This window comes from Lissotriton helveticus, chromosome 7 (assembly GCF_964261635.1).
Source record: "Lissotriton helveticus chromosome 7, aLisHel1.1, whole genome shotgun sequence".
Classification (NCBI taxonomy): Eukaryota; Metazoa; Chordata; class Amphibia; order Caudata; family Salamandridae; genus Lissotriton; species Lissotriton helveticus.
In genome coordinates this window covers 1,887,201,010-1,887,273,098 of record NC_136068.1, presented here as the reverse complement: position 1 = coordinate 1,887,273,098, position 72,089 = coordinate 1,887,201,010, and positions in this window count along the sequence as shown.

Below are 72,089 nucleotides of genomic sequence, written 5' to 3'. Positions count from 1 at the left end.
TGTTTCTACTTTCTGTGCCTTTCTTGCTCTGTCTGTGCCTTTATTCCCCTGTTGGCACCTTTCTTCATCTTTCTACACTTCTCTTGCATCAGTGGAGTGGTGTGGCTCACTGGTTAGAGGCGGCAGACCCGTAAGCAGAGAACGGCCCGGGACCAGGGTTCAATTCCAGATGCGGCAGGGTCGTGGACCAGGGTCAAATCGGACTCGATAATTCTCTCGCCTCGGTGCCTACTACAACCAGGGAACACACTCGGCAACTTTGGGCATTAAGCTTGCCTCATCTCTACAACGGCCCCCCGGGGATGCCTGGTTTCATTTTGGAGATACCCAGAAAGGGACCATCTCACAGGGAAAACCAGGACGGGTTCCCCAGCGGTCTTCAGCGCCAGGATACTCCTTGGAGTCGCAGTGCGCTTTACAAGTACACCCACATTTACATTTACATCTTTCCGCACCTATCTTGCCTCTTTCTGCCCATCTATTGCCTCTTTCTGTACCACACGTGCTTCTTTCTGTACCTCTCATGCTTCTTTCTGCACTTCTCTAGCTACTTTCTGTACTTCTTTTTCCTCTTTCTGCACCTCTCATGCTTCTTTCTGTACTTCTCTTGCTTCTTTCTGCACCTCTGTTGATTTTTCTGCACCTCTCTTGCTTCCTTCTGCACCTCTCTTGCTTATCTTTGCATTTTTTTTCCTCTTTATACATTTTGCTTGCCTCTTTCTGCACCTCTCTTCCACTTGTTGTAACCTATTTCTTCTTTCTGCACCTCTCTTGCTTGTTTCTGTACCTCCCTTGCCTCTTTCATCACTTATCCTGCTTCTTTCTGCACACTTCTTCCTCTTTTGGCACTTTTCTTGCCTCTTTCCACACTTCTCTTCTGTATTTATGTACCTTTCTAGCTTCTTTCATCACCTTTCTTCCTCTTTTTGTACCTTTCTTCCTGTGTATTCACTTCTCTTGCTTCATTTTGCACCTGGTGTGCTTTTTTATGTACTTCTCTTCCCTCTTTCTGTACCTAAAATGCCTCTTTCTGTACCTCTCTCTCTTCTTTTTGCACCTCTTTCGCTTCTTTATGCCCCTCTTCCTTCTTTCTGCACCTCTCTTGCTTCTTTCTGCGCCTTTCTTATTCTTTCTGCACCTTTCATCCATTTTCTGCATCGCTCTTGCTTCTTTCTGCCCCTCTCTTGCTTCTTTCTGTACCACTCTTGCCTCTTTCTGTACATCACTCTATTATTTCTGTAACTAGCTTGCTTTGTTCTGTACTTCTCTTGCTTCTTTCTGCGCATTTCTTCCTCTGTCTTCACCTGCCTTCCTTTTCTATGCCTTTCTTTTACTTGCTGTGCCTTTCTTCCTCTTTTGACACCTTTATTCCTCTTTCTGTACTTCTCTTGCCTTTTTCTGCACCTATTTTGCCCCTTTCTGCACCTCTCTTGCTTCTTTCTGCACCTCTGTTGCTTCTTTTTGCACCTCATTTGCTTCTTTCTGTACTGCTCTTCCTTCTTTCTGCATCTCTCTTGCTTCTTTCTGTACCCCACTTGCTTCTTTCTTGACCCCTCTTACTTCTTTTTGCACTCCTCCTGCCTCTTTCTGTACATCACTCTATTCTTTCTGTACCTCGCTTACTTTATTCTGTACTTATCTTGCCTCGCAACATTCTATTCCCAATAACTTTTGCGCTGATTGAGGAATCTTCACAAAATATTCAGAACTTATGGCCCGCTTCGGTCCGCTCCTATCTTTAAAGTTTTAGGGTGATTCTGCAAGCGAGGGCCGAGGAAAAAGGGGGGTCCCAAAACATGTGTTCTCCATTGCAATTTTCTACAGGAAACTTTAGACACGGCTACAGCCCGAACTGCTGAACAGAATTACACCAAATTTGGCAAAAAGGTAGCCCTTAGTTGAGAAAGAGCCCTTTTTGTTAAATGGTATAAATGCGTTAATTAGTTTTTTTTAAATTAATGGAAAAGAAATATATATATCTGGGGAGAGCCTAACCACACATCTTAGGAAAATGAGGGAGTTCATTTTGCCATCAAAAGTATGATTACTCTGAGCCTACTGGATGAAAGCAGGCCTGTTGGTAGACAAGGCAAGACAAGATTGCAGGCCTAGGCTTCAACATGGCCACCAGCCACAAGGTCAGGCCCACCAAACTACAAGAAACAGAAGACAGACAATGCAGGCCTATTGCAAAAAGCACACTGCCAGCCTTCAAAATGGCTGCAAGCCTCATGGCCAGGTCCGCTCCTATCTTTAAAGTTTTAGGGTGATTCTGCAAGCGAGGGCCGAGGAAAAAGGGGGGTCCCAAAACATGTGTTCTCCATTGCAATTTTCTACAGGAAACTTTAGACACGGCTACAGCCCGAACTGCTGAACAGAATTACACCAAATTTGGCAAAAAGGTAGCCCTTAGTTGAGAAAGAGCCCTTTTTGTTAAATGGTATAAATGCGTTAATTAGTTTTTTTTAAATTAATGGAAAAGAAATATATATATCTGGGGAGAGCCTAACCACACATCTTAGGAAAATGAGGGAGTTTATTTTGCCATCAAAAGTATGATTACTCTCAGCCTACTGGATGAAAGCAGGCCTGTTGGTAGACAAGGCAAGACAAGATTGCAGGCCTAGGCTTCAACATGGCCACCAGCCACAAGGTCAGGCCCACCAAACTACAAGAAACAGAAGACAGACAATGCAGGCCTATTGCAAAAAGCACACTGCCAGCCTTCAAAATGGCTGCAAGCCTCATGGCCAGGCCTACCCACAACAAGAAGCCTAGGCCACAAAGGAATAGCATGCAGCCCTATATGGCAAAAGCAGCACACTAAATAACTCCCACCACAAAAGGCCACCAGCCACATGGGCACTCACAAATAAAAAGCAACAAGCAGGTGGCCTCGGAAACACAATAAACTGACAAAAGGCCTTTAAAAGCCAGGCAAAGGATGGATTCTAAAGCACACTTCCTTGCCTTTTAATGCAATAAAATGCAAAAACGAAAATACACAGGCCAAAAAAAAGGTCTGCAGGGTGCACTGCATGCACACCAACACACCAGACACACACAACAAAAGCATTTCTTTAAGACACCCAAAACAGAAATACCCCCCATAAACACATTTCCCAACTCAATCCAATGCCATCCATGCCCTACACGATGTTTAAATTCAACAGAACACACAGAAACACTTGTTTAATGCACCTGTGGCTACCTGCTCTGAGCCTACACTAGGCTGACACACACACAACAAAGGCATTTCTTTAAGACACCCAACAATAGTAATACCCCCCCAAAAACACATTTCCCAACTCAATCCAATGCCATCCATGCCCTAAATGATGCTTGAAACACATTCAAGACACACCAAAGGAACAGTTGCTTCATCATGCACTCACCCATGACTAGCTCTGGCCTACTGACTACTACTACCCAAAACAATTTAAAAAAAAGGAATGATAAGTACCAAAATTAAATTGTAGTTGCAGCAACTGCAATGCCCGCAATCAAACAGACACAACACCAACTTACTTGTAAAATATCAAATACAAAGGTCCTCAAATCCAATGATAATGGTGCAGCAGACATAACGAGTGATCCTTCCAGCTCAAAATCCAAAGGCAGAATGAACAGGAGATGGACAAAGCACTGGGAGGAGCCTGCTGGACAGTAACAGGAAGTTGGAGATACTGTGGCATTTCCTCCCTCTCCCCCATTTTCAAAAAGGACTCCTTGCACAAAAAAGGACAGCCAAATGTCAATCTGAGGAATTTTTTTTATCCAAATAATCATTTACGAAAGGTTTTATGCTGCTAGAGATAATATTCTTCTCCAGATTGAAAATTTTACGCGTTCGAATTCTCGAGCCTCACCACACTTCCGCCGGATGTCGATGGCGCGTCCAAAATGACGTGTTCGCGTTCTCATTCTCTGTGTCACGTTGAATATTGACTTGTTCGCATCTTCACGCTGTTGCTCACGGGGGAGAATGACGTGTTCGAGATCTCATACTCTCGAGGTGTCTGATGGTGAGACAAATGACGTGATCGCGAACTCTCGTGAGATAGCGCGACCGGCTACCAACATATCGTGGAGCACGCGAACGGGTCGGAAAACTCATTGGCGAACGTGGGGATCCCGGTAAGGCGATAGCGTGCGCGAGAATCTATTTTTAAAGCGCGAGCATGGAAAAAATCTCCGCTACGCTGTGGATCTAAGAATTTTTTACATTTTCGCGCTCTCCTCGGAACGCGAAAATGTCAAAATATCCCAATTTCCGCAAGCGGAACGGAATTTGACACCCACCTCTACTTTTTGTACCCCACTCTCTTCTTTCTGTACCTCTCTTCCTTCTTTCTGCACTTCTCTTGCTTCTTTCAGTGACTTGTTTCTACTTTCTGTGCCTTTCTTGCTCTGTCTGTGCCTTTATTCCCCTGTTGACACCTTTCTTCATCTTTCTACACTTCTCTTGCATCAGTGGAGTGGTGTGGCTCACTGGTTAGAGGCGGCAGACCCGTAAGCAGAGAACGGCCCGGGACCAGGGTTCAATTCCCGACGCGGCAGGGTCGTGGACCAGCGTCAAATCGGACTCGATAATTCTCTCGCCTCGGTGCCTACTCCAACCAGGGAACACACTCAGCAACTTTCGGCATTAAGCTTGCCTCATCTCTACAAATGCCCCCCACAGACGCCGGGGATGCCTGGTTTCACCTTGGAGATACCCAGAAAGGGACCATCTCACAGGGAAAACCAAGACGGGTTCCCCAGCGGTCTTCAGCGCCAGGATACTCCTTGGAGTCGCAGTGTGCTTTACAAGTACACCCACATTTACATTTACATCTTTCCGCACCTATCTTGCCTCTTTCTGCCCATCTATTGCCTCTTTCTGTACCACACGTGCTTCTTTCTGTACCTCTCATGCTTCTTTCTGCACTTCTCTCGCTACTTTCTGTACTTCTTTTTCCTCTTTCTGCACCTCTCATGCTTCTTTCTGTACCTCCCTTGCCTCTTTCATCACTTATCCTGCTTCTTTCTGCACCCTTCTTCCTCTTTTGGCACTTTTCTTGCCTCTTTCCACACTTCTCTTCTGTATTTATGTACCTTTCTAGCTTCTTTCATCACCTTTCTTCTTCTTTTTGTACCTTTCTTCCTGTGTATTCACTTCTCTTGCTTCATTTTGCACCTGGTGTGCTTTTGTATGTACTTCTCTTCCCTCTTTCTGTACCTAAAATGCCTCTTTCTGTACCTCTCTCTCTTCTTTTTGCACCTCTTTCGCTTCTTTATGCCCCTCTTCCTTCTTTCTGCACCTCTCTTGCTTCTTTCTGCGCCTTTCTTATTCTTTCTGCACCTTTCATCCATTTTCTGCATCGCTCTTGCTTCTTTCTGCCCCTCTCTTGCTTCTTTCTGTACCACTCTTGCCTCTTTCTGTACATCACTCTATTATTTCTGTAACTAGCTTGCTTTGTTCTGTACTTCTCTTGCTTCTTTCTGCGCATTTCTTCCTCTGTCTTCACCTGCCTTCCTTTTCTATGCCTTTCTTTTACTTGCTGTGCCTTTCTTCCTCTTTTGACACCTTTATTCCTCTTTCTGTACTTCTCTTGCCTTTTTCTGCACCTATTTTGCCCCTTTCTGCACCTCTCTTGCTTCTTTCTGCACCTCTGTTGCTTCTTTTTGCACCTCATTTGCTTCTTTCTGTACTGCTCTTCCTTCTTTCTGCATCTCTCTTGCTTCTTTCTGTACCCCACTTGCTTCTTTCTTGACCTCTCTTACTTCTTTTTGCACTCCTCCTGCCTCTTTCTGTACATCACTCTATTCTTTCTGTACCTCGCTTACTTTATTCTGTACTTATCTTGCCTCGCAACATTCTATTCCCAATAACTTTTGCGCTGATTGAGGAATCTTCGCAAAATATTCAGAACTTATGGCCCGCTTCGGTCCGCTCCTATCTTTAAAGTTTTAGGGTGATTCTGCAAGCGAGGGCCGAGGAAAAAGGGGGGTCCCAAAACATGTGTTCTCCATTGCAATTTTCTACAGGAAACTTTAGACACGGCTACAGCCCGAACTGCTGAACAGAATTACACCAAATTTGGCAAAAAGGTAGCCCTTAGTTCAGAAAGAGCCCTTTTTGTTAAATGGTATAAATGCGTTAATTAGTTTTTTTTAAATTAATGGAAAAGAAATATATATATCTGGGGAGAGCCTAACCACACATCTTAGGAAAATGAGGGAGTTCATTTTGCCATCAAAAGTATGATTACTCTGAGCCTACTGGATGAAAGCAGGCCTGTTGGTAGACAAGACAAGACAAGATTGCAGGCCTAGGCTTCAACATGGCCACCAGCCACAAGGTCAGGCCCACCAAACTACAAGAAACAGAAGACAGACAATGCAGGCCTATTGCAAAAAGCACACTGCCAGCCTTCAAAATGGCTGCAAGCCTCATGGCCAGGCCTACCCACAACAAGAAGCCTAGGCCACAAAGGAATAGCATGCAGCCCTATATGGCAAAAGCAGCACACTAAATAACTCCCACCACAAAAGGCCACCAGCCACATGGGCACTCACAAATAAAAAGCAACAAGCAGGTGGCCTCGGAAACACAATAAACTGACAAAAGGCCTTTAAAAGCCAGGCAAAGGATGGATTCTAAAGCACACTTCCTTGCCTTTTAATGCAATAAAATGCAAAAATGAAAATACACAGGCCAAAAAAAAGGTCTGCAGGGTGCACTGCATGCACACCAACACACCAGACACACACAACAAAAGCATTTCTTTAAGACACCCAAAACAGAAATACCCCCATAAACACATTTCCCAACTCAATCCAATGCCATCCATGCCCTACACGATGTTTAAATTCAACAGAACACACAGAAACACTTGTTTAATGCACCTGTGGCTACCTGCTCTGAACCTACACCAGGCTGACACACACACAACAAAGGCATTTCTTTAAGACACACAACAATAGAAATACCCCCCAAAAACACATTTCCCAACTCAATCCAATGCCATCCATGTCCTAAATGATGCTTGAAACACATTCAAGACACACCAAAGGAACAGTTGCTTCATCATGCACCCACCCATGACTAGCTCTGGCCTACTGATTACTACTACCCAAAACAATTTAAAAAAAAGGAATGATGAGTACCAAAATTAAATTGTAGTTGCAGCAACTGCAATGCCCCCAATCAAACAGACACAACACCAACTTACTTGTAAAATATCAAATACAAAGGTCCTCAAATCCAATGATAATGGTGCAGCAGACATAACGAGTGATCCTTCCAGCTCAAAATCCAAAGGCAGAATGAACAGGAGATGGACAAAGCACTGGGAGGAGCCTGCTGGACAGTAACAGGAAGTTGGAGATACTGTGGCATTTCCTCCCTCTCCCCCCATTTTCAAAAAGGACTCCTTGCACAAAAAAGGACAGCCAAATGTCAATCTGAGGAGTTTTTTTTATCCAAATAATCATTTACGAAAGGTTTTATGCTGCTGGAGATAATATTCTTCTCCAGATTGAAAATTTTACGTGTTCGAATTCTCGAGCTTCACCACACTTCCGCCGGATGTCGATGGCACGTCCAAAATGACGTGTTCGCGTTCTCATTCTCTGTGTCACGTTGAATATTGACTTGTTTGCATCTTCACGCTGTTGCTCACGGGGGAGAATGACGTGTTCGAGATCTCATACTCTCGCGGTGTCTGATGGTGAGACAAATGACGTGATCGCGAACTCTCGTGAGATAGCGCGACCGGCTACCAACATCTCGTGGAGCACGCGAACGGGTCGGAAAACTCATTGGCGAACGTGGGGATCCCGGTAAGGCGATAGCGTGCGCGAGAATCTATTTTTAAAGCGCGAGCATGGAAAAAATCTCCGCTACGCTGTGGATCTAAGAATTTTTTACATTTTCGCGCTCTCCTCGGAACGCGAAAATGTCAAAATATCCCAATTTCCGCAAGCGGAACGGAATTTGACACCCACCTCTACTTTCTGTACCCCTCTCTCTTCTTTCTGTACCTCTCTTCCTTCTTTCTGCACTTCTCTTGCTTCTTTCAGTGACTTGTTTCTACTTTCTGTGCCTTTCTTGCTCTGTCTGTGCCTTTATTCCCCTGTTGGCACCTTTCTTCATCTTTCTACACTTCTCTTGCATCAGTGGAGTGGTGTGGCTCACTGGTTAGAGGCGGCAGACCCGTAAGCAGAGAACGGCCCGGGACCAGGGTTCAATTCCAGATGCGGCAGGGTCGTGGACCAGGGTCAAATCGGACTCGATAATTCTCTCGCCTCGGTGCCTACTACAACCAGGGAACACACTCGGCAACTTTGGGCATTAAGCTTGCCTCATCTCTACAACGGCCCCCCCACAGACGCCGGGGATGCCTGGTTTCATTTTGGAGATACCCAGAAAGGGACCATCTCACAGGGAAAACCAGGACGGGTTCCCCAGCGGTCTTCAGCGCCAGGATACTCCTTGGAGTCGCAGTGCGCTTTACAAGTACACCCACATTTACATTTACATCTTTCCGCACCTATCTTGCCTCTTTCTGCCCATCTATTGCCTCTTTCTGTACCACACGTGCTTCTTTCTGTACCTCTCATGCTTCTTTCTGCACTTCTCTAGCTACTTTCTGTACTTCTTTTTCCTCTTTCTGCACCTCTCATGCTTCTTTCTGTACTTCTCTTGCTTCTTTCTGCACCTCTGTTGATTTTTCTGCACCTCTCTTGCTTCCTTCTGCACCTCTCTTGCTTATCTTTGCATTTTTTTTCCTCTTTATACATTTTGCTTGCCTCTTTCTGCACCTCTCTTCCTCTTGTTGTAACCTATTTCTTCTTTCTGCACCTCTCTTGCTTGTCTCTGTACCTCCCTTGCCTCTTTCATCACTTATCCTGCTTCTTTCTGCACCCTTCTTCCTCTTTTGGCACTTTTCTTGCCTCTTTCCACACTTCTCTTCTGTATTTATGTACCTTTCTAGCTTCTTTCATCACCTTTCTTCCTCTTTTTGTACCTTTCTTCCTGTGTATTCACTTCTCTTGCTTCATTTTGCACCTGGTGTGCTTTTTTATGTACTTCTCTTCCCTCTTTCTGTACCTAAAATGCCTCTTTCTGTACCTCTCTCTCTTCTTTTTGCACCTCTTTCGCTTCTTTATGCCCCTCTTCCTTCTTTCTGCACCTCTCTTGCTTCTTTCTGCGCCTTTCTTACTCTTTCTGCACCTTTCATCCATTTTCTGCATCGCTCTTGCTTCTTTCTGCCCCTCTCTTGCTTCTTTCTGTACCACTCTTGCCTCTTTCTGTACATCACTCTATTATTTCTGTAACTAGCTTGCTTTGTTCTGTACTTCTCTTGCTTCTTTCTGCGCATTTCTTCCTCTGTCTTCACCTGCCTTCCTTTTCTATGCCTTTCTTTTACTTGCTGTGCCTTTCTTCCTCTTTTGACACCTTTATTCCTCTTTCTGTACTTCTCTTGCCTTTTTCTGCACCTATTTTGCCCCTTTCTGCACCTCTCTTGCTTCTTTCTGCACCTCTGTTGCTTCTTTTTGCACCTCATTTGCTTCTTTCTGTACTGCTCTTCCTTCTTTCTGCATCTCTCTTGCTTCTTCCTGTACCCCACTTGCTTCTTTCTTGACCCCTCTTACTTCTTTTTGCACTCCTCCTGCCTCTTTCTGTACATCACTCTATTCTTTCTGTACCTCGCTTACTTTATTCTGTACTTATCTTGCCTCGCAACATTCTATTCCCAATAACTTTTGCGCTGATTGAGGAATCTTCACAAAATATTCAGAACTTATGGCCCGCTTCGGTCCGCTCCTATCTTTAAAGTTTTAGGGTGATTCTGCAAGCGAGGGCCGAGGAAAAAGGGGGGTCCCAAAACATGTGTTCTCCATTGCAATTTTCTACAGGAAACTTTAGACACGGCTACAGCCCGAACTGCTGAACAGAATTACACCAAATTTGGCAAAAAGGTAGCCCTTAGTTGAGAAAGAGCCCTTTTTGTTAAATGGTATAAATGCGTTAATTAGTTTTTTTTAAATTAATGGAAAAGAAATATATATATCTGTGGAGAGCCTAACCACACATCTTAGGAAAATGAGGGAGTTTATTTTGCCATCAAAAGTATGATTACTCTCAGCCTACTGGATGAAAGCAGGCCTGTTGGTAGACAAGGCAAGACAAGATTGCAGGCCTAGGCTTCAACATGGCCACCAGCCACAAGGTCAGGCCCACCAAACTACAAGAAACAGAAGACAGACAATGCAGGCCTATTGCAAAAAGCACACTGCCAGCCTTCAAAATGGCTGCAAGCCTCATGGCCAGGCCTACCCACAACAAGAAGCCTAGGCCACAAAGGAATAGCATGCAGCCCTATATGGCAAAAGCAGCACACTAAATAACTCCCACCACAAAAGGCCACCAGCCACATGGGCACTCACAAATAAAAAGCAACAAGCAGGTGGCCTCGGAAACACAATAAACTGACAAAAGGCCTTTAAAAGCCAGGCAAAGGATGGATTCTAAAGCACACTTCCTTGCCTTTTAATGCAATAAAATGCAAAAACGAAAATACACAGGCCAAAAAAAAGGTCTGCAGGGTGCACTGCATGCACACCAACACACCAGACACACACAACAAAAGCATTTCTTTAAGACACCCAAAACAGAAATACCCCCCATAAACACATTTCCCAACTCAATCCAATGCCATCCATGCCCTACACGATGTTTAAATTCAACAGAACACACAGAAACACTTGTTTAATGCACCTGTGGCTACCTGCTCTGAGCCTACACCAGGCTGACACACACACAACAAAGGCATTTCTTTAAGACACCCAACAATAGTAATACCCCCCCAAAAACACATTTCCCAACTCAATCCAATGCCATCCATGCCCTAAATGATGCTTGAAACACATTCAAGACACACCAAAGGAACAGTTGCTTCATCATGCACTCACCCATGACTAGCTCTGGCCTACTGACTACTACTACCCAAAACAATTTAAAAAAAAGGAATGATAAGTACCAAAATTAAATTGTAGTTGCAGCAACTGCAATGCCCGCAATCAAACAGACACAACACCAACTTACTTGTAAAATATCAAATACAAAGGTCCTCAAATCCAATGATAATGGTGCAGCAGACATAACGAGTGATCCTTCCAGCTCAAAATCCAAAGGCAGAATGAACAGGAGATGGACAAAGCACTGGGAGGAGCCTGCTGGACAGTAACAGGAAGTTGGAGATACTGTGGCATTTCCTCCCTCTCCCCCATTTTCAAAAAGGACTCCTTGCACAAAAAAGGACAGCCAAATGTCAATCTGAGGAATTTTTTTTATCCAAATAATCATTTACGAAAGGTTTTATGCTGCTAGAGATAATATTCTTCTCCAGATTGAAAATTTTACGCGTTCGAATTCTCGAGCCTCACCACACTTCCGCCGGATGTCGATGGCGCGTCCAAAATGACGTGTTCGCGTTCTCATTCTCTGTGTCACGTTGAATATTGACTTGTTCGCATCTTCACGCTGTTGCTCACGGGGGAGAATGACGTGTTCGAGATCTCACACTCTCGAGGTGTCTGATGGTGAGACAAATGACGTGATCGCGAACTCTCGTGAGATAGCGCGACCGGCTACCAACATATCGTGGAGCACGCGAACGGGTCGGAAAACTCATTGGCGAACGTGGGGATCCCGGTAAGGCGATAGCGTGCGCGAGAATCTATTTTTAAAGCGCGAGCATGGAAAAAATCTCCGCTACGCTGTGGATCTAAGAATTTTTTACATTTTCGCGCTCTCCTCGGAACGCGAAAATGTCAAAATATCCCAATTTCCGCAAGCGGAACGGAATTTGACACCCACCTCTACTTTCTGTACCCCACTCTCTTCTTTCTGTACCTCTCTTCCTTCTTTCTGCACTTGTCTTGCTTCTTTCAGTGACTTGTTTCTACTTTCTGTGCCTTTCTTGCTCTGTCTGTGCCTTTATTCCCCTGTTGACACCTTTCTTCATCTTTCTACACTTCTCTTGCATCAGTGGAGTGGTGTGGCTCACTGGTTAGAGGCGGCAGACCCGTAAGCAGAGAACGGCCCGGGACCAGGGTTCAATTCCCGACGAGGCAGGGTCGTGGACCAGGGTCAAATCGGACTCGATAATTCTCTCGCCTCGGTGCCTACTCCAACCAGGGAACACACTCAGCAACTTTCGGCATTAAGCTTGCCTCATCTCTACAAATGCCCCCCACAGACGCCGGGGATGCCTGGTTTCACCTTGGAGATACCCAGAAAGGGACCATCTCACAGGGAAAACCAAGACGGGTTCCCCAGCGGTCTTCAGCGCCAGGATACTCCTTGGAGTCGCAGTGTGCTTTACAAGTACACCCACATTTACATTTACATCTTTCCGCACCTATCTTGCCTCTTTCTGCCCATCTATTGCCTCTTTCTGTACCACACGTGCTTCTTTCTGTACCTCTCATGCTTCTTTCTGCACTTCTCTCGCTACTTTCTGTACTTCTTTTTCCTCTTTCTGCACCTCTCATGCTTCTTTCTGTACCTCCCTTGCCTCTTTCATCACTTATCCTGCTTCTTTCTGCACCCTTCTTCCTCTTTTGGCACTTTTCTTGCCTCTTTCCACACTTCTCTTCTGTATTTATGTACCTTTCTAGCTTCTTTCATCACCTTTCTTCCTCTTTTTGTACCTTTCTTCCTGTGTATTCACTTCTCTTGCTTCATTTTGCACCTGGTGTGCTTTTTTATGTACTTCTCTTCCCTCTTTCTGTACCTAAAATGCCTCTTTCTGTACCTCTCTCTCTTCTTTTTGCACCTCTTTCGCTTCTTTATGCCCCTCTTCCTTCTTTCTGCACCTCTCTTGCTTCTTTCTGCGCCTTTCTTATTCTTTCTGCACCTTTCATCCATTTTCTGCATCGCTCTTGCTTCTTTCTGCCCCTCTCTTGCTTCTTTCTGTACCACTCTTGCCTCTTTCTGTACATCACTCTATTATTGCTGTAACTAGCTTGCTTTGTTCTGTACTTCTCTTGCTTCTTTCTGCGCATTTCTTCCTCTGTCTTCACCTGCCTTCCTTTTCTATGCCTTTCTTTTACTTGCTGTGCCTTTCTTCCTCTTGTGACACCTTTATTCCTCTTTCTGTACTTCTCTTGCCTTTTTCTGCACCTATTTTGCCCCTTTCTGCACCTCTCTTGCTTCTTTCTGCACCTCTGTTGCTTCTTTTTGCACCTCATTTGCTTCTTTCTGTACTGCTCTTCCTTCTTTCTGCATCTCTCTTGCTTCTTTCTGTACCCCACTTGCTTCTTTCTTGACCTCTCTTACTTATTTTTGCACTCCTCCTGCCTCTTTCTGTACATCACTCTATTCTTTCTGTACCTCGCTTACTTTATTCTGTACTTATCTTGCCTCGCAACATTCTATTCCCAATAACTTTTGCGCTGATTGAGGAATCTTCGCAAAATATTCAGAACTTATGGCCCGCTTCGGTCCGCTCCTATCTTTAAAGTTTTAGGGTGATTCTGCAAGCGAGGGCCGAGGAAAAAGGGGGGTCCCAAAACATGTGTTCTCCATTGCAATTTTCTACAGGAAACTTTAGACACGGCTACAGCCCGAACTGCTGAACAGAATTACACCAAATTTGGCAAAAAGGTAGCCCTTAGTTCAGAAAGAGCCCTTTTTGTTAAATGGTATAAATGCGTTAATTAGTTTTTTTTTAATTAATGGAAAAGAAATATATATATCTGGGGAGAGCCTAACCACACATCTTAGGAAAATGAGGGAGTTCATTTTGCCATCAAAAGTATGATTACTCTGAGCCTACTGGATGAAAGCAGGCCTGTTGGTAGACAAGGCAAGACAAGATTGCAGGCCTAGGCTTCAACATGGCCACCAGCCACAAGGTCAGGCCCACCAAACTACAAGAAACAGAAGACAGACAATGCAGGCCTATTGCAAAAAGCACACTGCCAGCCTTCAAAATGGCTGCAAGCCTCATGGCCAGGCCTACCCACAACAAGAAACCTAGGCCACAAAGGAATAGCATGCAGCCCTATATGGCAAAAGCAGCACACTAAATAACTCCCACCACAAAAGGCCACCAGCCACATGGGCACTCACAAATAAAAAGCAACAAGCAGGTGGCCTCGAAAACACAATAAACTGACAAAAGGCCTTTAAAAGCCAGGCAAAGGATAGATTCTAAAGCACACTTCCTTGCCTTTTAATGCAATAAAATGCAAAAACGAAAATACACAGGCCAAAAAAAAGGTCTGCAGGGTGCACTGCATGCACACCAACACACCAGACACACACAACAAAAGCATTTCTTTAAGACACCCAAAACAGAAATACCCCCCATAAACACATTTCCCAACTCAATCCAATGCCATCCATGCCCTACACGATGTTTAAATTCAACAGAACACACAGAAACACTTGTTTAATGCACCTGTGGCTACCTGCTCTGAGCCTACACCAGGCTGACACACACACAACAAAGGCATTTCTTTAAGACACCCAACAATAGTAATACCCCCCCAAAAACACATTTCCCAACTCAATCCAATGCCATCCATGCCCTAAATGATGCTTGAAACACATTCAAGACACACCAAAGGAACAGTTGCTTCATCATGCACTCACCCATGACTAGCTCTGGCCTACTGACTACTACTACCCAAAACAATTTAAAAAAAAGGAATGATAAGTACCAAAATTAAATTGTAGTTGCAGCAACTGCAATGCCCGCAATCAAACAGACACAACACCAACTTACTTGTAAAATATCAAATACAAAGGTCCTCAAATCCAATGATAATGGTGCAGCAGACATAACGAGTGATCCTTCCAGCTCAAAATCCAAAGGCAGAATGAACAGGAGATGGACAAAGCACTGGGAGGAGCCTGCTGGACAGTAACAGGAAGTTGGAGATACTGTGGCATTTCCTCCCTCTCCCCCCATTTTCAAAAAGGACTCCTTGCACAAAAAAGGACAGCCAAATGTCAATCTGAGGAGTTTTTTTTTATCCAAATAATCATTTACGAAAGGTTTTATGCTGCTAGAGATAATATTGTTCTCCAGATTGAAAATTTTACGCGTTCGAATTCTCGAGCCTCACCACACTTCCGCCGGATGTCGATGGCGCGTCCAAAATGACGTGTTCGCGTTCTCATTCTCTGTGTCACGTTGAATATTGACTTGTTCGCATCTTCACGCTGTTGCTCACGGGGGAGAATGACGTGTTCGAGATCTCATACTCTCGCGGTGTCTGATGGTGAGACAAATGACGTGATCGCGAACTCTCGTGAGATAGCGCGACCGGCTACCAACATATCGTGGAGCACGCGAACGGGTCGGAAAACTCATTGGCGAACGTGGGGATCCCGGTAAGGCGATAGCGTGCGCGAGAATCTATTTTTAAAGCGCGAGCATGGAAAAAATCTCCGCTACGCTGTGGATCTAAGAATTTTTTACATTTTCGCGCTCTCCTCGGAACGCGAAAATGTCAAAATATCCCAATTTCCGCAAGCGGAACGGAATTTGACACCCACCTCTACTTTCTGTACCCCACTCTCTTCTTTCTGTACCTCTCTTCCTTCTTTCTGCACTTCTCTTGCTTCTTTCAGTGACTTGTTTCTACTTTCTGTGCCTTTCTTGCTCTGTCTGTGCCTTTATTCCCCTGTTGACACCTTTCTTCATCTTTCTACACTTCTCTTGCATCAGTAGAGTGGTGTGGCTCACTGGTTAGAGGCGGCAGACCCGTAAGCAGAGAACGGCCCGGGACCAGGGTTCAATTCCCGACGCGGCAGGGTCGTGGACCAGGGTCAAATCGGACTCGATAATTCTCTCGCCTCGGTGCCTACTCCAACCAGGGAACACACTCAGCAACTTTCGGCATTAAGCTTGCCTCATCTCTACAAATGCCCCCCACAGACGCCGGGGATGCCTGGTTTCACCTTGGAGATACCCAGAAAGGAACCATCTCACAGGGAAAACCAGGACGGGTTCCCCAGCGGTCTTCAGCGCCAGGATACTCCTTGGAGTCGCAGTGTGCTTTACAAGTACACCCACATTTACATTTACATCTTTCCGCACCTATCTTGCCTCTTTCTGCCCATCTATTGCCTCTTTCTGTACCACACGTGCTTCTTTCTGTACCTCTCATGCTTCTTTCTGCACTTCTCTCGCTACTTTCTGTACTTCTTTTTCCTCTTTCTGCACCTCTCATGCTTCTTTCTGTACTTCTCTTGCTTCTTTCTGCACCTCTGTTGATTTTTCTGCACCTCTCTTGCTTCCCTCTGCACCTCTCTTGCTTATCTTTGCATCGTTTTTTCCTTTTTATACATTTTGCTTGCCTCTTTCTGCACCTCTCTTCCTCTTTTTGTAACCTATTTCTTCTTTCTGCACCTCTCTTGCTTGTTTCTGGACCTCCCTTGCCTCTTTCATCACTTATCTTGCTTCTTTCTGCACCCTTCTTCCTCTTTTGGCACTTTTCTTGCCTCTTTTCACACTTCTCTTCTGTATTTATGTACCTTTCTAGCTTCTTTCATTACCTTTCTTCCTCTTTTTGTACCTTTCTGCCTGTGTATTCACTTCTCTTGCTTCATTTTGCACCTGGTGTGCTTTTTTATGTACTTCTCTTCCCTCTTTCTGTACCTAAAATGCTTGTTTCTGTACCTCTTTCTCTTCTTTTTGCACCTCTCTTGCTTCTTTCTGCCCCTCTTCCTTCTTTCTGCACCTCTCTTGCTTCTTTATGCGCCTTTCTTATTCTTTCTGCACCTTTCATCCTCTTTCTGCATCGCTCTTGCTTCTTTCTGCCCCTCTCTTGCTCCTTTCTGTACCACTCTTGCCTCTTTTTGTACATCACTCTATTATTTCTGTAACTAGCTTGCCTTGTTCTGTACTTCTCTTGCTTCTTTCTGCGCATTTCTTCCTCTGTCTTCACCTGCATTCGTTTTCCATGCCTTTCTTTTACTTTCTGTGCCTTTCTTCCTCTTTTGACACCTTTATTCCTCTTTCTGTACTTCTCTTGCCTTTTTCTGCACCTATCTTGCCCCTTTTTGCACCTCTCTTGCTTCTTTCTGCACCTCTGTTGCTTCTTTTTGCACCTCATTTTCTTCTTTCTGTACTGCTCGTCCTTCTTTCTGCATCTCTCTTGCTTCTTTCTGTACCCCACTTGCTTTTTTCCTGACCTCTCTTACTTCTTTTTGCACTCCTCTTGCCTCTTTCTGTACATCACTCTATTCTTTCTGTACCTCGCTTACTTTATTCTGTACTTATCTTGCCTCGCAACATTCTATTCCCAATAACTTTTGCGCTGATTGAGGAATCTTCGCGAAATATTCAGAACTTATGGCCCGCTTCGGACCGCTCCTATCTTTAAAGTTTTAGGGTGATTCTGCAAGCGAGGGCCGAGAAAAAAGGCGTGTCCCAAAACATGTGTTCTCCATGCAATTTTCTACAGGAAACTTTAGACACGGCTACAGCCCGAACTGCTGAACAGAATTACACCAAATTTGGCAAAAAGGTAGCCCTTAGTTCAGAAAGAGCCCTTTTTGTTAAGTGGTATAAATCCATTCATTAGTTGTTTTTTTAAATTAATGGAAAAGAAATATATATATCTGGGCATAGCCTAACCACACATCTTAGGAAAATGAGGGAGTTCATATTACCATTGAAAGTATGATTAGTGCTGCAGAAAGAAAAATTAGGGCATGTTTTGAATTCTCAAGTCCCTTCCTATTTTATTACAAAATTCTGACATGCAGACTGAAACATGCACTTTCAATACCAGCAGCAGACTTCCTTGCTGAGCAGTAGCTTTACTACAGTGATCTAATAAGCAACTAGAGTGCTAACATTCAGAATTTATGGCAAATGTGTGACACATCTGAATGCCTTCTTGATGGAATCAAAGTAAATAACTGAACGTATTTCTTACTGAGGAGACTGCAGTAAATGAGGAAATTAGGGAACTTCATAACAAATAAGTCTCCCGAGATGGCCACCAGAGACAAAAGAGCCCAAATGGTGCACAAATATCATCCAGATGTAGCCCACGTATAGCTCAATGACAGAATGTCACAGAGTGTTCTTAAGAACAACTAGAGCGCTTACTGTCTTACTTATGACAAAAGTATGACACACCGGAAGCCATCTTGATTGAAATAAACTGGTAACACTTAAACATTTTAATTTAAAAAAGAACACAATGAGGGGGCTCATTTTGACATAGAAATTATGATTAGTGCTGCAGAAAGAAAAATTAGGGCACATTTTAACTTCTCAAATCCTCTTCTATTTCATTAAAAAATTCTTACATGAAGACTGAAATATGCACTCTGAATACCATCAGTAGACTTCCCTGGTGAGCAGCAGCTTCACTACAGTGATCTAATGTGCCACTACAGTGCTAACATTCAGAATTTATGGCAAATCTGTGACATATCTGAATACCTTCTTGATGGAATCAAAGTAAAAAACTGAAAGCATTTCCTACTGAGAACACTGCAGTAAATGAGGAAATTAGGAAACTTCATAACAAATAAATCTCCCAAGATGGCCACTAAAGACAAAAGAGCCCAGATGTAGCACAAATATCACCCAAATGTAGCGGTATGCTTCCTTTACCACGCATTTTTTACCACGCAATACCATTACCACAAATTTTTTACAACGCAAAAACTTTTACAGCGCATACTTTTACAACGGATACTATTACAACGCAAGTACTTTTACAACGCATGTACTTTTACAACGCATTTCGTAAAATAAAGGGGTATTTTAAGGGTTAAGGGTTAGGTTTGGGTTTTTGGGTAAAGGGGTATTTTTAGGGTTCAGGGTTAGGTTTGGGTTTTTGGGTAAAGGGGTATTTTTAGGGTTCAGGGTTAATTTTGGGTTTTTGGGTAAAGGGGTATTTTTAGGGTTCAGCGTTAGGTTTGGGTTTTTGGGTGAAGGGGTCATTTTTGGGTTCAGGGTTAGGTTTGGGTTTTTGGGTAAAGGGGTATTTTTAGGGTTCAGGGTTAGGTTTGGGTTTTTGGGTAAAGGGGTATTTTTAGGTTTCGGTTAGGTTTGGGTTTTTGGGTAAAGGGGTATTTTTAGGGTTCAGGGCTAGGTTTCGGTTTTTGGGTAAAGGGGTATTTTTAGGGTTCAGGGTTAGGTTTGGGTTTTTGGGTAAAGGGGTATTTTTAGGGTTCAGGGTTATGTTTGGGTTTTTGGGTAAAGGGGTATTTTTAGGGTTCAGGGTTATGTTTGGGTTTTTGGGTAAAGGGGTATTTTTAGGGTTCAGGGTTAGGTTTGGGTTTTTGGGTAAAGGGGTATTTTTAGGGTTCAGGGTTAGGTTTGGGTTTTTGGGTAAAGGGATATTTTTAGGGTTCAGGACTAGGTTTGGGTTTTTGGGTAAAGGGGTATTTTTAGGGTTCAGGGCTAGGTTTGGGTTTTTGGGTAAAGGGGTATTTTTAGGGTTCAGGTTTAGGTTTGGTTTTTGGGTAAAGGGGTATTTTTAGGTTTCAGGGCTAGGTTTGGGTTTTTGGGTAAAGGGGTATTTTTAGGGTTCAGGGCTAGGTTTGGGTTTTTGGGTAAAGGGGTATTTTTAGGGTTCAGGGCTAGGTTTGTGTTTTTGGGTACAGGGTTAAAATTATTTTATATTTAAAATTAAATTAAAATAAATTATAATAATTTTAATTAGGGGTAAAGGGTAAAAATAAATTAAAATTAAAATTAAATTAAAATAATTTATATTAATTTTAATTTAGTGGTACAGGGTAAAAATAAATTAAAATTAAAATTAAATTAAAATAAATGATATTAACTTTAATTATTTAGATTTTTAAAAATATATTATATACTTACCAATACTTACGTTGTAATGGTATGCGTTGTAAAGGTATCTGCGTTGTAAAAAATGCGTTGTAATGGTACTTCGTTGTAATGGATCCTGCGTTGTAAAAAATGCGTGGTAAAGGTATGCGTGCTAAAAGTATGCGTTCTAACGTCATACATCCAGATGTAGCCCACATGTAGCCCAATGACAGAAGGGCGCAAAACATTTTTTATTTTTTGTGTTTTTGCACTTTTATATAGTGCAGACTTGTCAGGTATTGGAGTTCTTTACATGAGCATTGGTTACATCACACAAGAACAAATTCATTTTAGTTTTAGACATGGGGATCAAGTGGTCAACTGGATACAAAAAATATATAACAAATAATTTAAAGTGCTTTGTCGCTATTTAAAAAAATATGTCCTCATTTTAGTTTTTTAGAGCACTAACCATAATTTTGAGGCAAATAAGACCCTCTCATCTATGTAATTTCTAAAGGAAATGCTCTAGGTATTACAGTTTTCATTACATCAAGATGACGTCAGGCGTTCCACACTTTTGTGATAAATATAGAATGTTAGCAATCTAGTTGTTCATTAGGATACTGTTGAGAGGCAGAGGCCAGGGGCACAGACTCTGAAAATTGAAGAGGCAACAATTTGACCACACTGGGCAGGCAGGAAGGGTAGTGGCAGCACAACAGACTATGTAGGGCAGTGTAAAGGAGGGCAGGGGCAACAGACCAACAATATAGGACTGGCAAGAGAGGCTGTGGCAATATAATAGACAATTGTGGGCAGAAGGAAGAGGCAGTGGTAGTACAACCATACATGCTAACAGACCCGATTCAGCCAGAAAACATCCAATGTTTTTAAGCCCAAATGAGCTTTATCTGATCTGTCTCCTGTCTACAATCTCCTCTTTTCAATGTAAGTCAAAGGGGAAACTCAATACCCCAGTTTTTTTCAAAATCTCCGTCTTACCAAGTTCAAAATGTTAGCAAGTATTGTACATTGGACCATGGAAGGCAGGAGGAATTTGGGGTAGGGACATGGACGTGGATAACAGAGGACAGGAGGGACATGGAGGGGTGCACCAAACTGACCCTATAGGGCAGGCATCAGGGTTTGCAGCAGCACAATACACCACACAGGGCATGCGGGATGGGAGTGCAACACAACAATCCATAGAAAGCTATAGGGAGGGGACAGGACCATGCACATGGACAACAGAGAACAGAGGGGAAAGAGGCAATGGTAGCTATCTGACCATATTGGACAGACAGGAGAGAAAGCTGCAGCATAACGGACCATAAAGGGTAGGAGGGACAGATCAGGGGCATTACAATGGAACACCCAAGCCAGGAGGGAGGGAATAGGGGTCTGCACATGGAAACAGAGGGCTTGGGCAAGGGGGCAGTGCAGGGGCAGCAAGATGACTATGGAGATCAGGCAGGATGGGCACTTGAAGCAAGGCACACCATGGAGAGCAACAGTGAGACTATAATGGCATGCACACAGACCATGGAGGGAAGGTAGAAGGGGGTCAGGGGCAGCTAGCGACCACACAGGGAAGGTGGGAGGGGCTGTGACAGCACAGAAGACCATGCATGGCAAGCGGGATGGTTAGTGGCAGCATAATGGCTATGATGGGCAAGAAGGAGGTTACAGGGGCATGCACAAAGGACCAGGGAGGATAGAAGGGAGGTTCAGGTCCTGGGCACAGACAAGAGAGTTCAGGGGAAGGGGCCTCACAACAGACCATGCGGGGCAGGCAGGAGGAGCAGTTGCAGCACAACAGACCAGGGATGGCAGAAAGGTGTGTCAGTAAAATGGACAATGGGGGACAGGAGGAATGGGATAGGGGCATGGAATGTGGACAGGCAGGGTAGAGGTGGCAGGGACAGGTTACAGTCATCCGACAATGCTAGGCAGGTGGTAGTGGAGTGGCAGCTAAACAGAAACACTCAGAGTAGATAGGAGTGGCAGGTCCATGGAACATGGTGGGCAAAAAGGATGGAGCAGGGGCATGCACACATACATCAGAGGGCGGGGGAAGGAGAATAGGGGCAGCAAGCTGAGCACAGAGTCTAAGCAGGAGGTCAATGATGGGGCATATAATTGGGCAATGGGTAATGGCGGGCAGGAGGAGTGGACTGGTACATCATGCTAAATGGAGGTCAGTGTCAGCACAGAGGATAGGGAGGAGGTGGATGGGGCAGCAAGCTAACTGTTCAGAGAAGGTGGGAAGGCCAGTGGCAGAATAAAGGCCACCCAGGGCTGTAATAAGGGAGCAGGGACATGGACTTGGATAATGGTAGGCTAGGAGGAGGGAAGGCAGGGGTGGGGCAGCACAATGCCTGGCCCTGCGCCCAACTCCCCACCATCCATTGTGTTATGCATCTTACTTAACGTTAAAAAAAAACAAGAAATTTGCTGAAAAAAACAAAGATTACAGAGACAGTATAGTTAGACTCAGATTTCACTCATACACAACCAGTGAAATCCAGCAGTTATAGGTACCGGAGCTAACTATAACTTACGCCCCTACAATGTACTGCTAATGACCTCAGACATTACATTATTCATGACATGGTCAGTTACATCACTCATGACAACACTCATGACATCTCAAATGAGCTGTGAATGGAATAGAACTATAATCACTAGAACTTTATTTAGGGATAGTGTGTGTATATTAACACCCCTTTTTTCTTTTCTTTCGTGTAAGAACCATTATAATACGCAATGTGCCCAGAATAATATGTCTGATAGCCTTTCACTTTAAAGTAATGTGCAGTCCATCATTTATGGTGATGTTTGCAATCCTAAGTATGTTTATTATGAATAAGTCACATTCACGAACATACAGGTATGGAGGTCACAGGGCAAGATATGCTGAAATGACATTGTGTGCATATTAACACTTGTTTTTTTTTTTTCTTTATTGTATCAATTCCTGGATTTTCACATCGTGACCAGGCCAATATGGACGGCAGCTTTTTGGATTAAAGTAATATGTAGTCCTTTGTTAATGTTGGCAACTTTAGGCATTTGTACATTTAAATAAGGATGCTACAATGACGTCTTGTATTGTTATCAAGAATTGGACGAACCGAAACGCATGGATCACTTCCTTTGCAGACTAAATACTTCCAAACTCCTAATTGAGTGCTGATTCCTTCCTTGTAAGAGTGAGAGGAGATTAAATACATATATATACAATTCACTGAAAAAAACACAAGTTTCAGGGACATTAAAGTTAGAAATTAGCATTTAAAAAACCTCCGAAATTCATTGAAAAAAAACACAGGTTTCATGGTTAATTGGACATTTCACTCGTAAAAACAAGAGAAATTCAGCCGTTATATTTAGTTGTGAAACTATAACTCACGCCCCCACAATGCACTGCCGATGATGTCATATATTACATCACTCATGACGTGGTCAGTGACATCGCTCATGATATCACTGATGATATCTCAAATGACATCACTGATGACATCATCCACGTGATCATCTGATGCACCTCCTCACACCCTAAAATACAGACTACCATTCTCGAAACCATAGACACACCAATACTAGTACAGCTACAATATTCTGTGCACTATGCATGCAGACCTCTAACCAGCTAAATACTATTGATACGCTCTTCTAAATACCCAGTTAGTACCTATGCAGTCTAGGAATCCTTCTGTCTGTCCCATGCACTTCTCCATACACCCATCCAGCACTATCTGGTTGCGCCTCTGGCTTCACGTACACTCCCCTGTCGTGTGTGTGTCACCCACGTTTTAATGTCCTTTTTTCTCTTTCTCTTTCTTACTCTCTCACATCGTTTCTCTTCCTTTTTAAAAGTTTTCGACGCTACTATCTACACTCTGCTGTATACAACCTTATCTGAATTCAATTAGTTAACTGTCTTGATTACAGTGAATGCTTCTTCCACACGTAGAGCACCATCTTTCAATCACCCCGATGGCACTAGGTGACAAAGAATTGAGGTCCATATTATCAAGCAATGGCGATACATTATCTCCGCTTTTATGAGCTGGAAACTGCTGATAAAGCGGCAATAATGGGCTTGATAATATGCCCTTGTGAATTCCCATAGCAGCCCAGGTTCTTGTGTTAACCTTGGCTGCTATGGGAATTCACAAGGGCATATTACCAAGGCCATTATCACCGCTTTATAGGCAGTTTCCTGCCGATAAAAGAGGTGATAATGTATCGTCCTTGCTTGATAATATGGCCCTTTCTTTCCGAAACAACAACAAATTATTTATGAAAGGAAAGACTAGGTAGTCTGCAGCAGCTTCAGCTTTCGCATTGCTTGATAAATCATTTGTGCCCGATTGTGCCGGTGCCTCTGCCCATATCTTAGCGACATCACAGACTGTGCCCCAACCTCGCCCTGTTTCACTTTTGTTTTTGCTGCCATTTTGTTGTTGTTGTGCCTCATAGCCCGTCTCTCCACCCCGCTCCCGCCTCCCAGCTGCTCCTCCCTCGCTCCACCCCCCTCACTATCTACATATGTCAGAACCACAGACGCGCAGTGTCCAGGCGCAGGGACCGCGCCCTATGCGCGCTGAAGGCGTGCCAAAGGTAAGCCCGTCTACGCCCATCCGCGCCTGGACCGTGCCCAGCGCTAGACCCCCTGGTCCTCGCAAAATCCACTCCTCCCGCATTACGACACCGCTACCCTCTCAGCACTCAACTCCGGCCGTCTCCCAGACCGCTACCAAGCCGCCCCAGGGCACACCCATGGACCCTTCACCTGCCACTCCTGCAAGTACGACTGCATCAGGACCCTCGCCAAACCCACAAACTCCAAACAGAGCTCCGACACTAACCACCTGAAGTGTATCCTGCTCAATACCCGCTCGATCCACAAACACGCCACTGAACTATGGAACCTACTAGACACCACAACGCCGGACGTCACCTTTCTTACAGAAACCTGGATGAACGCTTCATCAGCGCCCGACATCGCCATAGCCATCCCGGATGACTACAAGATCATCCGAAAGGACCGCATCAACCAAACAGGAGGAGGCATTGCCATCGTCCATAAGAACACCATCCGCATCACGACCAGTTCCGAAGACAACCTCGCAACCGCCGAACACCTTCACTTCCAGATCCACACCGACCCTAAGACCACACTCAGAGGTACCCTCATTTACAGACCCCCAGGACCCCGCACACAATTCAGCGAAGACATCGCCGACTTCATCAGCCCACACGCCCTCCCCTCCGAGGACTACCTTTCTTACAGAAACCTGGATGAACGCTTCATCAGCGCCCGACATCGCCATAGCCATCCCGGATGACTACAAGATCATCCGAAAGGACCGCATCAACCAAACAGGAGGAGGCATTGCCATCGTCCATAAGAACACCATCCGCATCACGACCAGTTCCGAATACAACCTCGCAACCGCCGAACACCTTCACTTCCAGATCCACACCGACCGTAAGACCACACTCAGAGGTACCCTCATTTACAGACCCCCGGGACCCCGCACACAATTCAGCGAAGACATCGCCGACTTCATCAGCCCACACGCCCTCCCCGCCGAGGACTACCTTTCTTACAGAAACCTGGATGAACGCTTCATCAGCGCCCGACATCGCCATAGCCATCCCGGATGACTACAAGATCATCCAAAAGGACCGCATCAACCAAACAGGAGGAGGCATTGCCATCGTCCATAAGAACACCATCCGCATCACGACCAGTTCCGAAGACAACCTCGCAACCGCCGAACACCTTCACTTCCAGATCCACACCGACCCTAAGACCACACTCAGAGGTACCCTCATTTACAGACCCCCGGGACCCCGCACACAATTCAGCGAAGACATCGTCGACTTCATCAGCCCACACGCCCTCCCCTGCGAGGACTACATTCTACTAGGAGACCTCAACTTCCACCTGGAAAAGAACAACGACAACAACACCACCTCCCTTCTGGACAACCTCGCCAATCTAGGACTCAAACAACTTGTAGACACCCCCACCCACTACGCCGGGCACACGCTTTACCCAATCTTCTCCTCCAGCAAGCACATCTCCTTCAATCACGCCACAGAACTCCATTGGACGGACCACAGCTGCGTTCACTTCAACTACAAAAAGACCACAACCCACAACCACCCACAACCAATCCCCCGCAGAAACTGGAACAAAATTACCACCGACCAGCTCTTCACATCGCTTTACCAAAACCCTCCTGCCAAATCATTGGACCCAAATCAAGCAGCCATCAACCTCACACAATGGATCACCCATAGCGCTAACGAATTAGCACCCTTGAAAAACCATCAAATCAAGTAAGTTAGCAAAAAAGTCCCCTGGTTCAATGACGACCTTAAGAAATCCAAGAAGATCTGTCGCACCCTCGAGAAAACCTGGCGAAAAAAAACAACCACGGACAACTTGGCCACCTTCAAGAACGCCACCCGCAAACACCACCAGCTGATCCGATCCACCAAGAATTCAGCATTCAAGGACCGACTCGACAACAACGCCCACAACAGCAAGGAATTATTCAACATCGTCAAAGAATTTACCAACCCCTCCGCCGGCACCAACGACATCACTCCCTCTCAAGACCTCTGCAACTCCCTAGCCTCGTTCGTCCACAACAAAATCGCTGACATACATAACAGCTTTGACGACCAGTCCACCCCACCCACCTCTAAACCAAAACCCCCCTCCAACAACCTTTGCGCCTGGAACCCAATCACCACTGAAGACACCATCCGCTTGATGAACTCCATCCACTCCGGATCGCCAACGGACCCATGTCCCCACCACATTTTTAACAAAGCAGACTCTATTATCGAACCCCATCTCCGTGATGTTATCAACTGCTCCCTCAACTCCGCTACCTTCCCGGAAAGCTGGAAACATGCCGAACTCAGCTCCCTCCTAAAGAAACCCACAGCAGACCCCACCGAACTAAAAAACTACCGCCCGATTTCGCTCCTCCCATTCCCTGCCAAAGTCATCGAGAAAACCGTCAACAGTCAACTCGGCCCTTCCTCGAATCCAACGGCTCCCTCGACCCATCACAGTCCGGCATCCAAGCCAAACACAGCACCGAGACCGCCCTCATCGCAGCAACAGATGACATTCGTACTCTACTGGACAACGGAGAAACAGCTGCCCTCATCCTACTGGACCTCTCCGCAGCCTTAGACACAGTCTGTCATAGCACCCTTATACAACGCCTCAGCAACGTAGGAATACAAGGAAAAGCATTAAACTGGATCATCTCGTTCCTCGCCGGAAGAACCCAGAGAGTCCGCCTCCCCCCTTTCAAATCGGAAGCCACTGAAGTCATTTGCGGCATACCACAAGGATCATCACTCAGTCCCACCCTCTTCAACATATACATGAGTCCCCTAGCACCCATCGCGCGCCAACACAACCTCAACATCATCTCCTATGCTGACGACACCCAGCTGATCCTCTCCCTCACCAAAGACCCAAACACCGCCAAAACCAACCTACACGAAGGGATGAAAGAAGTAGCTGAATGGATGAGGAACAGCCGTTTAAAACTGAACTCGGACAAAACGGAAGTTCTCATCTTAGGATCATCCCCCTCCGCTTGGGACAATTCTTGGTGGCCACCGGCCTTGGGCAACGCACCCAAACCAACGGACCACACACGTTACCTGGGCTTCATCCTGGACTCCTCCCTCTCGATGACCAGACAAGTGAACGCCATCTCATCATCATGCTTCAACATCCTACGTATGCTCAAAAAATCTTCAGTTGGATCCCCACCGAAACAAGAAAGTCGGTCACCCATGCACTGGTCACAAGCCGACTGGACTACGGAAACACCCTTTACGCCGGAACCACAGCCAAATTACAGAAAAAAGTCCAATGCATCCAGAACGCCTCAGCCAGACTCATCCTTGACATTCCCCGCCAAGCTCACATTTCCGGTCACCTGAGAAACCTCCACTGGCTCCCCGTCAACAAGAGAATAACGTTCCGTCTCCTCACCCACGCACACAAAGCCCTCTATGACCTAGGACCCAAATACCTCAACACGCGCCTGACCTTCTACACCCCCACCCGCCAACTACAATCGTCCAACCAAGCCCTCGCCACAATTCCACGCATCCAAAGATCCACCATGGGGGGAAAATCCTTCTCCTTCTTAGCGGCCAAAACCTGGAACTCTCTTCCCACCCACCTCCACCTTACACAGAACCACCTCTCCTTCAGAAAACAACTCAAAACTTGGATATTCGATAAGTAACGCACCCCCCCTCCCTCAAGCGCCTTGAGACCCTCTGGGTGAGTAGTGCGCTATACAAATTTTAACTTAACTTAACTGTGTAGAAATGTATAATTACCTCCAAGCAGTGACAACAGATAGTTTACGATAGTCTGACAAACAGATCTACAAGCTTCTTACGCCACTTTTCTGTAACTTTTAACATAGGGAAAGTGACGCAAGGAGCTTGTAAATCTGTGTCTGACTTTTCAAGAAAAACTCTCAACTCCAAACTCTGCGACTCAATGGGCTCCAACAGTCTAAGTACGGGATATTAAGAACCCACATTAAAATTCACTTTTGACACTAGTTTCGCAACTCAGTTTACGATGATTAATCAAAATGTCCTTTTGTTTCCTTCACCAAACATCCTTCAGAAGCAATCACGGCCTATCTAGCAACAGCAATGGAATTCTCTGCAACATATTGAATATACTTTGACGTATAGAAGCAGAGTTCAAGTCAAGTTGTGAAGTCCGGTGGCCGCACTTTTTATACAAGGTAAGCACAGCAGCCTACATATACAATGCCTTTATAGCAATGCATTAGAAATAAGTCGGCATATTTACAATCCCGTTGTGCCACTTTTGCGTCAGTAACGCAGTAGGCACTACCATATAGACACCATTTGAACGCAGCACTATAACAACTGAAATGTACCAGGCACACTGCACTCAGAAAACCGTAGTGTTACCTTTATTTGTAAAAGGAGAGAGTGCGTAGTGTACAGCAGCATCTCTCTGTAAAACCTATACTTACCTCCGAGCAGTGACAACAGATAGGTTACAACACTCTGACAAACAGATCTACAAGCTTATTACGCCACTTTTGAGTCACTTTTAACATGTGTAAAGTGATGCAAGGAGCTTGTAAATCTACCTCTCACTTTTCAAGAAAAAATCTCAACTCCAGACTCTGCGAGAAAGTTTTAATGTTCTTTTCTCTCTCTTTCTCTCTCTCACTCTCTGTGACATAATTTCTCTTTCTCTCTTAAACTTATAGACACTACTGTCTACTTGCACATGTAGAAGAACAACCCAACTGAAATTGTGAATTCCACTGCCTGAAGTGTTTGGCCGCAGTGTTCATACAGCGGTAAACACAGAGGCCTAGATCTACAAAGCCTTCATAGGAATGCATTAGAAATAAGTCTGCATATTTACAATCCCGTTGTGCCACTTTTGTGTCAGTAACGCAGTAGGCACTTCCATATAGACACCACTTGAACGCGGCACTATAACAAGTGAAATGTACCAGGCACACTGCACATGTAAAACCGTAAAGTTACCTTGACTTGTAATGCTTCAGCTCATTTACTCACATCTACATAATTCTAAACTCTAATTTTCTTTTTTGTTTTGCAGATTACCAATCGGACATCTTTTGGAGTTCATATCACAATTTGTTTATAATGTTTTTTTTAAAAGTTATTTTTCTAGTTGCTTCTAATAGTTATAATTAAGTTTCGTTTACAGTTATTGTTTTAATAAAAGTTAATTAAAAAACCGACATACTTTTTTGTGGGGGGGGGGGTATGACGGTCCACAATAAAATAATGTTGAAATACTATAGTAAAATGTTGAAGACTAGGATTGAAAACTACTGAGTTATATTTCCTCTGGATAGACTACAACTTACAAAAGAAATCAAAATAATACGAAACAATGTGTACCACATTTACAAACCTCATGCGACACACTGCACTCGTAAAATTGTAGTGTTACCTTTATTTGTGAAAGGAGAGAGTGCGTAGTTTACAGCAGCTTCTCTCTGTAAAACCTATAATTACCTCCGAGCAGTGACAACAGATAGGTCACAACAGTCTGACAAACAGATCTACAACCTTATTACGCCACTTTTGAGTCACTTTTAACATGGTTAAAGTGACGCAAGGAGCTTGTAAATCTACCTCTCACTTTTCAAGAAAAAATCTCAACTCCAGACTCTGCGAGACAGTTTTAATGTTGTTTTCTCTCTCTTTCTGTCTCTCACTCTCTGTGACATCATTTCTCTTTCTCTTTTAAACTTATAGACACTGCTGTCTACTTGGACGTGTAGAAGAACAGCCCAACTGAAGTTGTGAATTCCACTGTCTGAAGTGTTTGGCCCCAGTGTTTATACAACGGTAAGCACAGAGGCCTAGATCTACAAAGCCTTCCTAGCAATGCATTAGAAATGAGTTCGCATATTTACAATCCCAGTGTCCCACTTTTGTGTCAGTAACGCAGTAGGCCCTTCCATATAGACACCACTTGAACTCGCCACTATAACAAGTGAAATGTACCAGGCACACTGCACACGTAAAACAGTAACGTTACCTTGACTTGTAATGCTTCAGCTCATTTACTCACATCTACATAATTCTAAACTCTAATTTTCTTTTTTGTTTTGCAGATTACCAATCGGACATCTTTTAGAGTTCATTTCACAATTTGTTTATAATGGGGTTTTTTAAAGTTATTTTTCTAGTTGCTTCTAATAGTTATAATTAAGTTTGTTTCGTTTACAGTTATTGTTTTAATAAAAAATAATTTAAAAACGACATACTTTTTTGTGGGGGGGGGTGGGTATGACGGTCCACAATAAAATTATGTTGAAATACTATAGTAACATGTTCAAGACTAGGATTGAAAACTACTGACTTATATTTCCTCTGGATAGACTACAACTTACAAAAGAAACCAAAATAATATGAACCAATGTGTACCACATTTACAAACCTCATGGAACACACTGCGCTCGTAAAATCGTAGTGGTACCTTTATTTGTGAAAGGAGAGAGTGCGTAGTTTACAGCAGCTTCTCTCTGTAAAACCTATAATTACCTCCGAGCAGTGACAACAGATAGGTTACAAGAGTCTGACAAACAGATCTACAAGCTTATTACGCCACTTTTGAGTCACTTTTAACATGGTTAAAGTGACGCAAGGAGCTTGTAAATCTACCTCTCACTTTTCAAGAAAAAAACTCAACTCCAGACTCTGCGAGACAGTTTTAATGTTGTTTTCTATCTCTTTCTGTCTCTCACTCTCTGTGACATCATTTCTATTTCTCTTTTCAACTTATAGACATTGCTGTCTACTTGGACGTGTAGAAGAACAGCCCAACTGAAGTTGTGAATTCCACTGTCTGAAGTGTTTGGCCCCAGTGTTTATACAACGGTAAGCACAGAGGCCTAGATCTACAAAGCCTTCCTAGCAATGCATTAGAAATGAGTTCGCATATTTACAATCCCGTTGTCCCACTTTTGTGTCAGTAACGCAGTAGGCCCTTCCATATAGACACCACTTGAACTCGCCACTATAACAAGTGAAATTTACCAGGCACACTGCACACGTAAAACCGTAAAGTTACCTTGACTTGTAATGCTTCAGCTCATTTACTCACATCTACATAATTCTAAACTCTAATTTTCTTTTTTGTTTTGCAGATTACCAATCGGACATCTTTTGGAGTTCATTTCACAATTTGTTTATAATGGGGTTTTTTAAAGTTATTTTTCTAGTTGCTTCTAATAGTTATAATTAAGTTTCGTTTACAGTTATTGTTTTAATAAAAGTTAATTAAAAAAACGACATACTTTTTTGTGGGGGGGGTATGACGGTCCACAATAAAATAATGTTGAAATACTATAGTAAAATGTTCAAGACTAGGATTGAAAACTACTGAGTTATATTTCCTCTGGATAGACTACAACTTACAAAAGAAATCAAAATAATACGAAACAATGTGTACCACATTTACAAACCTCACGCAACATTTTCCCGTGCAAACCTACCCCCCAACAAAATTAAATGTGTGGACCTCAATCACGCCCCTCAGACCACGGTAACAATCACCCCACAAAGTTTTCTATATTGTATGAGGAGCTGCGTGGCCCTCCGCCTACTGCCCTGGAGACCATGATGCCCAGACTTGGTTGCTGCAGTGTCCTGGGGGGGAATAGCCATTACAATGCGGTAATAAGGACGCGTGATCGTCACCACAAAGCCATTACCACGCATATAACTTTACCACGCATGCCTTTACTACGCATGATTTTAAAACTACTATGCATTTACCACGCATGATAAACACATAATCTTAATAATGTCTTTGTGTTGACGAACACGCGTTGTAATGGCTGTGGCTTACATCCTTCAAATTAGTTTTTAGGTATACGTGTGACCAAGTCTGATAACATCAGAGGCCAAGGACAAACACCGTGGTGTCTGTGGCAGGAAATCTCATCGTTCACAGAGAAAATAGGAGGACAGTAAAATGAAAGTAACAGATATAATAAAAATAACGGTGAAAAACTACTAAAATGGCGGTGGATGGAGTACGTAATCAACGTTTACGCCTCGGCACTACGTTTCAAATAAATATAGATAAAATATGATTATCAATAAATTACAAAAGTGCAGCAGCGGATGACACACACGACCCAGGAAAAAAAGCGGCAAATTTAATACCTGAAATAAAGAAAGGTTTGCTTGTTGAACTTGAAGAAAAATAAAAAAACGTGGGCTTCGAAACAAGGATGCACATGCGTAGAGAGTACAACTGCTGCACCAAAAAAAATGGAAAGTTTTACATACTATCATAGAAATATACCTCTTTTTTTGACTAGTAAACTTAGTGGCATATTATTAAGGACCGGTGTTAAAATTATCGCTGTTTTATCGGCATGAAACTGCCGATAAAACGGCAATAATGAGCTTGATTATAAAGCCTTAATATTTCCCATAGAAGCCCATGTAAACACCAGAACACGGGCTTCTATGAGAATTAACAAGGACTTATTATCAAGCCCATTATCGCCGTTTTATTAGCAGTTTCATGTCGATAAAACGGCAATAGTTTTATCACCGGTTGTTGATAATATGCCCCCTAGTTCTCAAAAAAACCTCTTTTGTTTTCTTATAGCTACTTGAAAGCGAGAGCAGATTAACTTGCTCTCTCTTTCAAGTAGAAAAACGGTTTGCTATGGTAAAGTGGGAGCGGCAATAGTACCGCCCTACCATACCAACAGCAGTGTCCCGGGAGTACGCACCCCGACACACTGCAAGAGCCAACCCTGAGAAATGGTGCTCCCCAGGACCATCAAGGGTTCCAGTAAGGGGGCCACGCGATGCCCTCCCAACATTAATAAAAAAAAAACAGACAGTGCAGGTACCCGGAGCTGGAAGGTCATTTTACATATTACTGCCCAAGAAAGGTGGCGTTCCCCACGACGTGTACAGGGAGAGAGGGAGGGAGAGCTCAAAACATATATTTTTATTTAAAAGCCCCGAGGGGTGCCGCTCCACGAGACTGTGGGGAGTAGGACCATAACCCCCCGCATACTTCAAAATAAAACCAGACGAGTGGCGTTCCCCAGTGCTCGGGGCACCTTACAAGCCCCCATTATGGAAAAAAATTGCCCCTGTAATTTGCCCCCCCCGGGACCTAATGAATAAAACGGACTTCTAGTTTTTTTTCACCTTTTCCACCTCATACGAGTACCACACGAGTACCCCGCAATTTTTTATTTAAATTTTTTTTTACATTGAGCCTAAAGATCCATGTACCACCCCCTGAGCAAGCCTATAGGGTCAGGATGTTTCTACCCTGCCCCCTTCCCTTATTTCTCAACTTTGTTTTACTGTTTTCTTGTGACTCGGTACTCACGACAAACAAGATGGCTGCCAACACTTCCTGGTTTGGAGTGTTGCCAGCCAATCAACATGCAGCTCGTGCTCGTAATTGTACGGATTTCCGTACGCATAACCCGCGATTTTTCTTTAAAAACAAAAATAGAGCCTAAACATCCATGTACGACCCCCTGCGCAAGCTTCTATGGTCACAATGTTTCTAGCCTGCCCCCTTTCCTTATTTCCCAACTTTGTTTTACTGTTTTCTTGTGACTCGGTTCTATTGAGGCACAGATGGCCGCCAACACTTCCTGGTTTCGAGTGTTGACAGCCAATCAGCATGCAGCTCGCACTCGTAATTGAACGGATCTCCGTCTGCGTGTAGAACTCTGTCTCTAGATATCACTATGATTTTAATTGTAATTTTCTCAGAAACTATTGAACGGATTTACACCATTTAACAAAAGGCACAATCTGTGAACCGAACTCTACCTCTCTGACGAGTTTGGTGTAATTCCGTTCAGCCGTTCGGGCTGTAGCCCTGTCTAAAGGTCCCTATGGAAAATTGCGTGGGTAAAACACGTTTTGGGATCCCCTTTTTTCTCGGCCCCCACTTGACGAATCACCCCCAAACTTTCAGGGAAGGTGCGGAACTGAGCAGGCCATTTTTTGGGAGACATTCGCTGAGATTCATCCACCAGCGCCAAAGTTATTCCAAATAGAATGTTGTGGAAAGTAGATCCTAACTATAACTACCTACTGGCACCCGCCAGTAGGTAATATATATATATGTATATAGATGAAGGTTCTTTACTGAAACAGGTCTGTTGATTGTGTGTCCGTTTGTTGGTGAAAATAAAATAACCAAAACGACCCCCGTGAGTGCTTTTTTCCAGAGGATGGAAGTCCTAAGTTACGGATATTGGAGCGGCAATTGAATTGTGGGAGCACCCCCACATTGGAAAGCACCCGTCTGCGAGTGCCCTGCTCAGGTGTTTTTGAAGCGATATTATATATATATATTCACTGAAAAAACCATAGGTTATAGACCATATATAGTTAGGAATTAGCATTTACAAAACCTTGAAAATTCACTGAAAAAACCATAGGTTATAGACCATATATAGGCAGGGATTAGCATTTAAAAAACCTTATTTTACTCACACAAAACCATTGAAATTCCATATATAGTTAGTTGTACTAACTATATATCGCGCACCCGCAATCCACTGCTGATCATGTCACATATTACATCATTCATGACATGGTCAGTGACATCACTGATGACATCACTGATGACATCTCAAATGACATCACTGATGACATCACTGATGACATCTCAAATGTCTTACATATTGAAGAATGAGTGGATGTATAAGTGTCTGGAAGAAGGATTTAATAGGTGCGTGACTGACTGTATGAGTGAGTGATTAAATGTGTGTCACTGAGTGCATGGGTTAGTGAGTAAACTGTCTTAATTTGTGCATCATTATGTCTGTTGTTCTGTAAACTGCTGCATGTGTTGATCAGTAGCTATATGAGTAAGTATATGGGTTATTGATTGGTTGCCCAAGTATTTGTATGGGAGACTGAGTGTGTGTGTGGGTGGCTGGGAGGTGTATGACTCTGTGCATAGATGTGTAAGCAGTTGATTCACTAGATATATGGGTTCAAAAGTGCATGTGGAAACAGCTGTATGGGCGGTTGACTGAGTGCATTGGTGAGTGAATGGATATCTCAGTGCTACATGTCAAAGTAAGTACATATGTAAAACACAGTACATGTGAGAGTTGACATATATAAATAACTGTGCATAAGAGCCAGTGAATGTGTGAGTGGCTGTATTGATCATTGTGAACTTGTATCAGGGATTGTAAAAGAGAGTAAATATGTGTTAGTATATGTTTGAATAAGTAAGGTATGTATAACTGTATAGTTGAGGAAATGGAGGTGTAATTGATTCTTTGCATGACTGAGTAGGTGTGTGAGTAACTCCATGGATGAGTGACAGTCTGTGAGTGTCTGTTTACACTGAGTGTATCTAAGGTTATTTTAGAGTCTGAAGAAGTTCATCGTATTATCACATGAAGGATGTCATCAGTGATGTCATCAGTAATGTCAAATGAGATGTCATCAGTGATGTCATCAGTGATGTCATTTGAGATGTCATCAGTGATGTCATCAGTCATGTCATTTGAGATGTCATCAGTGATGCCATCAGTGATGTCATTTGAGATGTCATCAGTGATGTCATCAGTGATGTCACTGACCATGTCATGAATGATGTAATATGTGACATGATCAGCAGTGGATTGCGGGTGCGCGATATATAGTTAGTACAACTAACTATATATGGAATTGTAATGGTTTTGTGTGAGTAAAATAAGGTTTTTTAAATGCTAATCCCTAACTATATATGGTCTATAACCTATGGTTTTTTCAGTGAATTTTCAATCAATCAATCAATCAATCAATGACATTTATATAGCGCGCTACATACCCGTAGGGTCTCAAGGCGCTGGGGGAGGGGGGGGTGCCGCTACTGCTCGAACAGCCAGGTCTTCAGCTTCTTCCTGAAGGAGAGGTGGTCTCGGGTCAGGCGCAGGTCGGGAGGGAGGGAGTTCCAGGTCTTGGCGGCCAGGTAGGAGAAGGACCTTCCTCCTGTAGTCGCTCTTCGGATGCGGGGGACGGCGGCGAGGGCGTGGTTGGCTGATCGGAGGTGGCGTTTGGGAGCGTAGAAGTTGATCCGGCTGTTGAGGTAGCTCGGGCCTTGGTTGTGTAGGGCTTGGTGTGCGTGGGCGAGGAGGCGGAAGGTGATTCTTTTGTTGACGGGGAGCCAGTGAAGGTCTCTCAGATGTCCGGAGATGTGGCTGGTTCGTGGGATGTCGAGGATGAGTCTGGCTGAGGCGTTCTGGATCCGCTGGAGTCTCTTCTGGAGCTTGGCGGTGGTACCGGTGTAGAGGGCATTGCCGTAGTCCAGTCGGCTGGTGACGAGGGCCTGGGTGACGGTCTTCCTGGTCTCGGTGGGGATCCACCAGAAGATCTTCCGTAGCATGCGCAGGATGTTGAAGCATGACGAGGAGACGGCGTTGACTTGTCTGGTCATGGAGAGGGAGGAGTCCAGGATGAAGCCCAGGTTGCGTGCATGGTCTGTCGGTTTGGGTGCGGTGCCCAGGGCGGGAGGCCACCAGGAGTCGTCCCAGGCGGAGGGTGAAGAGCCCAGGATGAGGACCTCCGTCTTGTCAGAGTTCAGTTTCAGGCGGCTGGTCGTCATCCACTCGGCTACTTCTTTCATCCCTTCGTGCAGGTTGGCTCTGGCGGCGGCGGGGTCGTTGGTCAGGGAGAGGATCAGCTGGGTGTCGTCGGCGTAGGAGATTATGCTGAGGTTGTGTTGGCGTGCGATGGCCGCGAGGGGGCTCATGTAGACGTTGAAGAGGGTGGGGCTCAGCGAGGATCCTTGAGGGACGCCGCAGATGACTTCGGAGGCCTCTGACTTGTACGGTGGTAGGCGGACTCTCTGTGTTCTGCCGTCGAGGAAGGAGATGATCCATTCCAGCGCCTTGTCCTGGATTCCGACGTTGCTGAGGCGCTGTACTAGGGTGCGGTGGCAGACAGTGTCGAATGCCGCGGAGAGGTCTAGGAGGATGAGGGCCGCTGTTTCTCCGTTGTCCATCAGGGCTCGGATGTCATCGGTGGCAGCGATGAGGGCGGTCTCGGTGCTGTGGTTGGCTCGGAAGCCGGACTGTGAGGGGTCGAGGGATCCATTCGTCTCGAGGAAGGCGGCCATCTGCTTGTTGACGGTCTTCTCGATGACTTTGGCGGGAAACGGGAGGAGCGAGATGGGGCGGTAATTCTTGAGTTCGGTGGGGTCCGCTGTGGGTTTCTTGAGTAGAGCGCTGAGTTCGGCGTGCTTCCAGCTCTCAGGGAAGGTGGCGGTGTCGAAGGATGTGTTGATGATGTCTCGCAGGTGGGGTGCGATGACGGCGTCGGCCTTGTTGAAGACGTGGTGAGGGCAGGGGTCGGTCGGTGATCCGGAGTGGATGGAGTTCATCGTGCGGATGGTGTCTTCGGTGCTGATCGGGGTCCAGGCGTGGAGGGTGGTGGTGGGGGGTGGTTGTTCGGTCTTGGTGTGCGTTGGTTGGTTGTTGAAGCTGTTGTGTATGTCCGTGATCTTGTTGTGGAAGTATGAAGCGAGGGAGTTGCAGAGGTCTTGCGATGAGGTGATGTCGTTGTTTCCTGCGCTGGGGTTGGATAGCTCTTTCACGATGTTGAAGAGTTCCTTGCAGTTGTGTGCGTTGTTGTCCAGCCGGTCCTTGAATGCAGTTTTCTTGGCGGCGCGGATCAGCTGGTGGTGCTTCCGGGTGGCCATCTTGAAGGTGGTCCTGTTGTCCGGTGTAGGATCCCTTCTCCAGACTTTCTCGAGGGCTCGGCAGTTCTTCTTGGAGCTCTTGAGTTCGTCGGTGAACGACGGGGCTTTCTTGCTGCCGGGTCTGCTGGGCGGGGTCCTCATCGGGGCGAGCTCGTCCGCGCAGATGCTGATCCACTTCGTGAGGTTGTCGGCGGCCTGGCTGGGGTTTGCTGAGCTGGCAGGAGGGTGCTGGCTCAGGGAGGTGGCGAGCTGGTCTGCTGTGATCTTGTTCCAGCTTCTGCGGGCGGCCTGTTGCTGGTGGTGGTGGGTCTTCGTTCTCTTGAAGGTGAAGTGGACGCAGCTGTGGTCCGTCCATTGCAGCTCTGTGGCGTGGCTGAAGTCGATGTCTGTGCTGGAGGAGAAGACTGCGTCGAGTGTGTGTCCGGCGAGGTGGGTGGGGGTGGACACCAGCTGCTTGAGTCCAAGATTGGCGAGGTTGTCGAGCAGGGTGCTGGTGTTGCGGTCGTTGTTGTTCTCCAGGTGGAAGTTGAGGTCCCCCAGGAGGATGTAGTCGGCGGAGGGGAGGGCATGCGGGCTGACGAAGTCGGCGATGTCCTCGCTGAATTGTGTGCGTGGTCCCGGGGGTCGGTAGATCAGGGTGCCTCTGAGGGTGGTGTTCGGGTCGGTGTGGATCTGGAAATGCAGGTGTTCGGCGGTGGTCAGGGTGTTGTCGGTGCTGGTCGTGAGACGGATGGTGTTCCTGTGGATGATGGCGATGCCTCCTCCCATCTGGTTGGCGTTGCGGTCCCTGCGGATGATCTTGTAGCCCTCTGGGATGGCGATGGCGATGTCGGGCGCTGAAGAGGCATTCATCCAGGTCTCCGTGAGGAAGGCAACGTCAGGTGCTGTGGCGTCTAGGAGGTTCCAGAGTTCGACGGCGTGCCTGTGGACGGAGCGGGTGTTGAGCAGGATGCACTTGAGGTGGGTGCTGCTGGAGGTCGACTTGGCGGGTGCTGGTGCGAGGCAGGTCCGGATGCAGGTGAATTTGCAGGCGTGGCAACAGAAAGGTCCGTGGGTGCGTCGTGGTGTGGCTTGGTGGCAATCTCGGAGTCGGCCGGTGTTGAGTGCGATGAGGGTGGCGGCGGAGTACGTCAGGCGGGTCGATCGGGGTCTTCGTGGGCCAGGGGTCCTGGCGCTGGGCGCGGTCCAGGCGTGGACGGGCGCAGACGGGCTTACCTTTGGCGCGCCTTCGGCGCACAATCGGCGCACCCGCTGCGCGTGACCGCTGCGCGTTCGCACGGTCGCCATATAAGGCGAAGTGCGCGGGTGGGCGGAGCAGCTGGGAGGCGGGAGCGGGGAGGGTACAGAAGAGAAAGGGGCGGGGCAAATGGCGGTGGCGGGAAGCGGGGAGGGAGAGCGGCGAGGTAGGCGGGCAAACAGGAAGGAACCGGGTAAACAATCAATTACAGTACAACAGGCACAGATGGGGGGGAAACAAATCGAGATAACAGGAGGAAGAAACGTTAGCACAGCACAAAAATACCAAATAAAATACAAGCACAAATGACGGGGAAAACAGAGGAGAAAAACACAAGGGGAGAAGCAAGGCGGCGGCGAGGCCGGCGGCGAGGCAGTTAGGCACAGCAAAGGGGCACACGCAGCAGCTGGTGGCCGTGCGGCGCGGGGGTGTCCCACAAGTGGGTCACACTCACCTGCGTCGCACGGTCGCCATATAAGGCCAAGTGCGCGGGTGGGCGGAGCAGCTGGGAGGCGGGAGCGGGGAGGGTACAGAAGAGAAAGGGGCGGGGTAAATGGCGGTGGCGGGAAGCGGGGAGGGAGAGCGGCGAGGTAGGCGGGCAAACAGGAAGGAACCGGGTAAACAATCAATTACAGTACAACAGGCACAGATGGGGGGGAAAACAAATCGAGATAACAGGAGGAAGAAACGGTAGCACAGCACAAAAATACCAAATAAAATACAAGCACAAATGACGGGGAAAACAGAGGAGAAAAACACAAGGGGAGAAGCAAGGCGGCCGCGAGGCCGGCGGCGAGGCAGTTAGGCACAGCAAAGGGGCACACGCAGCAGCTGGTGGCCGTGCGGCGCGGGGGTGTCCCACAAGTGGGTCACACTCACCTGCGTCGCACGGTCGCCATATAAGGCCAAGTGTGCGGGTGGGCGGAGCAGCTGGGAGGCGGGAGCGGGGAGGGTACAGAAGAGAAAGGGGCGGGGCGGGGCAAATGGCGGTGGCGGGAAGCGGGGAGGGAGAGCGGCGAGGTAGGCGGGCAAACAGGAAGGAACCGGGTAAACAATCAATTACAGTACAACAGGCACAGATGGGGGGGAAACAAATCGAGATAACAGGAGGAAGAAACGTTAGCACACCACAAAAATACCAAATAAAATACAAGCACAAATGACGGGGAAAACAGAGGAGAAAAACACAAGGGGAGAAGCAAGGCGGCCGCGAGGTTTTGTAAATGCTAATTCCTAACTATATATGGTCTATAACCTTTGGTTTTTTCAGTGAATTTCAATGGTTTTTTAATAGCAAATATCAAAACCTTTACAATGTATTCTTCTTTAAATCGAAAAATATTTTTTACATGTTTTTAATACCATTTTTTTTTTAAATTATTTTTATTGTTTCGCTCCCGGTCCACGAACCGGTTAGCTTCCCGTTAGCTCAATTCGGGGCCGCGACCCGGTCCGCGAACCGGTAAACGTTCCGTTTGCGCAACTGTCGCGTTAGAAAACAACATCGTGATGCGTCGCGTCAGCATGACGTTTCGCGTTGTCGCGTGATACGTCATATGACGTGCCACGTTAGCGTACCCGGAAGCGAACCGGTACGCGAAGCGAGGCGCGAAGCGCAGCTTCCCGGAAGCGAACCGGGACGCGGCGCAAAGCGGGTAACGTAAACACAGCAGGTCATGTGACTTGGTAATAACACTTTTCATTGGTTCATTTCACTTTTGGTTTCCTAATGATGTAAGACTAGGTCATGTGATCTAAAATTAACACTTTTCATTGGTTTAGAACTATTGTTTTTCCCAAATGATGAAAACCCCTCCTTCTTTCCTCACTCTGACTTTCATCTTTGTGAGAGAAAGACCCTTTGTTACCAGTGAGCAATGGCTTCATTAGTAGCTTCAGCTGGTGCTTCCCCACCACCTCCACCACATCCAAGGAAGAGAGGACCACCTGCTGAAGTTATAATTCAGCAAGAAGAGGAAGAAGAGGAAGAGGAGGAAGAGCAGGGCAGAGAGGCAGTTTTTGCCTGAGGAGCCCAGGAGGTCTCACCTGAAAGAAAACTTTATTTGGCAATTTTTTTAATTTCCCCGAGGCCAGAAAAAAGTCAATGCAAGGTACGTAACTTGCCTTATATGTCAAGATAGACTGTCCAGAGGGACCGAGAAGAAATACAGTTACCGAAACTACACAATGCATCGCCATATGAGTAGGTGGCATCCTAACAACTACAGTGCTGCATAGTTACGTAACAAGCAAGATAATCCCCCTTCACTGAAAAGAGTGGAAAACATCCTGGAACTCACAGTAGATACACACTCCAAAGTTGAGCACATGCAAGAACTACTGCAGATGTCGAGCAGACAAAATAGACCAAAGAGAACCCTCAGGTACTTAACAGAAGAAGAAACAAGGTCAATACTGAATAGTTACGAACCCGAAGAACACAGTAGAGGGGAGATAATTAAAACTGTTCCGATTGATGCTAACAGAATATCCAAACAAAATGGAAGGAAACTAGACTTCAACAACCTGCAGCAAGTCCATATATCCACGAACCTGAGTGAACAGGAATCTAATAATGCAAGAAAACCAGTGAAATGCATGTTGCTCAACTGCAGGTCAGCTGTAAAGCATGCGTCAGACGTTGCTGCTCTTATCATTAATCAGGAAATCGATATAGCTATCCTAACTGAAACTTGGCTTTCGGAATCATCATCACCATGCATATACCTGTTAGTGCCCCCCCAGTATAACATAGTAAGACTGGACAGACCAAAAAAGATTGGGGGAGGGATAGCCTGCATCCACCGATCTGATATAGAAATCAACCAAATTCAATCCGACCCTATGGAAGGCTTTGAATACCTAGGCCTTAATGTTCGATCTACAGGCATTCAAAGTTGCATCCTGCATGTCATCTATCATCCCCCAGGAAATAATGCTACCTTTATAGACCAGTTAATGGAGATTATCACGGAAAATTCTAACATTCACTCTAACAACATATTCCTAGGTGATTTTAACTTACACTGGAACGACAATAAGGACAAACTGATCAACACTCTGAAGGACTTCCTGACTGAGTTAAACCTTACCCAAGCATGCACACAACCAACACACTTGAAAGGAGGAATTCTTGATTGGATACTTTCAAGAAGCAATAACATACAGTTAAAATCAGTTATGCCATGCGACTGGTCGGATCACCACGTCATAACCTTCCTAATGCCAACGCTGAAAAGGGGAAAGACTAAGCAGCCTACTAAACTCAAGAAGTGGACACGGGAGACTAAAGAGTCGAATATCGAACGATTAGTGGAAGAATGTGAGAAAGATCTCAAGTTACCGAAGGACATGCAGAACGTGAATGACCTAATAGACCACTTCAACACAACAGTCACAAACTTAGTTAACACCACTATGCCACTAAAGTTAAAAAGAGTGTCGGAAAAGGACAAAAATCCATGGTTTAATGAAGATCTGAACGAGGATAGACGAAAACTGAGAATGGCCGAAAGGAAATGGAGACAAAACCCGGCAACTCCAGAGCTGAAATCATTAAGGAAAATAAGGAATGAATACAACAAAAAGATCCTGAAGTCTAAAAAGGAATATATTAGATCAGAATTGGATAACGCCAAAAACAGACCAAGGAAACTATTCGAGGTCCTAAAGCAACAATCCAACAAATCGGCAAAATCGGCCCAAGAATCCACTAAAACCCTTCTGAGCTGTGAAGTATTCGCTAATTTCTTCACCGACAAGGCCATCACATTGGACACAGAGCTCAAAGCTGAAGCGGACAATCTACTCATCCAACCACACAGTCTACACAATAACATTCAGACAAACGACCTTGAGGAAACTAAAAACAAAGCGCACTGGGACACCTTCAAAACGTATGATCGGAATACCATCGCCAAAACACTAGCGGACATCAAACCAAATAGCCACTTCAATGATCCACTCCCCACCAAATGTTTACAAAATATCAATCACGTCATCATCCCAATATGGACAAAAATAATAAATGCATCGCTATCGCAAGGGGTCCTTCCAGAATGCCTTAAAGCAGGCCAAGTTACACCGATCATCAAGAAACCAACAGCGGACCCAGCAGATCCGAATAACTTTCGCCCAGTCACCAATATTCCATTACTGGCCAAGCTAATCGAAAAATGTGTACAAAATCAACTAAGCCAACACATCACAAACTTCAGACTATTGGACAACTGCCAATCAGGATTCAGAACAGGACACAGCACGGAAACAGCGATCCTACATATCGAGGATGACGCCTTACAGGCCCTAGATCTTAATAGAACATGTCTACTGGTCCTTCTAGACTTATCATCAGCGTTTGACACGGTAAATCATGAGAAACTACTAGACAGGCTACACAAGAGGATGGGAATATCAGGTCTGGTACTGAAATGGTTTGAATCCTTCCTTCAGAACAGATCACAAAGATTCCTGGTCAACCAATCTTTATCCCCCTCTTGTCAAAACTCGATCGGGGTCCCTCAAGGATCTACCTTATCTCCCTCACTCTTTAACCTATACGTTGAACCTCTGACAGAAATCCTCCAAGACGCAAACATATCCTATCACATGTACGCGGACGACACGCAGATCTACATCAAAGTAGCATCTCTAGAAGAGATCAAGTTAATCAATGAAGAGTTAAGAAAGACAATGTATTGGTTAACCAGTAATCACCTGAAACTGAATGCTCAAAAAACTGAATTCCTATTAATTTAACCATCAAAATAATGGCAAAAAGTGCGCGCTTTCACTTGAACTACTTAAGGAAAATGAAACCGTTCATCTCATCGGCAGACCTCAAACTAGCAATTCAATCCTTAGTTATCTCAAGGATTGAATACGGATGTACAACCTTAGCAGGTCTACCAAAAATGTCCACGGCACCTCTAAAAGCATGCCTCAATGCAGCGGCAAGGCTCATCACCGGATCGAGGAAGTTCGACCATATTTCACCTCACCTAAAAGCGTTAAACTGGCTTCCATATGAAGCGAGAATCCAATTTAAAATGGCATGTATCACACACAAAGCACTCCACTACAAAACACCGAGTTACCTGGCCCAGAAGATTGAGATATCGGGAGGTTGCAGACCTGCCAGAAGTGCCAAGGAGCTGCTGTTGAGGCCACCCATATTCAGGAAAAAGAAAACCTATGACAGAGCGTTCTCTGGGGCAGCCCCCAGAGTCTGGAACTCACTCCCTCCGAAGATCAGGAAAATTACTAACATTATTACATTCAAAAAGGAAGCTAAGAGCTTCCTAATGAACAAGTTCCTTACATAGTCAAGTACGGACCTCAACGTCACTGCATCGGAAAGGGCCCACACGGAGCATCGAATGGAAACTAGAAACAATGTCCAGTAAGCAGTAACGACCTAGAGGCTAGAGCACAGAGAGAACTAGATGAAGTTGCATAATCAAAGCCAAGACAGTATGGTCTATTCAGGAACTCAGCATTGAATTTAACAGGATATTGGAGAAAAGTTATAAACTTTTATGTCAACTTGGGGACAGACACAGGTTGAACATTTTAGCATTATGCTATCCTGGTGTTAGTACTAACCGCATCTACCTCATATCAGTATGATACGCCTAGTTATGTAAAGTATAAATAACCTACCATAGTCCAGTAGGACAATGCTAGGTGAATTGTAGCAGTAGGTTACACCTAATGTATGGAACTATAACTACCTACCTTCATTCCCTTTAGGGTAACGCTATGTGAATGGTTTGTCTAATCTACCTCATGTATATGTATTCTGTATTTCTAATATACCTCCTGTTCATATATTATGTGAAGCGCTCTGATACCCAAGGGTCACGTTCGCGCTATATAAAACTTTCTAAATAAATAAATAAATAAAATTCTATGGCCAGAAGATCTGTTGTACCGGAAGTGACGGGACCAGAGGGGAGGGAGATGGTCCCAAATATACAAATGAGATTCGGGGAAGTAAAACAAGTCTGCGTACTTTGTAATCAGTTCATTTGCTACAGAGAAAGTAGCATCACGTTAATCAACAGAGCTCCTGTTGAGCCCTTTACAATGAATCGTTTTCGTTTCCCCCCCCCAAAAAAACCAAAAAAAATATAAAACCGTTCAGAAAAATTCAAAAAAAGTAAAAAAATGTTCAGAAAAATAATAAAAAAATATAAAACAACAAAAACAATAAAAAAAAAGTTCTTTTCAGAACTACCTCCCCGTTATAAAAAAATTGGTAGAATATTTGGAACTCTGCCAACCTCTATTTCTCTTGGTTCGCTTCCCGGTTCGCTCGCCGGTACGCGAACTGGGAGCGAACCAAAAATTCTTTTTTTTAAAAAAAGAACAGTAAGTATAAGGGAAGGAAACAGACAGTTATGTTAAAAGAAAGACAGCTATAGGGGAGTAAACTAGAGATACTGTTACCCGCAATCCACTGCTGATGATGTCACATATTACATCATTCATGACATGGTCAGTGACATCATCAGCAGAGGATTGCGGGTAACAGTATCCCTAGTTTACTCCCTATAGCTGTCTTTCTTTTAACATAACTGTCTGTTTCTTTCCCTTATACTTACTGTTCTTTTTAAAAAAAAAAAATGTTGATCAGTCAGAAACAGTGACAGTAATAGAAACAGAGTGAGTGACCAAGAGTGAAGAAGTATGAGAAGAGAGGGACTAAGAAAAATAGTGGAAGGAGTAGAGTAATTAAGTAATAGAGAAAGGAATGAGGGAAGTAGCAAAGGCAGGAAAGTGATGGTTAAAGAAATGAAGCAGTGGAACTAATAGAAGTTAAATGTGATAGAAATATAACGAAAAGAGTACAAAACATTTACCTTGTAATTGTCGTTAAGTTAGTCATTTGTTATTTTTATACTTTCAATCTGTGAAAGAGAGAACAAACATTTGAAAAATATTAAAACATGTTTTTAATAAATTAGAAAAGACAAGGGAAAAGATTGAAGGACAGACAGTTTTTCAACAACTTTGACACTTACAGAAGCCTCTGCTTCTCCATGCCCCTACACAGTCCTAAAAATATACATTTTAAACTAACAGTATCTTGATGCAGATGAAGTGAGTCCTATCTTGCAACATGGTGCATCTTTTGCATCACTGCTGCATCGGTTTCATGTGGCATTGGTTTTTTACAGCATGACACATCTGCCTAGATGCATCATTTTGTAATTTTGTCGCCTCATAGCAAATCTTTTCAATCGCCACTGCGTCACAAAAGTGACGCACAGTGGCGCAAAAGAGGCATACACCTATCATAAATCTGTCCCTAACATGTTAAATGATTGATTCAGGATGACATTAAGGTGTGGCCTATCCAGAGGTTTGTTTAAGGTGAGGCCTACTCAGGGTTGCAGATCAAATTTACACTTGTTGAAGAATACAGAGGAGATAATACATGTGAAGGCCTACTAATGAAGTAAGTCATGTCCACTTCACTCTTGAACAAAGGCCAGACCTCTTCTGTGTCCGTGGACAGACCTAAACTTCATCTGCACAATGTCATTCGTAAACTTAGGAAACACAGGTGATGTAATTGAAAAATGTGGAGTTTATTTTCCTCATTTCACAATCACATCACCTGTGTTGCCTTTGCTTAGGTATCTCATAGTGCAGATGGAGTCTAGCATATCAAACAGTACACAGAAGTTGAGCAGTGTATACAACAATGTTGACACTTACAAAAGCTTCAGCTTCTGCATGCCCCCTACACAGTGCTAATTATATACATTTCAAACTGATGGTATCTTGCTGGAGATGAACTGAAACCTATCTTGCAACATGGTGCATCTTTTACACAAAAGTGACCCACAGCGGAGCAAAAGAGGCGCACGGCCATCATAAATCTGACCCTAACATTTTAAATCATTGTTTCAAGATGCCGATAAGGTGTAACCTATCCACAGATTTGTTTCAGGTAAGTCCTACTCAGAGTTGCAGATGAAATTTAGGTTTGTTGAAGAATACAGAGGAAATAATACATGTGCAGGCCTACCAACCAAGTGTGTCATGTCCACTGCACTCTTGAACAAATGTCAGACCTCCTCTGTCTCCAGGAACAGGCCTAAACCTCATCTACACAATGTGATGTGTAATGTTAGGAAACACAGGTAATATAATTGAAAAACGTGCAACTTTTTTTGCTCATTCCACAATCATATCACCTGTGTTTCCTTTGCTTAGGTATCTCATTGTGGAAATGTAGTCTATCATATGAAAGACTACGTAGAATATGAGCACTGTATGCAACAACTTTGACACTTACAGAAGCCTCACCTTCTCCATGCCTCCTACACAGTTCTACATGTACATCATAAATGCAAACAGTACAGAATTAATTATACATGTTAAATGGTTTATTTTTGCTGTTCTCAGAATGTATCAAATTTCACTAAAAACAGTGACTTGAAGGTATTCATCATATAACAGCGGGGGAAAAAAACACAATCAAAATGATTGTGTTTAAAAAACCCATACAACATAACAAATCAGAATTCAGAACTCCTTAAAGTTAACTTACTTTCCATGACGTCGAAGGATGTCCTATGAACAGCTTACACTCTGTTGTGCTGTTATTACTTTCAGCCCGCCACTTTCTGAAAGAAAACCTCCATCATTTTGAAAAATATGTTACATACAATAAATGACTTCTCGCTCTCTACCACACGTTTCCACAAGGCCAAATCATGTCAGAGCCATTTATAACTCTTGGAATTCTTGTAAGCCAATCCCGTCATGTTGTATTTCCGCAACTTTCAGAATAAAAATGTTGAAGATCATTTTCACAATCCTGGATTACTAATATCTTACCCTTCTTGCTCACTCATGTTCTACATTTCCTATGACACTGATACTGCTTACTATGAAGCAGACTTACACTACCTGTATGACTACTACAATTATTTAATTCTCTACATCACTTTTAATCACAAAGCAATATAAAACAGTAGACAGCATTGCAGACTTACATTCCCTCTACTTCATGTTTTGATTGGCTGCTTGAATTAGCTTATAAAAAGAAATAGTTTTTCTGAACTCATTCAAAGTGCACTTATTTTTCCATGACGTCCAGTGTTATGGTAAGAAGTTATGTCTCTGTACTACACTTATCCTCAAGGCCAAATCGTGTAGGAGCCATTAGAACTTCTTGAAATTCCTCAGAGCACATCCCGAGATTCTTTCCCTAAAATTTTGGTTTTAAAAACACCAGGTAAGAATTTTAAAGGTCATACGGCAATTTTCTTTTGAAAATTAAAACAGAATCGTTGCAGAATGACCAGCCATTTCTAGACTTTAAATAAGCTGTGTAATGTCCTGATGTTATTGAAGGACCGTCATGATATATAATTGCTACAGTTACAAAAGTCCTTCCTGATATTGACAACTGTGAAGCCACAAAATTTTTAATTAAAGTTGTCAATTTTGTTCCATCAGACCTACATCGTTGGAACATTAAAATGACATACTGGCCATATGTTCGTATAAATAAGGTTGACATCATTTCAGATTTACATTGGCTACATTCCATGTTGTGATCAGCTGCTTTTACTAGCTTATTAAAGGAGACTGATTTACTGTCTGGCAAAGTTAAATATATAAATCTTTCTGAGTCTACACTAGTAGTACTTGATACCCTACAGTTCTCGCAGTCATGCTGCCATTGATAAGAAAGCCCAAACAGGTGATCTACATCTACACCTTCAGCATGCAATACATCAATCATATACATTAAAAACTCCTGACAATCTTGCTGAATATTTTGAGAGAATTGTGTTTGGCCTGAACATCTGTCTAACAGATTTCGAATTTCAGACACACTTTCTATTTTTGTTCTATCAGTGCTACATTTCTCTAACACAGAATTTAACAAACTGCATAATCTTTGATCAGAATTGACCACAATCTCTTCTTTTACATTTTCTAGAGAAAACAAAACATTAACCACTACATTAGCATAGCAGTTGACACCAGAACTGTTTTCAAATTGAAAACCAACAACATCTTCAACAGAATCCTTTTTGTTTCTGCTTATAATTTCAGGTTCATCGACTTTTCATCTTTTTGCTACAACCTCCCCAGTATTGGTCACATTTCTTTGTTTCCGGCCTACCACACGTTTCTCAAACAAAGGATATTGAGGCAAATGTGGCGCATACTCTCTTCTCAACCTATTGTATTCCTTAACACAATCTAGATCCGCACAAATGTTTGTGACATCACACTCAATCAAGTACAATCCCGATAAAGTTCTAACTCTTGACAATGCCACATATGCCATACCCTCCTTGAACACAGAACTGCCAATATTCACCAATGCACTGTCTACACTTAAACCTTGCGATTTATGGATTGTCACCGCATATGCCAAGCAAACAGGAAACTGCTTACGGCGAACATATAAGTCTTTTACAAGCAAAAATCTAGCAGAACAACGACCAATTAGCTGTACTTCCTCAATGCCATCAAATTTAATTTTAAAAAATTCAATTCCATCTCTATTTCTGTATTTCACAAAATCAACAACATTACCCATTGATCCATTTACCAGACCTCTTTCAACATGTAAATTCCTTCTTAAAATTATACGGCAGTTCAAGCACACATTTAGAGTCTTTTCAAAACCTGCAGTTTTAGATATAGTCTTCTCTAATGAATCCAATTTTGTTTTCAAATTCTCAGACAAAATAATTGTTGATCCCATATGCTCTACTCTGTCAATAGCTTCCAGTTTCACAATCTCTTGCTTTTCTAAATTCAACATTTTGTTGTTGAAGATGGCACATTCTGCAAGAGTTGGCATCAAACATATTCCAGATTTCTTCTCAGTAATTTTCTGAAAAATATTCTCAGGCACAACATCTTGTTTTGGATATAAATTTGACAGTAATCGTGCATGTAAAGCTTCTTTCCCATGCTCGGTTACTTTTCCAATTCTAACATCTTGTAGAATATTCTTGTAAACTTCATCCTTCGCCTGACGCATATTTTCATGCAGTTCAGCATAATTGAAGTTTAACCATATATTGACGTTGCCAGTGCCCCCTAGGCACTTCCTGGTATCTTCATGCGTGAGCATTTTGAACACAGGTTGCCCTTTCACTGGTGTCAGCTGCAGAAGATCTCCGAAAACAATGATGTGTTTGCCACCAAATAACACATCATACTCTGTTTTGAGAACTTCTTGCATTCTCAAATGCACAAAGGCAAGCATGACAATGGAAACCATGCTTACTTCGTCAATGATAAGAAGTTTCATTTTCCTCAAGATTCTTGAAACTTCACAACAAGCATCTCCAGATAGCTTGTGATATTGTAATTTGTTGTCATGCTCCACTGGCAGCATCAGTAAACGATGTAAAGTAATCCCTTTAATGTTATGTGCTGCCAGTCCAGTTGGAGCGGTGACAACACAAGACAGCGATGACTCAGTCCTTTCCTGCAAATAACATGAAATTGCTTTAATAAGGAAACTTTTTCCAGTTCCCGCTTCTCCACTCACGTAGAGTCGGACAGGCTTCAACGACGTACATGAGCACTCTTTCTTCTCATGACTTAATCCATGATCAATTTGCATGGTAACTTCGTCATATATTTTCCTCTGCTCAACGTTGAGTTGTCTTTCCAACTCTTCTAAGTTAACCGCATCCTACTGAGCATGTGCCATGGCTCTTTCCACTTCATTCATAGCAGTGGCAGCCTCATTTTCAATAACAGGTCCTCCTAGTGGATCCTGACTCAATGAAGCAGAACTCTGACTGTCCTGAGAACTGTCTCTGGCAATCTCGGCTGCAATCGTTGCTTCCTGCTCGATTTCCGCATTCAACATTTCTACATATTTGGGAAAAGCAGGACATTCTATGGTCTCCTTGGCGGCAGTGAAAGAGTCTTCGTAACAGAGGAAATCTCCAAGCAGTTCCTCTTCTGCACGCCAAGGCTTGAAAAGTTGCAAAAGTGCTAAATAGAAAAACTCCTTTTTTTCAGGAGATTCGCCACTCAATTTTCGATGGTTTACCAAGTGGCATTTTCTTTGCTTGACCAGACATCCCTCACTTCCAATTACAGCATACACTCCTTTCTCAGTATCTTCTTTGATGTTCCTCTTGAATATGTAATTTTGAAGAACCTCATACAGACAAACATTCTCGAGGTGACTGCTTCGATTTGGATAATATGTATCCAACATGTTGCTCTTCAAAATGTCGGTACTGTTTGGCTCCTTTTCCGCCAAATACTCAATTTCCCGCACAGGTTTCAGAACTCGATTACGCGTTGCAGCAAGACCAAGACTCGCCCAAACGATACTCCTGGATTTGGCATAGAGACTTGCTGAAGACAACCGGTCAGAACATTCGTAAGCTCCGATTTCTCGATGCGACAACATCTTCAGACTGAAACTGTACAACTTCTTGCTGAGGCTCTTTTCATGGGAAATGTCCTCCCACATATCCTTCAATTCTGTCTTCTCTTTTTTGGTGATGTAAGATGTCACATACTGAGCCACAGCCATACAGTTATCAGCCACAAACTGTATATCCATGTTAGCATTCCACATGGGTCAAAATCACCGGGTTGTAGTCGTTGATGTACTTGGACTCTTCGTTCCTCTTCAAATTGTATGTGTTTTTAGGTGATTTCTTCATCACATTATGTCGCAGCAAAGACATCAAACTGTTTACTCTTCCTTTAGAAATCACCGGTCGTGGAAAGCCGAAACGACATTTGGTGTAGAACCTGTCCTTGTTTCGGAATTTACGACGACAGTACTTTCCACAACGATGGCTTTGGAAACGTAGAACTTTTTCTCTTAGGCTTTTCTTCTCCTTTGCGTTTGGAACAGCACACGTAGAATACTGTTGTATGAAACTCATCACTGAGTCTTCTGTATCTGTTCCAAATGTAGGTGCATCCTTGATCCACAACAGCATATGTATGTGAGGAGCACCTCTTGCTTGGTACTCCTTTCTCCAGAAGAAATCCAACACCTCTCCAAGAGCTGGATTCTTCTTATTCATGATGAAAGACATCATAGCTTCAAATCTATGATTGAAGTACCGGCATACATTGACTGGATCCAAAGAGCACAGTTCTCCGGGTGTCTTGAATTCGATGTTTTCGATGTTTCCATTTGCCTCTCGTAGAAATTCAAGTAAGTCTTCCCAGCCATACTCGGCACAGCTCAGAGTGAGGAACCATGTGGGAGTTCCTAAGTTCCTCAGCATACATTTTAAATCACCATGACGACGGTACCAGTACTCATTAGTACCACTCTGACACGCCATGAGATTAATCAGGTGAGAATCCAAAATACTGTCTTGGACATTGACTTTATCCATAAAGTCACTTGCCGAGATGTTTTGCATTTGCATACCACTTTTCAAGATGTGGTTCACTGCATATGACAGTCCAGACAGATCGCTTTCAAACAGGAGATGAAACAAATAGGGAATACATTGTCGAAACCTAGCATCTCCTGCATACAATCGCAAAGTCCGGTATTCAGAAGCAGGAATTTGATGAGGTCGCTCATCATATCTTCCTCCCTGACCTGTTGGAAAAAGCTGTGGGAAACACCGAGCTTCCAAACTTTCTTCCCAAACACTAATGGGACTCCCTTTGGCTTGTTTCATTTGAAACAACTCAATAGCATTCCCCATGACTTCCTTGGAATGCAAAGGATGAACACTATAATGTTCATATATTTCTTCACTAGTAGAGGGTTCTACTTTCTCAATTTGACCAGCACACAAATCGCTATCCTCTTCCTCACTTACTTCCTCTTCTGCAACATAAACATTCTTATAGTACTTATTATTTTTTTTCAAATACAATGTTGCCTTTTTGACTTTCCTAACATCCACTAAATCTTGCCATATTTTCTTATTCTTTGTCGGAACCCCATTAACTAAGATAACCAGAGGTTCCTCTTCCACTTTTTCTACTCCAATTGTGTTAATGTTTTTCTTCAAATCTAGAGGCAAATAAACAACTCTTCCCTTTAATCCTCTCTGTAAATCTGATGGAGGCAATTTCCCTGTCTTTGGCTCCATTCTTACAATAGCCTGAAAGGGATGGATACTTTGAATCAAAATAGATTCATAAGTATTTAAATCCTTCAATTCAGAAGGAATCTCAACCAATTCCAGATTATTATGAACTGCTCTAGCAGGCATCTGGTTTTGATTTAATTTTCTACAACAATAAGTACACACACGTTGATCCGATCCCAAATCAAAACAATTTTCTACCATCAAGTATGTTGTGAAATCCTTCCATTCACTATTATTTTCCCTTTCACTTTTTGCATATAAATCCACTAACTTAGTCTGATTCTTATAATAAGTGCGTCGACAACACACACAAGTGAAATTAGGCCTCTCACTTGATTTCACCTGAAATGTCGCAATTTCCCTCTGAAAATTATCCGTACTGGAAACCTGTACTCTATCTTCCACATTACCCTCTTCTTCTTGGTCAATTTCAACATTCTCCTCTTTACTTCCAAAGTAACCAAACTCCATTTCTGCACAAATATTCTTCACATCTACTTCTGAACCATGCAAAAGAGCAGCGCATAATTGTTTAAGCATAATTGCTGGACTCTTAGCATAATACAACATTCTAACGAATTTCCTCACTTTATTATGATGCACTGCTAGCATCCTGAAATGATGAAAAACACTCTGGCATACTCTCCTGGAAAGACAAGCCAGTGAATGACCATGCAAACCTGTCACTTCTCTCACTCTGCAAGGATCTAATTCTTGCAACAACTTCATTTTCTGCTTCAAACTTTTCTTATTAAATGTCCGTACAAAATCACAAAGCAAATTGATGGAATCCTGTCGCTCACTGCAAATACTACTACACTTCCAGGTGTACACAGGACCCTTAGAACGTCTTCCTAAAACCTCATTACCTAACACCTCTTCTGTCTCTGTTGTCACAAGTTTTGCTTTTTCAACTGGACAACCATCTTTCACTTTATAAGCTCGACCACTGGTGTCAACTGCATGCACCAAATCATTATCCTGGAAATAACTCTCCTCATTAAAAAATGCCTCACAACTTGAACTATGCATCCATTCTCCGGAAAAAACTTCACAAAAATTACTACGATTAACTATTCTCTTCCATCTACTATTTCTTTTGAAATCATAAATTGCCTTGTTTGGCTTCCTAATTCCATTGATTATCAAAATAAATAACTTACGTTTAATTTCAAATGCCTGATCAATAACTTTCTCAACTTTTTTTTTTCTCTTATAAAAAACCACTTTCTGTTGACCTTTTTCAATATTTTTTAACAAATTGCCAATTATCCTGTTGCGGAACATTCGTTTACGAATGTCCCTAAACTGTTGTTTCCTTCTACTATCATGCACATAGTTATCTCTTGCTCTAGCAGTAACATTTTTGATTGGCCTCTCCTTTCCGTTTAAAATGCTTCTCTTTTTCTGGACTGAAACATTTTCTGTAGTAATATTTTTTTTACTACAAATATTTCTTATAAATGTTTTTGTGCTCTTACCCGGTGCTTTCTTGGTGACTTGACAAGTTTTTTTCTTAGAGGACTGCTGCATTATATCATTTACCTGCTGTCTTTGACGTTTTGCAGCCTTTCTAAGTCTTTCTTTAGTTGGCATGCTGAAATCTTGAAATGATCTGCAGTTGAATTTGTGGTAAAATATAATAAAAAATGTTATTAACCACTATTACCAAACAGTAAATCAATAACAGTCATCAAAAACTTAACACACTACTTGACATTTTTAGTGCTTGACAAATTTAGAATACAGAAATAGCAGAAAAGAAATGGAATTCATATTCATTTTACCTGTGCTGTTTTATATGTGAATCGGATCTAATTTTATGAGCATATTTTAATATTTTATTGAAGACACTACACATAACCTGTTTTTGAAGGTGTCTTTATTTTTAAATGAAACAGTTTACATTTTTACTTTTCATTTATTATAAATTTTTTAAAATAAATGTTTATAGTTCCATAGGCTCAAGCACGTCAGCTTCCCACCCTATGTCATACAATTCTGACAAATCTGCATCCTCATCATGTTCTTCATCCTCAGGATTTAAATCATCCAAGGGATCTACTTCCACTGATGTTTCAATTACAAGTTCAATTATGAGGTCGAGATCAACTGATTGCTGATTGTCGCTCATGTTGATGTTGTCGTTATCTTTAAAGAAAGAGACCAACAATGAGATGTTGCAGAGTAAAGCACAAATCTCAGAGACTATAATAGTAAAATTGTTTAACAAGAGTAACATTTTGCAGCTATTATTTAGCCATGACCAGCGATGCTGAAGAGGTAAGGCCTATGTCCAAGTTTTCAGTGAACAGGACTCATCTCTTCTTAACCTTGGATAAGCCTCACCAACTCTGTGTCCCCTGCTCATACTTAAATGTAAAGTGGCAGATTTATGTTAACTGACGCATTCCCAGGGATGCACCAGTAAATGTGCACCGCTGCTCTGCCACCCATGGTGTGCCGCATTTACAATGTGGAGCACCATTGAGTGAAAGCAGCACAGATGCGTCACGCATCTGTGCCGCAAAAGCAGCACATTGCAGGAATCACGTCGTAAGCGCAACATGTCTACTGCAATGCACAGGAGCAAGCCACACATTGCATGGTGCATCACTCCTTATGCCTGTTTCAAACAGGCGTAATGATTTGATTCAGCAATGCTATAAAGCTGAGTCAGTGAAATTTTCTAAATTTCACTGTGTTAGTTTTACAGGGCTTTCTTGCAAATTAATACATACCTTGCAACAAAACACCTATATGAAAACTGACGCAGGTTTCATGTGGCACAGGACTTTACAGCATGACACATCTGCCTAGATGCATCAATTTTTAAATATGTCGCCACATAGCAAATCTTTTGCACCGCCGCTGCGTCACAAAAGTGACGCACAGCGGCACAAAAGAGGCACACGGCTATCATAAATCTGTCCCTAACATGTTAAATGATTGATTCAGGATGACGATAAGGTGTGGCCTATCCAGAGGTTTGTTTAAGGTGAGGCCTACTCAGGGTTGCAGATTAAATGGAGATGGGGCACCCCTGAGCCTTGCTGGAGCTCCATGGCACTTGCGATGCAGCTCCAGCAATGCGCCACCTTTACGGCACAGGTGCGTCACGCATCTGTGCTGTTTTTGCCCCATGGTGCGCCGCATTGTAAATGCAGCGCACCATGGGTGGCGGAACAGCGGCGCAGGATGACTGGCACATCCCTGGGGATGCACCAGTCATCATAAATCTATCCCTAAGCTTCTTATCTTGTTGGAGATGAAGTGAGGCCTGTCTTGCAACATGGTGCATCTTTTGCATCACTGCTGCATCGGTTTCATGTGGCACGTTTTTTTTTACAGCATGACACGTCTGCCTAGATGCATCAATTTGTAATTTTGTCGCCACATAGCAAATCTTTTGCACCGCCACTGCGTCACAAAAATGACGTACAGTGGCGCAAAAGAGGCATACACCTATCATAAATCTGTCCCTAGCATTTTAAATGATTAATTCAGGATGACGATAAGGTGTGGCCTATCCAGAGGTTTGTTTAAGGTGAGGCCTACCTACATTCATGGGGAAATGAATTAAAATGTCCTTAAGACACATGAAAACGTTTTTTTAAAGACTTTGCAGCATTTTTGGGTCACTTTTAACATGGCTATGTAACTTAAACAATCAAAATCTAAATTTGCCAAGCACAGGTGGGAGCATATTTACAAGGAATTTGCACCACGGGGAAAGGTCTTACATTAAAATGGAAAAACAACATCAGAGACACTCAAATGCCTTATAAAGAAGCATACACCATTATGTCCTAGTCATAAATGTTAAAAGCATTCCTTTTCCTCAAAAACGATTTTCAAGTCTTAATTTGAAAACACTGCACATGGGGAAATGACGTAAAATGTCCTTAAGACACATGAAAGCGTTTTTTGATTGCCTTTGCAGCATTTTTGGGTCACCTTTAACATGGCTATGTAACTCAAACTATCAAAATGTAAATTTGCCAAGCACAGGTGGGAACATATTTACAAGGAATTTGCACCACGGGGAAAGGTCTTACATTAAAATGGGAAAAATAACATCAGAGACACTCCAATGCCTTATAAAGAAGCAGACACCATTATGTCCTTCTCATAAATGTTAAAAGCATTCCTTTACCTCAAAAACGATTTTCAAATCATAATTTGAAAACACTGCACATGGGGAAATGACTTAAAATGTCCTTAAGACACATGGAAGCGTTTTTTGATTGCCTTTGCAGCATTTTAGGGTCACTTTTAACATGGCTATGTAACTCAAACATTCAAAATCTAAATTTGCCAAGCACAGGTGGGAGCATATTTACAAGGAATTTGCACCACGGGGAAAGGTCTTACATTAAAATGGGAAAAATAACATCAGAGACACTCCAATGCCTTATAAAGAAGCCGACCCCATTATGTCCTTCTCATAAATGTTAAAAGCATTCCTTTACCTCAAAAACAATTTTCAAGTCATAATTTGAAAACACTGCACATGGGGAAATGACTTAAAATGTCCTTAAGACACATGGAAGCGTTTTTTGTTTGCCTTTGCAGCATTTTACGGTCACTTTTAACATGGCTATGTAACTCAAACATTCAAAATCTAAATTTGCCAAGCACAGGTGGGAGCATATTTACAAGGAATTTGCACCACGGGGAAAGGTCTTACATTAAAATGGGAAAAATAACATCAGAGACACTCCAATGCCTTATAAAGAAGCAGACACCATTATGTCCTTCTCATAAATGTTAAAAGCATTCATTTTCCTCAAAAACGATTTTCAAGTCATAATTTGAAAACACTGCACAGCTCCTATGCACAAAAACACCCTGTCAGTACTAATACTTCACATTTTGTCCAATTACAATTTCTCAAAGAAACAAAATCTATTTGTAAAACACTTGAGGCAAAGCAACATTTTAAAAACACAACTTTCTTCATAATTTTCTCCTTAAAGCACACTATTCTCTATCTAAATTAAATAAATCTTTTCTCACCTTAGCAAATACTTTATGAGTTTCAAAACAGTCTCAGAAACACAGCACTTTGTCTTTAGCAGAGCAAAAGGTATGCACTCCAGAGTCTGCAGCTATCAAAAGCACAGAAATGCTGTAATTCTTCACACATATCTCTCATGTCACCCAATCAAAACTCTTCCCTCACTTTTTTCAAATCAAAACCCTTCCCCCCTATGCCTTTTTTGCATAGCATCCACCTCTTGGAAGACCTCTGGTGTTTGCAAGTTCACACAACAATGTTTCAATTGAACTCTGAACTCTCAGTGCACCTGCATATCCAGTGCAATATTTCATTTAATGATTTTTTTTTGACCACTCAAAATACATCTTTCAAAGAACTCATCCATGCACCCTAACTTTCTGTTTTCAGCAATCAAAATCCACCAATCACTGTTACTGCTTCATTAACACAGAAACTCCACAGTTTTTTTCATTTTAAACTCTTATTTTTTCAACTGCCATTTCATTGCCACACTTCATCTGACTGCAGCAGAACCTTCTCTCACCATGTTTTCTGTCTGGATTGTTGGACATAGTTACATCTACTGGGCTCAGAGGTATACTTATAACAGAAATTTACCTAACCTCAATTTACAAGATGTGGAAATTAAGTGGTTTGGCCACAGAGGATTAAAATGTCACCAATTGATACCGTTGGTGAAAACCTTTATGCATTTGCCAAAACCTGACCTGTTAATTGTGCACTGTGGAGGTAATGACTTGGGCACTTTGAATGGGGTAGGTCTGGAAATGCTTTTAAAGGACACCTTTGAGCAATTAATGGCACTTTTTCCTCAGACTGCCTTGGTATATTCAAATATATGCCAAAGACAGAAATGGAGGTGGTCAAACCAATTTTGTCCACAAATTGAGAAGTCGAGGAAGCATGTAAACAAATCTGTTTCAGCTTACATGAGAGACCATGGAATGGGCTCCGTGTACAACAATAACTTGCGTTACTACATGCAAGATATCTACAGAGGAGATGGAGTTCACTTCTCAGATGAGGGCAACAGAATTTTCATTCTGAATTTAAGACTGTGCATTGGTACCTACTTATAAGTACCTAAATGTACCATAAACCCAAAAGCTCTTCTCAGAGCTACCCTACATCTGATCACTCACAATTATTATTTTACTCTAACTTTTTTCACTAATTTTCAGCAAAGTACGCTCCCCGTGGCGCTACCCGGTAGGCGGACCGAAAGCTAACCTCGCGAAATTTTTAAAAAAAAAAATTTTTTCCGCACATATGGGCCTCCTCAGCCACCCTCAGAAAACCTAGGGGGTCAAGATAAGTCTACCGTGCCCCCTTCTACCCATTCTGAACATTAGTTGCCCTCCATCTTGTATCTTAATTCGACCGAAACACAAAATGGTGGACTCCCGTTACGCTGCAGGTTCGCGTACCGGGGCGCTCGCCAGTTCGCGTACCGGGGCGCTCCCCGGGAAGCGCTCCATCAAAAAAGGTGGGAAAGTAATTTACAGAAAAATGACTGGAGACACTTTCACCAAATATAGATTAGCTCATACTACATACCAATCCCTATAATTTTCACAAATTTGATTAAAATTCCATTTAGCCATTTAGCCTGTAGACCTCTCTAAATACCGTGAGGTAAATTACTTCACAAAACACATCTGAAGTGTTGGAATTGACAACCAATGAAAATGTTACTTTCATTTTCTACTTTTTTTACCTGACATTTGATTGGTTATATACCTGAATATATATAAAGGAAGAGAAGGAAACACAGCCATTTTGACTACTACTTCCTGGTGTACATTTCAATTGGATTTTCACTAATCACTTCAACTTCTTTGTAAAGGTAAGTTGTTATTTTAAAAACTGAAGTATATTGTGCACTATCAGTTAATATGGTAAACTTTTTCTGATAGTTATATACTATCCCTCTGTAGTAGTTATAGATTTAGATAGACTTCTCTGTTATAGTTATGGATGGAGTTAGGTTTCTCTTGTATAATTATGAATTTACTTACGTTAAATCACATACACTTTTTTATATTCCTACTTCCACTCTGATACTATACACTGCCCAAAATTAATCCCAACAGTGCCCTATCTCTACTAATATATATATTTTTTATCCAATTTTCAGGCAACATGGAAGGCGAACAGAAAGTTTCATTTCAAATTGTCCTGCAAGAGAGCAGCCAAGAATTAATTGATCCAAATTATATAGAATTTATGGATGGAACTTGGGACCAAGAACTACTGCAATGTGTGCAAGCAGTAGATGACCTCCTTCAAAATGAGGACATTTTACACACTCAGAGATTACAAGCTATGTTCAATGAAAATGACGACATTTCAGACAGTGAAATGTTAGAAATGTTATTAAATTTTGAAACACAATCACAATAATAAATAATTGCTTAAAAAATAAAGAAATTAAAAAATAATTAACAAAACCAACAATCAATTAACATACAGTATTTGAAAAGTCTATCATTCTTTTTTCCTTATAGTACGCTCCCCAGAACGCTTCCCGGTTCGCGGACCGGGCGCTCCCCACGCAAAAAAACAAAAAGATTTTTTTTTTTTTGCCCTGCGGGGCCCTTTTAAAGCCTCCACATCAAACCTAGGGGGTCAGGGAGGATCTACTATGCCCCCTTATGGTCATTTCCCCCTTTGTTTTGGCCTCCTCTTGTCTCTCGATCCTACCGAGAGACAAGATGGCGGCCGCTCCGGACTGTTTAGAATGTTGACAGACACCGGAGAGCCAATCAGCTTCGCTACGCGAAATTCCGTTACGCGTCAAGTACGCGAACCGGAGCGCTGCCTGGAGCGCGCTTACAGATATATATCTTTTTTTGAACGTTAATTTCTCAAAATCCACTGGAGCACATATATTGAGACCTAGCAAAGGCACATCGGGCTAACAGTCCCTACAATTTTGCCAAGTTTTGTGCAAATCCATTCAGCCGTTCGGCCTAAAAGTGAGGCCAACCGCCCTATGGAAATTAACATGGGAAAAACACGTTTTGGGACCCCCGTTTTTTCTTGGCCCCCCCTTGACGAACCCCCCCCAAATTTCCAGGGGCTGCTCAGAAACAAAATGTTCCATTTTCCTGAAAATTTCAGCCAATTCCGTCCACAAACGCCAAAGTTATTAGACATAGAATTTTCAAAAATCCCATAGGGAAAAAATCCTAACTATATATACCTACTGGCGACCGCCAGTAGGTAATATATATATATATATATATATATATATATATATATATATATATATATATATATATATATATCACTGCTCTAAATTGGCTTCTTAATGATCGGCTAAAGAACTGTGAATCCTATCGGAGGACGAATTCAAGCCTTGCCTGGTGAACGCCGTTGTGCGAGCTGCTGGAGGGTGCACCTTTGCCGAGGGGCAATTTGGAGCAGTGATATATATATATATATATATATATTACCTACTGGCGGTCGCCAGTAGGTATATATAGTTAGGATTTTTTTCCTATGGGATTTTTGAAAATTTTGAAAAATATATATATATTACCTACTGGCGGTCGCCAGTAGGTATATATAGTTAGGATTTTTTTCCTATGGTATTTTTGAAAATTCTATGTCGAATAACGTTGGCGTTTGAGGACGGAATTGGCTGAAATTTTCAGGAAAATGGAACATTTTGTTTCTGAGCAGCCCCAGAAAATTTGGGGGGGTTTCAGCAAGGGGGGGCCGAGAAAAAAGAGGGGTCCCAAAACGCGTTTTTCCCATGCAATTTTCCATAGGGCGGTTGGACTCACTTTTAGCTCGAACGGCTGAATGGATTTCCACAAAACTTGGCAAAATTGTAGATATTGCTTGCCCAATGTGCCTTTGCTAGGTCTCAATATATGTGCTCCAGTGGATTTTGATAAATTAACGTTCAAAAAAAATATATATATCTGTAACAGCGCTCCGGTTAGCGCCCCGGTTCGCGTGCCTGACGCGTAACGGAACTTTGCGAAGCGAAGCTGATTGGCTCTCCGGTGTCTGTCAACATTCTAAACAGTCCGGAGCGGCCGCCATCTTGTCTCTCGGTAGGATCGAGAGACAAGAGGTGAAGAAAAACTAAGGGGGAAATTAATGAAAGGGGGCAAGGTAGACCCCTCCTGACCCCCTAGGATTGATGAGGGGGCTATTAAAGGGTCCCGCGGGGCAAAAAATAAAAAAATAAAAATTCAGTTTTTTCACGGTAGAGGCGCTTCCCGGTACGCGAACCTATTAGCTAACCGGTAGCGTAACGGAAGTCCGCCATCTTGTGTTTCGGTCGAATTTAATCACAAGATGGAGGAAAAACAATGTGGGAAATGGGTATAAGGGGGCACGGGAGACATATCCTGACCCCCTAGGTTTTCTAAGGGTGGCTGAGGAGGCTCATATATGTCGAAAAAGAAAAAAAATTGAATTTTTCGCGAGGTTAGCTGCCGGTACGTGAACCGGGTAGCGAACCGGGAAGCGAACAAAAGTGAAAATTAGTTAAAAAGGTACATTTGAAATTTTTAAAGAGTAATCATAGTTAAGGTATCTCCGAAAAGAGCTTTTGGGTTCTGTGTAAGTTCTAGGTACTTATAAGTAGGTACCAATACATAGTCTTAAATTCAGGATGAAAATTCTGTTCCCCTCATCTGAGAAGTGCACTCCATCTCCTCTGTAGATATCTTGCATGTAGTAACGCAAGTTATTGTTGTAGATGGAGCCCATTCCATGGTCTCTCATGTAAGCTGAAACAGACTTATTTACATGCTTCCTCGATTTCTCAATTTGTGGACAAAATTGGTTGGACCACCTCCATTTCTGTCTTTGGCATATATTTGAATATACCAAGGCAGTTTGAGGAAAAAGTGCCATCAATTGCTCAAAGGTGTCCTTTAAAAGCATTTCCAGACCTACCCCAGTCAAAGTGCCCAAGTCATTTCCTCCACAGTGCACAATTAACAGGTCAGGGTTTGGCAAATGCAAAAAGGTTTTCACCAATGGTATCAATTAATGACATCTCAATCCTCTGTGGCCAATCCAGTTGATTTCCACATTTTGTAAATTGAGGTTGTGTAAATTTCTGTTATCAGCATACCTTTGAGCCCAGTGAATGTAACTATGTCCAACAATCCAGACAGATAACATGGTGAGAGGAGGTTCTGCTGCAGTCAGATGAAGTGTGGGAATGAAATGGCAGTCGAAACAGTAGGAGTTTGTAATGAAAAAAACTGTGGAGTTTCAGTGCTAATGATTCAGTAGCAGTGATTGGTGGATTTTGATTGCTGAAAACAGAAAGTTAGGGTGCATGGATGAGTTCTTTGAAAGATGTAATTTGAGTGGTCAAGAAAAAATCATTTTATGAAAGATTGCACTGGATACGCAGGTGTACTGAGAGTTCAGAGTTCAATTGAAACATTGTTGTGTGAACTTGTAAACATGAGAGGTCTTTCAGGAGATGGTTGCTATGGAAAAAAGGCAGAAAGGGCAGAGGGGGGAAGGGTGTTGATTTGAAAAAAGTGAGGGAAGAGTTTTGATTGGGTGACATGAGAGATATGTGTGATGAATTACAGCATTTCTGTGCCTTTGTTGGTTGCAGCCTCTGGAGTGCATACCCTTTGCTCTGCTAAAGAAAAATTGGTGTGTGTCTGAGACTGTTTTGAAACTCAAAAAGTATTTGCTAAGGTGAGAAAAAATTCATTTAATTTAGATAGAGAATAGTATGCTTTAGGGAGAAAGTTATGAAGAAAGTTGTGTATTTAAAATGTTGCTTTGTGTCAAGTGTTTTACAAATAGATTTAGTTTCTTTGAGTTTCATAGCCATGTTAAAAGTGACGCAAAAGTGGTGCAAGGGCCTTAAAAATACGCTTTGATGTGTGTTAGGGCATTTTAAGTCACTTCCCCATGAATCTGGGTGAATAATTTGCTTACTTAATTTGTTTAAAAACGTTGCTTGAAGTCAATTAGGTTTCTTGATACGTGTTGCTAGAGTTTCATAGCCAGCATGGGGCATATTTAGAAGGACTTTGAGCCACTTTCACGTTATTTTTCCCATGTTAAAGGTGACGCTAAAGTGATGAAAGGGCCTTGTAAATACACTCTCATGTTTGAGCCATTTTCATGATATTTTCCCTATGTTAAAAGTGACGCAAAAGTGGTGCAAGGGCCTTGTAAAATATGCCCTCATGTGTGTTAGGGCATTTTAAGTTACTTCACCATGAATCTGGGTGAATAATTTGCTTACTTGATGTGTTTAAGAACGTTTCTTGAAATCATTTAGGTTACTTGATATGTACTGATAGAGTTTCATAGTCAGCATGGGCCATATTTACAAGGCCTTTGAGCCACGTTCACGTTATTTTCCCCATGTTAAAAGTGACTTTAAAGGTGGTGCAAGGTCCTTGTAAATACGCCCTCATGAGTGCTTTGCAAATTTAAGTAATTTCCCCGTGGTGCAAGGTCCTTGTAAATACGCCCCCATGTGTGCTTGGCAAATTTAAGTACTGACAGGGTGTGCTTGTACATAGGAGCTGTGTTGTGTTTTCAAATTATGACCAGAAAATCGTTTTTAAAAAAAAAATGCTTTTTACATTTATGAGAAGGTCAAAATGGTGTCTGCTTCTTTAAATAAATATTTCACTTTCCACCATGAATATGGGAGAATAATTTCCTTGTTTGCCGGTTTAAAAACACGTTTCTTGAAGTCATTAAGGTTTCACAATATGTTCTGCAAGAGTTTCATAGTGAACATGGGGGCAAATTTACAAGGCCTTTGAGCCACATTCACGTCATTTTCCCCATGTTAAAAGTGACTTTAAAGGTGGTGCAAGGTCCTTGTAAATAAGCCCTCATGAGTGCTTGGTAAATTTAAGTCATTTCTCTGTGGTGCAAGGCTCTTGTAAATACGCCCGCATGTGTGCTTGGCAAATGTAAGTACTGACAGGGTGTACTTGTACATAGGAGTTGTGCTGTGTTTTCAAATTATGACATGAAAATGGTTCATAAAGAAAAGGAATGCTTTTTACATTTATGACAATGACAAAAAGGTGTCTGCTTCTTTAAATAAATATATCACTTCTCACCATCAATCTAGGAGATTAATTTGCCTGTTTGTCGGTTAAAAAATCGTTAATTTAAGACATTTAGGTTTCACAATATGTACTGCTAGAGTTTGATAGTCACTATGATGATAATGATATACATTTAGAACTATGTAGGAGGCATGTAGAAACTGAGGCTTCTGTAAGTGTCAAGGGAGGTGAGTAATGTACATTGCTCTGTTGCATGCAGTCCTCATCTTCTGCGTACTCTTGGATATGCTAGACTACATCTGCACAATGAGATAACTAAGCTGAGGAAATACAGGTGATGTGATTGTGAAATGAGCAAAAATATTTGCACGTTTTTCAATTATATCACCTGTGTTTCCTAACATTACGAATCACATTGTGCAGATGAGGTTTAGGCCTGTCCAGGGAGACAGAGGAGGTCTGGCCTTTCTTCAAGAGTGCAGTGGCCATGACTCACTTCGTTGGTAGGCCTGCACATGTATTATCTCCTCTGTACTCTTCAACAAGCCTAAATTTCATCTGCAACCCTGAGTAGGCCTCACCTCAAACAAACCTCTGGATAGGCCACACCTTATCGGCATCCTGAATCAATCATTTAAAATGCATGGGGCAGATTTATGATGGCCGTGCGCCTCTTTTGTGCCGCTGTTGCATCACTTTTGTGACGCAGCGGCGGTGCAAAAGATGCACCATGTTGCAAGATAGGCCTCACTTCATCTGCAACAAGATACCGTCAGTTTAAACTGTATACATTTAGGACTGTGTAGGGGGCATGGAGAATCTGAGGCTTCTGAAAGTGTCAAAGTTGTTGCATACAGTGCTCACCTTCTGCGTACTCTTTGATATGCTAGACTACATCTGCACAATGAGATACCTAAGCAAAGGAAACACAGGTGATGTGATTGTGAAATGAGCAAAAAAATGTGCACGTTTTTCAATTACATCCCCTGTGTTTCCTAACATTACGAATCACATTGTGCAGATGAGGTTTAGGCCTGTCCAGGGAGACAGAGGAGGTCTGGCCTTTGTTCAAGAGTGCAGTGGACATGACTCACTTCATTGGTAGGCCTGCACATGTATTATCTCCTCTGTACTCTTCAACAAGCCTAAATTTCATCTGCAACCCTGAGTAGGCCTCACCTCAAACAAACCTCTGGATAGGCCACACCTTATCGGCATCCTGAACCAATCATTTAAAATGTTAGGGGCAGATTTATGATGGCCGTGGGCCTCTTTTGCGCCACCGTTGTGTCACTTTTGTGACGCAGCGGCGGCGCAAAAGATGCGCTATGTTGCGACATATTTACAACTTGATGCATCTAGGCAGATGTGTCACGCTGTAAAGTCCTGCGCCACATGAAACCTGCGTCAGGTTTCATGTGGGCGTTTTGTTGCAGGGTGGGCGTTCACTTGCATGAAAGCCCTGTAAAACTAACACAGTGAAATTTACAAGATTTCACTGAGTCAGCTTTATGGCATTGCTGAATCAAATCCTTACGCCTGTTTGAAACAGGCATAAGGAGTGATGCACCATGCAATGTGTGGCTTGCCCCTGTGCATTGCAGGAGTCATGTCGCGCTTGCGACGTGATTCCTGCAATGCACCGCTTTTGCGGCACAGATGCGTGACGCATCTGTGCTGTTTTTGCCCCATGGTGCTCCGCATTGTAAATGCCGCACACCATGGGTGGCAGAGCAGCGGCGCACGTTAACTGGTGCATCCCTGGGGATGCGCCAGTTAACATAAATCTGCCCCTTTACATTTAAGTATGAGCAGGGGACACAGAGTCGGTGAGGCTTATCCAAGGTTAAGAAGAGATGAGTCCTGTTCACTGAAAACTTGGACATAGGCCTCACCTCCTCAGCATCGCTGGACATGGCTAAATAATATCTGCAAAATGTTACTCTTGTTAAACAATTTTACTATTATAGTCTCTGAGATTTGTCTCTTACTCTGCAACATCTCATTGTTGTTCTCTTTCTTTAAAGGTAACGACAACATCAACCATGAGTGATAATGAGCAATCTGTTGATCTCGATCTTATCATTGAAATTGTCATTGAAACGTCAGTGGAAGTAGATCCCGTGGATGATTTATATCCTGTGGATGATGAAGAATATGATGAGGATGCCGATTTGTCAGAATTGTATGACATAGGGTGGGCAGCTGACCTGATGGAGCCTACTGAACTATAAAGACTTTTAAAAATAAATTTAAATTACTGGAAATGAAAAGTAACCATGTTAACCGTTTTATTTAAAATTAAATACAACTTCAAAAACAGCTTGTGTGAAGTGTCTTTAATAAAATAGTGAAATATGCTAATAAAATTAGTTCAGATTCACATATAAAAGAGCACAGGTCAAATGTAGAAGCATTTCATTTCTTTGCTACTATTTGTGAGTTTTAAATTTGTCAATGCACAAAAAATTATTGTATGTAGAATTGACAACTACTGTGTTAATTTTTTGACGACTGTTATTGATTTACTGTTTGGTAATAGTGGTTAATAACATTTTTTATTATATTTTACCACAGATTCAACTGCAGATCATTTGAAAATTAAAGCATGCCTTCGAGGCAAAGAAGGAGAAAGGCTACAAAACGTCAAACACAGCAGCTTACTACATGCTTGCAGCAGTCCTCTACAATAAAAACTCGTCAAGTCACCAAGAAAGCTCCGGGTAAGACAATGAAATCTTTCCTAAGAAACATTTCCAGAAAAAAAAGTATCACTACAGAACATGTTTTAGTCCAGAAGAAGAGAGCCAATTTAAACGGAAAGGAAAGGCCACTCAAAAATGTTACTGCTAGAGCAGGAGATAACTCTGAGCATGGTAGTAGAAGGAAAAATCAGTTTAGGGACATTCGTAGAGGAATGTTCCGCAACAGGATAATTGGCAATTTGTTAAAAAATATTAAGAAAGGTCAACAGAAAGTGGCTTTTTATAAAAGAAATAAAAATGTTGAGGAAATTATTGATCAGGCATTCGAAATTAAGCGAAAGTTATTTATTTTGATAATCAATAGAATTAGGAAACTAAACAAGGCAATTTAGGATTTCAAATCAAATAGTAGATGGAAGAGAACAGTTAATCGTAGTAATTTTTGTGAAGTTTTTTCAGGAGAATGGATGCATAGTTCAAGTTGTGAGGCATTTTTTAATAGGGAGAGTTATTTCCAGGATAATGATTTGGTGCATGCAGTTGACACCAGTGGTCGAGCATATGAGGTGAAAGATGGTTGTCCGGTTGAAAAAGAAAAACTTGTGTCAACAGAGGCAGAAGAGGTGTTAGGTAATGAGGTTTTAGGAAGACGTCCTAAGGGACCAGTGTACACCTGGAAGTGTAGTAGTATTTGTAGTGTGCGACAGGATTCCATCAATTTGCTTTGTCATTTCGTACGGACATTTAATAAGAAACGTTTAAAACAGAAAATGAAGTTGTTGCAAGAATTAGATCCTTGCAGAGTGAGAGAAGTGACAGGTTTGCATGGTCATTCATTGGCTTGTCTTTCCAGGAGAGTATGCCAGAGTGTTTTTCATCATTTCAGGATGCTAGCAGTGCATCATAATAAAGTGAGGAAATTAGTTAGAATGTTGTATTATGCTAAGAGTCCAGCAATTATGCTTAAACAATTATGCACTGCTCTTTTGCATGGTTTAGAAGTAGATGTGAAGAATATTTATGCAGAAATTGAGTTTTGTTACTTTGCTACTAAAGAGAACAATGTTGAAATTGACCCAGTAGAAGAAGGTAATGTGGAAGAGAGTGTACAGATTTCCAGTATAGATAAGTTTCTCAAAGAAATTTCCACGTTTACGGTGAAATCAAGTGAGAGGCCTAATTTCACTTGTGTGTGTTGTCGACGGACTTATTATAAGAATCAGACTAAGTTAGTGGATTTATATGCAAAAAGTGAAAGGGAAAATTATTTTGATTTGGGATCGGATCAACGTGTGTGTACTTATTGTTGTAACAAATTAAATCAAAACCGGATGCCTGCTAGAGCAGTTCATAATAATCTGGAATTGGTTGACATTCCTTCTGAATTGAAGGATTTAAATACTTATGAATGTATTTTGATTCAAAGTGTCCATCCCTTTCAGGCTATTGTACGAATGGAGCCAAAGACAGGGAAATTGCCTGCATCAGATTTACAGAGAGGATAAAAAGGGAAGAGTTGTTTATTTGCCTCTAGATTTGAAGAAAAACATTAATACAATTGGAGTAGAGAAAGTGGAAGAGGAACCTCTGGTTATCTTAGTTAATGGGGTTCCGACAAAGAGTAAGAAAATCTGGCAAGATTTAGTGGATGTTAGGAAAGTCAAAAAGGCAACATTGTATTTGATGAAAAACAATCAGTATTACAAGAATGTATGTGTTGCAGAAGAGGAAGTAAGTGAAGAAGAGGACAGCGATTTGTGTGCTGGACAAATTGAGAAAGTAGAAGCCTCTAAAAATGAAGAAATATATGAACATTATAGTGTTCATCCTTTGCATTCCAAGGAAGTCATGGGGAATGCTATTGAGTTGTTTCAAATGAAACAAGCCAAAGGGAGTCCCATTAGTGTTTGGGACAAGCCAAAGGGAGTCCCATTAGTGTTTGGGAGGAAAGTTTGGAAGCTCGGTGTTTCCCACAGCTATTTTCAACAGGTCAAGAAGAAAGATATGATGAGCGACCTGATCAAATTCCTGCTTCTGAATACCGGACTTTACGATTGTATGCAGAAGATCCTAGGTTTCGTCAATGCATTCCCTATTTGTTTCATCTACTGTTTGAAAGTGATCTGTCTGGAGTGTCATATGCAGTTAACCACATCTTGAAAAGTGGTGTACAGATGCAAAATATCTCGGCAAGGGACTATGGATAAAGTCAATGTGCAAGACAGTATTTTGGATTCTCACCTGATTAATCTCATGGCATGTCAGCGTGGTACTAATGAGTACTGGTACCGTCGTCATGGTGATTTAAAATGTATGCTGAGGAACTTAGGAACTCCCACATGGTTCCTCACTCTCAGCTGTGCCGAGTATGGCTGGGAAGACTTACTTGAATTTCTATGAGAGGCAAATGGAAACATTGAAAATATCGAATTCAAGACACTCGGAGAACTGTGCTCTTTGGATCCAGTGAATGTATGCAGGTACTTCAATCATAGATTTGAAGCTATGATGTCTTTCATCATGAACAAGAAAAATCCACCTCTTGGAGAGGTGTTGGATTTCTTCTGGAGAAAGGAGTATCAAGCAAGAGGTGCTCCTCATATGCATATGCTGCTATGGGTCAAAGATGCACCCAAATTTGGAACAGATCCGGATGACTTAGTGATGAGTTTCATAGAACAGTATTCTACATGTGCTGTTCCAAAGACAAAGGAAGACAAAAGCCTAAGAGAACAAGTTTTACGCTTTCAAAGCCATCGTTGTGGAAAGTACTGTCGTCGTAAATTCAGAAACAAGGACAAGTTCTACACAAAATGTCGTTTCAGCTTTCCACGACCGGTGATTTCTAAAGGAAGAGTGAACAGTTTGATGTCTTCGCTGCGACATAATGTGACGAAGAAATCACCCAAAAATACATACAATTTGAAAAGAAACGAAGAGTCCAAGTACATCAATGACTACAACCCAGTGATTTTGTCCATGTGGAATGCTAACATGGATATACAGTTTGTGGCTGATAACTGTATGGCTGTGGCTCGGTATGTGACATCTTACATCACAAAAAAAGAAAAGACAGAATTGAAGGATATGTGGGAGGACATTTCTCATGAAAAGAGCCTCACTAAGAAGTTGTACAGTTTCAGTCTGAAGATGTAGTCGAATCGAGAAATCGGAGCTTACGAATGTTCTGACCGGTTATCTTCAGCAAGTCTCTATGCCAAATCTAGGAGTATCATTTGGGCGAGTCTTGGTCTTGCTGCAATGCGTAATCGAGTTCTGAAACCTGTACGGGAAATGAGTATTTGGCGGAAAAGGAGCCAAACAGTACAGATATTTTGAAGACCAACATGTTGGATACATATTATCCAAACAGAAGCAGTCACCTCGAGAATGTTTGTCTGTATGAGGACCTACAAAATTACATATTCAAGAGGAACATCAAAGAAGATATTGATAAAGGAGTGTATGCTGTAATTGGAAGTGAGGGATGTCTGGTCAAGTAAAGAAAATGCCAATTGGTAAATCATCGAAAATTGAGTGGCGAATCTCCTGAAAGAAAAGAGTTTTTCTATTTAGCTCTTTTGCAACTTTTCAAGCCTTGGCGTGCAGAAGAGGAACTGCTTGGAGATTTCGTCTGTTACGAAGACTCTTTCAATGCAGCCAAGGAGACCATAGAATGTCCTGTTTTTCCAAAATATCTAGAAATGTTGAATGCGGAAATCGAGCAGGAAGCAACAATTGCAGCCGAGATTGCTAGAGACAGTTCTCAGGACAGTCAGAGTTCTGTTTCATTGAGTCAGGATCCACTAGGAGGACCAGTTATCGAAAATGAAGCTGCCACTGCCATGATTGAAGTGGAAAGAGCCATGGCACATGCTC